We start from the raw sequence: 72089 nt of genomic DNA, 5'->3' as shown, positions 1-72089 counted from the left end.
AAAAGCAACAGATTTCTCCGAAACTTCTCTTTGGTCCAATCTCCCGTTCTGAGCATGCATGAGGCGACTGTGGAGAGAAACAACTCCCTTTTAACAGGAAGAAACCTCTTACAGAACCAGACTCAGGGAGGGTGGCCATCCGCCTCGACCAGCTGGCTGCAATGAAATTCCAACTGTCTAATTATGTATTTTGTAACATGTAGAGCCATAAATAATTCTAACCCAAACCATGTACTTTTCACACCGAACTCTGATTAAATGGAAGTTAGAGCACAGTAAAGGAGTAAGGAATTATGACAGGAAGGAAAGTAGAAATGTGCAATGACTGTGAAAAAAAGTTGTGCAGGACAGTCTCAAAAAAGCACAGGAGTTTTCAGAGTGTCACAAAGATCCGGAGATTATTGCCTTCAGTCATCCACTCCTCAGTCCGTATAACCATCTGTGGCAAAGTAAGCACGAGCAAGACGTGGAAAGAGGACATCATCATAAAGAATCACATGTTGAGATGAGGGAAGTCGATGTGATGATTCATCGAATCTTAAACTGAGTTTGTGTCTGACACAATTTAGTATTTGTACAGCTTTTAGCCTCTGTAGTTTTTGCTGATCAATGTAGATATTTCAAGTTATGTCAAGAGATCAAGCTGATTACAGCAGTGTAATATCTGTGCTGATTAGCTTATTCTATTTAAAGAAAAAAAGAACTCTTCAAGCCACTGAATGTTATTCTAAATAAGTATTATTTCAAAAGGCAATTTTAAGAAGTTTTTAGTTTTGTTCATGCCTTTATCAATGAACAAGACATTGCACTCACCACATTAACTACTGATATTGCACAGTTGGAAAAGCACAGGTGTCAATGGCGATAACAATCACAGCTACTGCATAGTGTCTGTTTAACAAGACTGAGTCATTGTTCCTGTTATTGGTATGTAACACTGGAAATGTTACTTCCATGACAAGAGAAAGAGGTAAAGGGAAAGAATAGTAAAGAACATATTCTCACTCCCAACTTACCACCTTCTGACAGAAGCTCTCACATTCAAACATACTGGAAATCTTATTGGTCTTATTTTACAACTTGCAGGGCTGTGGTTTACATGTTCGTCTTGCTGACAAACAAAGGCTGCTATTAGAGGATGAAAAAAATAATAATTCAGCCAGGAGACTCAAATTCAAGTCCCGTGACTGGAATCTTAAGACCATTTAGGAAAATAAATGTCACACTTGGGCTTTACCTTGGCTCCTTTTCAGACATCATTTGGTCAGTTTCAAGATGATTGATTAATTTAATCCTTGGAGTACAGAATTTGAGTTTTGCTGTCATTTTCCAGGTAACATCTGGCTGTGCATACCGTATATATTTCTTAATCTAAACAAGGAGGTTTGATGCTTAAACTTAAACATTTTTTTTGCCTAAACCTCACCAAATAGTGACTGAAAACAAAAGTAACTAAGAAAAATAAAGATTACTTCAATGGGTTCCATTCAAGAATCAAACAAGGGTCTCGTGTTTAAGTCTAATATGTGCCAGTCTGCTTCTGTCTACTATCCTCAAATATGGACTTTTTTGGGTCTATGCTTTTTTAATTGAGAAAGGGAATCCACAGGGATTTCCTTTCTTGGAAAACAAGGCCAGTTGTTTCTTCACCATGACCAAGATGCTCATTGATTTCATCAGTATTGTTTCTGTGGTACCAGCAAAGAGTTTAAACACATTATGTGCTTCTGCTATGTAATTCAGCATGAAACAGGTCATGGTAATTTCACTTGATTCTCTAACAATATTAACCACGCTAAAAGGCACACTTGTTAATCTTGCAACAAGCTCATTCTCCACTCTCTGGGTGTCCTTGGTGACATGTTCCAGGACAATGACATCACTAGTAGAAACTAATTGGCTGTTGCCTGCTGAGGGTCTTTAACTGAGTTTAACCAACTGTTAATTCGGAAAACCGAAGACCGAAACCGAGCGGAAACCTGTGGGTTACAAAAAGTATTCAGATCAAATTGACAAAATATCCTAATGTGGAGACAGAGTAACAGATTGGTGTGACATGTTTAAAAAGAGAGCATGTCAGCCAAACATCTGTGCAGTACAAACCAACTTATCTCAAACTTGATCTACCCTACGACCACCAGACACCACAGAGTCACACACATCTTTTCTTAATTTATCCTTTTACTTTGTGGTCCCAAAGGCATTAGTTCTTGTTAGGCTGCTTCGTGCCAAGATACTGCCCTCTGTTCATACACAGGGTGATGGGTCATGAGCATTTGTGGGCATGTACTGTATGCAATGCTTGTGTAGTCAACACACTCAGCTATGGTTGCAAGAGTCCTCTAAAATGAGATGCCAGGTGTTTTTGTGTGTGTAGAGTCTGTGTGTGTATGTGTGTGTGTGTGTGTGTGTGTGTCCATCTGGAGGGGTCCTTGGGGTCGCAGTAATCTGGCACAGCAATCTCACACTGTAATCATCTCAGTGCTCAGCAGGTGGTGCAGCAGAAGGTTGGGGAGAAAAGTTTTAGCTTGTTTTTTTGTTAGCTAAGGTCTTTTTGCTAAGTAGAACTGTATGAACGGTTAACATTAAACATGTACTGTCAGTATGCCATGTACAACAACTTACAGTAGAAAGCCAACTTAATTCAAATTTGTGGGAAGTTGAAACATTCCATATAAGTTGCTCAAGGACATTTCAGCCAGCCATGAAAAGACAACACAATGTGCACGTAAGCAGGGACAACGGCATCATCACCGCCAAGTACCAGTGTGTTCTCATGACATTAGAAGACATATACCCTAATAGCTGTTTACTTCTGGAATGAAGCAACGTTTTTATCCTGTTATGGAACAGAGAGGATAGTGATATATATTGTACCAATAGTTTACTTTTTTATTCAACAGTGGAAGATTTTAGTTCAATAGTATAGCTATTTCAGGAGATCTAGGCCTTATCAAGCCACCACACACAGGGATAATGAACTTGTCCTATCCTGGAACATTAAATACATGTGAGTGTGTGTGTGTGTGTGTGTTCTGTTTTAGCTCAGTCTCTGTGTTGTTACATAGTGATGAGGTTTCTTGGTTATCTGTACCTGGCACCCTTATCGCATTTGCACATGTGACACCTTTCAATAAGCCTCAGTTCCCTCCTTTCACTACTCTCCAAAATCGGGGCCAAAGAGATAAAGAGTGAATTTGCTGTGCATGTGTGGGTGCAGCAGTTAGAGCACAAAAACCGAAATCTAAGTGCCTACTTGAATATTTCCATTCTCCGGGATATTCTACTCCATAAAGAAATGTTCCCCTTGATAAGGGAATCTATATATCAGCCAACTAAACAATGGCTGAATGCACTATGAAGCACATAGTTACAGTTTCATTATTTACTTGGATGAAGTAACTAACATCTTGACACACCATGTCTTAATCAGAGTAAGAGAATGTAACAGCAATAAAGCCATTTAAACTGGATTTGCCCACAAAATAATTGCAGGTTCTGCCTTACGTCTAGATGAGGTCATAATACTTAAGCAAAAAAAGAATCTTTTTCTCTTTTGTGCTTTTCGTTACATTTTTCTGTAGCTACCTGAATCCAAGATCTACAATCATTTAGAAGAATACAGTAAATTAAAGAAAAAACATTTCATCACTTACCTTATTGTATTAGTAAAAATACAGTAGTGCTCATGCAACCCATTCCCACTCCCAATCCATTACATACAATAACCACTTTCCAATGTAAGTTTTCAACATGTAGAGTAGTCTTCAGTAGACTTTAGTAGAAATCCTTCAATCCTTTTCAAGTAAAACACCAGTGTCACTGTAGAAAACTCCAAAATGCTTAATTCAACTTTACTTGAATTAAATGTAATGTATTTGGTCACTGACCCACAAACAAACGAGACAAACTTGCACATTCACTTTATTGGACAATTGGAATTGCCAATTAACCTGCATGCTTTTGGATGGTGGGAAGAAGACGGAGTACAGGGAGATAATCCATGCGTGCATGCAGAGAACGTGCGGAGAAAGGCTGGGATGGAACCCTCTTGATGTGAGGCAACGGTGCTAACCCCCACACCACCTTGCAGCCCTTGTAGTTTTTTAACTCCTCATACTTCTGTACAGGTACATTTGTTTTGTGCTGTGGCTCCCAGTTTGTGTCACGCGAAAGTCACAAGTTTAAAATGAAAATTTGAGAGAGGATTTACAAGGGAGTGAAGAATGCAGAGAACATATTTGCATTTTTTCATGGTCATTTATTGCAAGATAGTCCCGCCTTTTGAGGACTTTATTCATTAATCGATTGTTGACGTTTGATGTGAAAATCACTAACAAATCATAAATATCTGAAACAGAATCTCTTTTGTAAGATGTATACAGCGTGTTACTATACTATGGTGATAAGTAAGACAACTTGCAGCACTGACAAAGAAAAAGGACAAGAGAATGGGGCAGAAAGAGAGAGTAAATCACATGGAGAAATCCAGAGCAGGGAGTCTGAGTCCTGGCTACGAAGACTGTGAATGGACAGAGTGTGGAGCACAGAGGCAAGACTGTTGGCCAGTTTCCAGTGGGGATAGTGGGTGTCCCTGTGCCAGCTGGCAGCCTGTCTATCCCATCTGTGGAGCCTAGGAGAGTGTGCAGTAATCTCCAGGAGACAGCAGCTCAGCTCAGGCCAGATTTAAAGGGATATTGCCAGCTGGCCAGGCATGGACAGGTCTGTACCACAGAGAGAAGGGAAGGGTAGGAGAAGGCCACGTAGAAGGGAGGAGAGGATGAGTGAATGGGCTGTGATGAAGCAGGTCAGGTGTAATGGCGAGGATGATAGGGGAGCTGAGGATCGGTGGTCAGGGAGCAATAAAGACCTCTGGTAAGAATGATTATGGTCCAGCTGCCAGCAAATAATGGAACTGGTTCAATGTAATGTCTATAGCTTTAACAATGAAAACTACAGTGCCAGATGCAGTAATGTGACTGACATGTATCTGTGTCAATACTGGCTGATGAAAGGCTATATTTCTCTGCACTGTTGCCTTTCCTTACAGCTAAGTGTCACAAAATTAATTAAGCTAATTGAGGAAAGGTCTCTGTGCTTAGTCCAGCAAAAGAAATAAAACAAGCTGTAAGCCAAGTAGCACTGCTTTGCTCTTGGTTTGCTCCTTCCTGTGATTATTACAGATGGTAAGCAGAACCCAGATGGCGAAATGGCTGCCGAAATGAGAATAATATCATTCTTAGCAAGTCATTCAATTCCAGTATTTGACCTTATTTACGGCTGGAAAAGTTCCAGTTGTATAAGGGAATTTCATTCATCTGGATTTGGCTTTGTTTTTCGCCAATTTTTTGATTTTCACTTGTGATTTTTACTATAAATCCCCTCACCTGTTTAAGGAGAATGTCTGGCTGCATTTCAGGGCTAACGACTTGTTAGACAGACTTTTTCTTTTGGTGCAGGCCCAGCTGTGGGAAGTAGCATGTTAAGATGAAAACACGGAGAGAATCAAACCTACAGCTGGGGCCTGACTCCATATGTTAACATCCAAGTACAAAATCACTGCACGCAAAACTGCTTTAACACACAATCATACACCAACTCACCTCACTACTTCAGCAATCAAAGCAAATAGTTGCACACGCACATGTTGGCATGTTCAAATCTGACAGATATCTATAAACAATGTGCACGTGCGTGCACAGGTGTGCTCAGCTAACAAGACTGACACACAAATGCAAAGACACACAGAAACCCATCCCTGCGGCAATCTCAAAAGAATAAGTGAAGCCTTGCAAATCCCCAGATGTGCAAGAAGACAGAGGGGAGAATGAGGAAGAGAGGATTGGGAGTGGGAGTGGAGTGCCTGGGAGAAGGGGAGGGGGGAGTCTGATGGAGGGAGAGAAGGAGGGAGGGAAGGAGGGGATGCGGTGGCGAAGGCTGGGTGTTTACCACTATTTAAAAGGCAGTGGGTGGTGTGTGCAGATTAATAAACAGGAGGTAATAGCAGAAGGACTCTATATTTATTTTTTATCTTAAATGTTGCTTGTTTGTCAGGCTGGATGAATATTGACTGTGAAATTGGGATCAGGGGCGACACATGCCAGTGCTTGGCCTTATCTCTAGGATGCAGGCAGGCCTGGGGCCGTTATCGCTGTGCCACAGTGGCGTGCCGGCACTCCAGCGCTCTCAAAGCCGCCACATTCCCTTTGTATCTGCCTGGAGAAGCCTGTTTACCTTTCACTAGCTTGATATTCCTATTAGAGGCGCTGACTATTTACTCACTGCCTCCTCCTCTCCCTCCACAGGGCACATTGCTGTCTCTCATCTCTTCGTCTTTCTGTTTCTCTGTTTGGCTGTGCCTATCTTGCCCTTTTTTTAATGGTTGTCTCTTTGCAGTATACCTTTTTGTCCTGTCTCTGCTTCTGACCTTCACTATGACATAAAGTTCTGGACAAGTATTAGGCTGCCAAGAGGTATTAACTACAGAGAGTGGATTTACATGGGTATGACAGACCGCTCTCAACAGGAAATGGTCATTTTCAATCATATATTGGACAGATATACTAAATTGATCAGGCTAGTTTTGTTGCATGATGGCTCATATTTCACACCCACTTTAAGTGAGTAAAAGAAACTTGGTGCATTTATTTATGAAATTTTACACAAGTAACCAAAGTGATTTGTGTTGGACTCTGAGTAAAATGCAAGTGATTCTCACTCTGCGCTCTGCCTGAACGCATCCTGTCATACACACATGAAGAACCAAGTCTGCTGCTTCTCTGCAAATGACCTTCTTTTCTAACTGTGTTGTGTTGACATGGTGTTAAAAAACAAAATTCAAGTGAGGAGGAGCTTTTTCGAAAGCAGGACTGCTACTGCAAGCCGAGTTGCCAAGCCGGTCTGAATGGAGTAGTTGTTGAAAAAGTCTCAATGGTGTAAAGGCCACTGTGAACACCTAAATGAGTATAATTGCTTGTTATGCTCGATTTAGCCTCTGACGGTAAAGTACGCACGAAGCAGTTAAAACAAAGGCACACTTCACTGCAATAAAGTCAGATTGTCTCCAACAATTCTGTTGATTAATCTGAACTTTACAAGGAGACCTCTGTTTTTGAGAAAGAGAAAGAGGAAGAGAAATCTTTGCAGGGGGACCCTGGTATCTGCCACGCCTTTGCTTGGAACCCAAATATGACACCAACTGACCAAGAACAAGTTTATTTATAACAAGGAAGGTGTGGGAAGGTGGGGCTCTGGTCCAAGGGGGTTATGGGCTGGAGAGGGGGTCCAGGGAGAAATAGTTTCAGGTTGGTTTGAGGAGATGGCTGGGCTGGTAGGCGAGCTGACAGGCGGGCTGGCAGGCAGGCTGGCGGGCTGACAGATAGGCACACAAGCTGATCAGGAAATCTGAGAACAGAATGACGATCCGGCAGCAACTGAAGGTAGGACAGGAACTAAATGCAGACTGGGTGATGAGCTGATGGGATCCAGGTGGCTTGATTGTAGCAGCAGGGCAGTTGTGGAGTGGGAGGTAGGCAGATCCAGAGGTGACAGAATGCAAGGGGGAGGAAAAGGTAACAAACATACAAACAGGAAGAGACAAAGACAAAACAGAAACAAACAGTACAAACAAGCACAAAAACTGTCACGACGCTGGCCTTGTGACAGTACCCCTTTCCCTCGACGAACGCCACTGGGCGGCCCACCAGGCCTGGGCTTCTCTGGGTGAGCCTGGTGGAGAAGCCTACATACAGAATCATACGCGGACAGCACAGCTTTATGCCAATTACGCACACAGGCTCCACACCTCCACACACACATTGCGTCTGCAATCATAACTCATCAGGGGAAATCATGTCCGTTGGCATGCTCAAAAACAACATCGCGTCAACAATAATACCACACGCAAGAAAAACACAGGCAACATAGGCCTACTCAACACATCCACCAAAGATCACTGGAAATCATGTTCACATCGGCATACACAATAAAACAATAACACAATAAAAACAACCAATCTTGGACAGGCGATGACCTGATTTAATCCATGATGTGATGAAGGGTGCTGTGGGGGTCAATTTAATTTCACAAAAAGTAGCGATGACAGGCTTTTCTCGCGCAGTCTGTTGCGGATTTTACTGTCCGTATTATTGACGGCCGAAAACCCCCTTTCACACTCTGACGAGGTTGGGAGATATGTCCTGCTTGCTGTACACAGCTTTTCCAGTGTTTTGCCCGGAGCGCCACCTTGCAACCTTGCACCTTGCGATTTCAATATCAATAAAACACATTTTGCCAATATTTTAGAAACCCCCCAACATTTCCCAAATCATGTTTTCGGGGGATCTCGTGTCAGTTTTAGGGGGTCTTGGATCCCCCGAGTCCCCTCGCAGTTCGAACCCTGGGTCTGAGGCTCGGAGTAACGCTGAGCGTGCACGGTGCCAGGTCTTGTGGCACCGACAGACATGGGCTTGGACTGAGGGTACCGAAAGCTCCTTCTCCTGTGAGGGGAATAGGGGTGGCTGATACCCAAAAACACACTGGAATGGAGACATACCTGTGGCAGATGAAGACAAATTGTTATGGGCATATTCCACCCAGGGAATAAGGGTGGACCAGGTTGAGTGGTTGGAGGACACCATACAGCGAAGGGAGGTCTCTAGATCCTGGTTTGCCCTTTCGGCTTGACCATTTGAATGAGGATGGTATCCAGAGGACAAACTGACTGTGGCTCCAACAGAAGAACAGAAAGCCTTCCAGACAGTGGAGGTGAATTGAGGCCCACGATCTGAAACGATATCGGAAGGCAGCCCATACACACACAACACCTCTCTGATGAACAGATCAGCTGTCTCCTTGGCGGAGGGCAGTTTAGGCAGAGGCAAAAAACGGGTAAATTTACTGAAACGGTCCACAACAGTAAGTACTACCATGTTACCAGCTGAGGCAGGCAGAGCAGTCACAAAATCCAGGGCAAGGTGCGACCAGGGACGGCAGGGCACAGGCAGTGGAAGCAACCATCCAGCACTAGGTTGAGTTGAAGACTTGTTTTGTGCACAAACAGGGCAAGCAGACACAAAAGACTTTACATCAACCTCCATGGATGGCCACCAAAAATGCCGTCTAAGGAAGGCAAGTGTTCGATTTAACCCTGGATGGCAGGTAAGTTTTGATGAATGGGCCCATTGCAGTCTGGGACGAACAGACGACCCGGAGGACCATTACCTGGGTCAGGTTGTGTCTGTTGGGCCTCTTTTACCTCCTCTTCAATCCTTAGGAAAACTGCAGTGACAAAACAGGACACCGGGAGGATGGGTTCTGGGGACTCGTTGGGACCATCTTCCTTCCCAAACATACGGGACAGGGCATCGGGTTTGGTGTTCTTAGAACCGGGCCTGTAGGTCAGAGTAAAGTTAAATCGACCAAAAAATAGAGCCCACCTGGCTTGACGAGCATTGAGTCGCTTTGCCGACTGGATGTACGCCAGGTTCTTGTGGTCCGTCCACACCACAAAAGGCTGCTCAGATCCCTCTAGCCAGTGTCGCCATTCCTCAAGAGCCAGCTTCACTGCCAAGAGCTCGCGGTTGCCCACATCGTAGTTTCTCTCTGTAAGAGATAAACGGTGAGACAAAAAGGCGCAGCGATGAAGCTTACCATTCTTGGTGGAGCGCTGAGAGAGGACTGCCCCCACCCCAATGTCCGAAGCATCCACCTCAACAGTAAACTGCTTCTCCCGGTCTGGCTGGATGAGGACGGGTGCAGAAGTAAAATAATCCTTTAGCTTGACGAAAGCTGATTCAGCAGCAGATATCCACTGGAAAGGCTTCGAGGTCGAGGTTAGTGCAGTTAGAGGGGCAGCCACACGACTATAGTTTTGGATGAATCTTCTATAGAAATTAGCAAATCCAAGGAACCTCTCTAATGCCTTACGACTGCTAGGGCTGGGCCAATCAAGGACTGTCTGTACCTTGACTGGATCCATCCTCATCTGCCCTTCAGCGATGATGAAACCCAGGAAGGAAGTTGATGAGGCATGGAACTTGCATTTATCTGCTTTTACAAAGAGGCGATTCTCCTACAGTCTTTGCAGAACCTTGCAGACATGCTGGACATGCTCAGACCAATTCCTAGAGAAAATGAGAATATCATCCAGGTAAACAAAGACAAAACGGTGCAACATGTCCCTGAAGACATCATTTACCAGAGCCTGAAAGACAGCCGGGGTTGGTGAGCCCAAACAGCATAACGAGATACAAACGGCATACTCGAAATGACCCAGAGGAGTGTTAAAGGCCGTCTTCCATTCGTCTCAATCCCGTATCCTGACAAGGTGGTAAGCATTGCGGAGGTCGAGTTTAGTGAACACCGTGGCCCCCTGGAAAGAGTCAAAGGCAGAATTCATCAAGGGCAAAGGGTACTTATTCTTAATGGTGATATTGTTTAACGGACGAAAATCAATACATGGTCGGAGTGACCCATATTTCTTGCCAACAAAGAAAAACCGCGCTTCTAGGGGTGATGAGGAGGGATGAATGATGCCAGCAGCCAGGGAGTCCTTAATATATCTCTCCATGGCCCCCTGCTCGGGCTTGGAGAGGCTGTATAGGTGGCTGCTGGGAAGGGGAGCACCAGGCAGGAGATTTATACCACAATCATAGGGACGATGAGGGGGGTAGAGCACGTTCCTTACTGAATACCATTTGGAGGTCATGGTATTCGGGTGGAATGGAGAACAGATCAGGGTCTTCAGGCAGGGATTCAGGACAGGGCACAGAAAAAGGTGGGGCTGACTGCAAACAACTCGCATGGCAATGAAGGCTCCAACTGATGATCTCTCCTGTCCTCCAATCAACTTGGGGATTATGTTGTGCTAGCAAGGGGAGGCCGAGGACTACAGGAAAGGAAGGTGGGTTAATTATGTGAAAACTGATCTCCTCCTGATGATTACTGGACAATAGTAATCGCACAGACACAGTCCTTTGAGTAATGTTGGCTAAGAATCTACCATCTAATGCACTTGCTTCAAGTGGCTTATCTAAACAGATGGAAGGCAGGTGTAACTGCTTGGCAATGGTAGCATCGAGGAAATTTTCATCTTCACCGGAATCAATAAGAGCAAAGCAATCAACGGACTGACCTTTCCACGACAAAGTTGCTTGCACTTGTGCTTGGGGTCGGGGAGAGAGGGGAAGGGTGGTGTGACTCGACAGGATTCTCCCTCCTACTGACGAACCTAGTTGTTTTTGGACGAGCAATAAGGACAGGAGGCCAGGAAATGCCCAGGTCTCCCACAATACAAGCTGCTGTTACTCTTTATACGGCGCTGACGCTCCTCTGGCTCCAGATGGAAATGTCCCAGTTGCATCGGCTCAGGTGAGGGGTCCCTCTTTAGCAGACCAGGAACTGTGCCTCCTTCACTTTGGTGCCCACGAGATCCTGAGGCACATGGAGATTGCCCTGGAGAGGTAGTGGGTGGGCGCTGCTGCTTTTCTCTTCTCCACTCTCACAACCGATTATCTATGTGGATAGCCAGGGACACTAGACCCTCAAAATCAGAAGGCTCCTGGTAAGATACAAGTTCATCTTTAATCAAATAATTTAATCATTGACAGAAAACTGCTTGAAGGGATTCATTATTCCAGCCACTCTCAAGGGACAGGGTACGAAACTCCACTGAAAATTCCGCAACACTACGCATACCTTGGTGTAAGGAGAGTAATCTTTTGGAGGCATCCTGGCCACGAACCATGTGGTCGAAAACCCTCCTCATCTCAGCAGAAAAGGCAGCGTAGGAAGCGATGACTGGAGACTTTTTCTCCCACATATCTGCAGCCCTGGCCAAGGCATTACCACGCAGAAACCCCATCAGGTAAGCAATTCTTGACTGCTCCATAGAGTTATACTGGGGCTGTTGACTGAACACAAGATCACATTGCAACAAAAAGGAACGACATAATCCAAAGTCACCTTCATAACGATCTGGGGGAGGAACCCATTCCCTTGACGGGAACTGAAGGGGGCACTGCTGGAGTTGGGACTGGTGGCTGAGCTCAAAACACAAAAACTGTCACGATGCTGGCTTTGTGACGGTAGCTCAACGGGTAGAGTGCTCTACTTTATAAACTTAAAGAAGAAAATCAATATTTTGCTGAAACTTGAGTTGTAACATTTTCTGAAGACGTTAGGTGGCTGAACAAATAGAAATCTGAAATAAGGTATTTAGCTAAGTAATTTTGGATAACTTCACAGACAAGACTAAATCAAATAAATAATCAAAACATTATTTTGTCAGTAATGCTTCCTGAGGCACAGTTTTAGAATTGTCATTTAAACCAAAAAGCCTTCTGAAAAAGTATTAAAATAATAAAAAGTCAACAAAGAGCACTCACAAGGAAATCATGAACACAAAATGTTATCCTGTCAAAAAATACTAGTTTTGATGCATTGTTTTTGGTCAGCCACTTAAAGCTTCCAGGGAATTAAAGCAATACTATGTAACATTTCTACCTTAAAATAACAGTTTGAAAGAAATTGTGCGGCTAGAATGAGTTTTAATATTACGATTGGCCTGTCTCCTATGCCCTTCGGGGGTCTGAGTTGGAATAACTGCGCTATGTAACTTTGCTGGACCGGCCCGGGAGCTGAGCGGAAGTACTTCGACTTGCTTTCTGGCACACCTACCGCAAAAACAAATAGACCCCTCTCACGCTCCCAGGTATAAAGCTAAGCTAGCGCAACATTGTCAGTACGATCATCATGGCAAAGGCACCGAAGAAACAGAAGAAGACGTTGACTGATGAAGCAAGGAAGAGAAAGAGATTTATGACAGTGTCTTAACCGTACATTACCTCCAAGCCTGTAGGGGTAGCTCCATAATGAGCTTTTTGAGAAGTTACATAGTATTGCTTTAACTGGCACACCTATAACAACAGCATCAGTTACAGATTTGAGTTAAATTTGTTTGTAACAGCTTAGATGTCTACTACATGTTTTCCAAAGCAAGCTGTGACTCGTCTCAAATCAGCTCTACTTGATTTTGGTATCAGGTACTTTTCTCTGTTTCATTTTGTACTGCTAAAAGTAATTTGCCTCCATTGTAGATAGGATTAGCTGCTTGTCAAAGGGAAGCAACTTGAAACTGCAGCCCAGTCTCAGAGAAAAACCCAGAAATACCTGTGATGTTTACATTCTGTACATGGGTTTAGTGTCCCAAAAATGAAAAACAGAAACAAACATTAAGCATGTGAACGTTGTGCTTATTCATAAAAAAATATATACTGTACATAAAAAACACAAATCTAATGTTAAAGTGTAATTACACTGTGTGCACCAACCCCTGGATCAAGTAAAATGCAACATAAACCACCTGATGGCCTGATGCAAAATTTTAAAGCCAGTAGATCAAGTTTTTGCTGCAGACTTTTACAGAGTCAACGCAAGAGGTCTGTATCAACATCACGGGAAACATGAGAGTGGGTCCATACTATTGTAACACCGATGCAGAGTGAGTGCACACTTTTAAAACAGTGTATCAGGTTGCCCACCAGACCCCATACCTAGAGTTGCACTGTGTATTTGCCAACCATTGTAGCTAATGAGGTAGAAAAAAAATACAATTTCCTACACTTGTGATCTATCAAATCTATTCAAAGATAGTATATGTATATCAAATATGCAAATATTTATATACATACTGTGTACCATATGTACATAATACATATACACGATATGTGTTAGAGCAACCAAAACCAGACTTTTACAATGCTTTCTTCCAGCCAAAATTATACAAAATCAAACTTCTCAAACATGGACTAACACACCCATGTAATGCAGTTGGGGATCAAACCACTCTTCAACTGGCCCAAGTGCTCCACACATGCTGTAGTTACTACTCTTTGCTGCATTTTGTGATAACAGTCAAGCGCAAGTATGTATTAATACAGCCAAATTCCCAATAGAGCTGCTCGCATTCACACATTTTTCTGGTAATTTTGTCAAGATGGCTAAACCAAGAAATTGTGACCATAAATCAGACTTACGGTTGCTTAAAGCATTTCTAGACTGAAGCTCTGCACTAATAAATCCTGATTTTATAACCTCAGTGTTGTCTAAAAAACTACATCATTCAAGTACATTAATGACAACATCTTTGAAGGGAATTTGGCTCTTTTTCTCCCTCGCACAAATACTGGGACAAGGATGGTGGTTCATTTAAATGGACAAAGCTAAGCTATAGCTGTGCATGTAACCAAGTTGACTGTGGAAACCTATAACTGGCTCTGAACATCTGTGACTAAGGAGCTGATGAAAAAAGAAAAAAAAATCCATGTTGGAAAGCCACACTTTTGGTTTACAAACAATGAGCTCAGATTCAAAATCTATGCAGTATTGCATTCTGTTCCCACAGTTTTGTATGTCCATGCACATACACAAAAATTTACAGGCATCAGATATTATCTACACAAAGCAAGTGAATAGAATTGAGCCAATTTTATCCTTAAAAGAGACAATTACACTCTCCTCTCCTCTAAAGGGAAGGACATTTTTTCAGAGATGACAGCCTCTTCTCTGTGTGCAGTCATCATGGCATTTCCTAAAAATAATTTTTTTTGGTTTTGTTTTATCGCACTCCTCCATGAAGGGTCTGTTCAGGGGCTTCAGGCACTTTATGCTGCATGCCACACCACAAGGTGGAATAAGGAGCAAACAAGGACATGGACTGCACAGACCAGTCATGATCAGAGTGTCTGCCAAAGTCCTGATAAGGTGACAGGCAGGAGAGGACAGTGAAAGGTGGAAAGAGTGGGTTGTGGGGAATGCAAGGCTGTGACAATTAAGTGTGCTTTTCCTGTAGGTTTGTAACAAGGAGGGCTTTGTTAGTAGTCCCGACAGCAGCTTTTGCTCTTGTAAATTTTCCACAGGCTGTGGGCATGTATTGCACTTTCCAAAATTGCACTTTAAGAAACGACAAAGTACATGAATAATAGCACCTTGCACTTTATTAGCAATGTTTGCACAGAACTAAATACATTGTACATTTCCACATATAAGTAGTAATATTTATTCGTTTATTTACTGCTTTTCATTGAGTTTTTGACAACAGTTGTTTCTTGTGGTGGCAGCAGAAACGTATAGCAAAAAGGACGACACCTGCTAATAGTGTAGACTATTAGTGACTGTATATAAGGCGCCAGTTTCCAATCTGTTGGGATAGCTGATTGTGTGCCATGGCTGTCAAATCAAAAACTTCAATAAACCACTCATTGGCAGCTACACGATTCCTCGCCTATTCATCTTCTGTTACTGCATAATCCAGCCGCTAAACGGTCATTCCAACCAGTTGTGTCAGAAGTGGGATCCATACTGCAGTAAAGGCAAGGCTATTTTATTTGTAGAACACAATTCGTACACAAGGTAATTCAAAGTGCTTTACAGCTACATAAAATCACAAGAAGGCAATAAAATCATTAAAAAATAAATAAATAAATAAAATAAAAAAATATATATAAAATGGTAAAATGATAACGAGACATGGGAAGAAGAATGGACAGGAGCAACCAGATGAGGGAGCTTGCTCATCTGCAGATCCAGGTACAGAGGCTAAAGCAGAGGGGAAGCTGGAAGAGCTAACAACCCTGGTGAAATCCTTCATTCGAGGAAGCAGCATATCTAACACAGGTCTTCACATCAGACAGGAAAGGGAGCTGGAATGCCAACTTCAGCTGGAGGAACCACCAAGCCCATTCAGGTAATACCACTGGGGGTGTGTGGTCATCTTCAGGAGAGAGCTCTGCTAGCAGTAAGCAGTTTACTCCCTAAGCACTGAAGCACACAAAGAAGCCTGCACCTAGAATTCCCAGACAGGAGGTTAGGTGCTGGTACTGCAATGGTTTAGGCCACACCAAGCAATACTGCCCAACCCTCAATCATACCATACCATCTCACTTGTATTCACCTCCAAGGCCAATGAGAGGCCGTTAGTCTGGGAGGCAGGGCCAGTAAAATCTCGCAAATCAAGGGCTCAGAGAAGGGACAAGTTAGGAGGCAACCCCCAGGAAAGACATGGAAGACCCTTGCCCATTACCAGAGCCATTAGACTTTGTTTCCCCCAGATTTAGAGACATTGCAAAAGCAGGACGTGACATTGAAACCATCGTTTGAAAAGGTGACAGAGGTTAAGCAGAATAGCCAAAGCTGCCTAGATGATGCCACCTATCTGGTGAAAGAGGGATCTTCTGGGGGCAGATGAAGCGTTAGCACTTCCATTACAGTTTCGATATAGGGTCATGGAGTTGGGACATTCAGTTCAATAGGCAGCTCATATGGCTCCAAAAAACTCTGCAAAGGATTGGACGTCAATTTGTCTGGCCGGGAATGTATATTCTAGTCTCTCAGTTCTGCTGTTCATGTGAGAAATACCAGGTGACGTCAGCAAAGGGAGTAGCACGTGCACAGCTTTAGTCTTTGCCTATCATAGACACTCCTTTTGAGAGAATAGGCATGGACATAGTAGGACCATTAGAAATAAGTTCCTCAGGCCACCGTTACATGTTAGTTGTTTGCGACTACACAACCTTTTATCCTGAAGCCTTCCCTCTCCGATCAGTCAAAGCTAGACAATTAGCAGACAGCCTTTCACATCTCTTTTACCGGGACCAGTGGCTGCCTTACCTGTTGTTCAGCTATTAGGAGGTGCCACAAGCATCTAAGGGCTTTTCACCATTCAAACTATTGTAAGGACTGTATGATTATTATTATTATTACTGTATGTATGATTATATGTGGTTCTAAAGGACTGTATGATCTCATGACCAGTTCAGTCACATGTTAGATGTTTTACATATTTAAGGATTTTTGCAAGTCATTTATAGCATTTATAGCACATTGTACAGTGACACACAAAAAACAACAATGCACCATATTATCACGCAACTTAAAGACTTGAGATAAAACGAGAACAACTTTGGAAATTAAAGGACACACTGCATCCTCCGACCTTCAACCTCTGCACCAACCTGGAACATGCTTTATAACACACTGGATGAGTGTGTCCATCCAGATTGTTGAACAAACTGAGATTGATCACTTTTTTGTGTGTGTGTCTGTAGAGATGATCTGCTTCCTTCACCAGGTGTAGATAATCTCTCTGTCATTTGTATGTTTATCAAGATTATACAAAAACTGCCAAGCTGAATTTCATGGAATTTGATAGAAAGGTGAAACCGGGGTAAAGGAGAAAGTCATTACACTTTTGCATGTGAATCTGGATAGCTCTTTAAAATTGGGAGAAAAGTGTTCTCTGAATGAACTTAGAGGTCCATTGAATATTTAAAACCAAGTAAAGGTAAAAATCTCTAATGCAAAGAAATTTATATAATCTAAATGAAATACTCTTCATCCATATTTACCTTTGCACCATACAGCACAGGATGGTGAGCTTTGAGCTTTGAGTTTTTCCTTTTGTGAGGTTTAATCCAGTTGAATCCTTTTGTGGTGTCTTGCTTTTTGTTCATGGGATGTTTTTGTAATGCATGCAATTTCATAAGAGCCAGTGACATTACCTCTTCCCTTTTATATGAATTTTACCTCAATGCAGCCAAAAAGTCATAAACGTTATGTCATGTAAACATCCTGAGATATATCAGGATGTGTTTATTTTCATGTTTTTTGTCCTCTGCAACCAAAAAATGAATTTTCATTTTGTAGTCTTAACTATCTAAACAGCTGTCTGCCTTTTGATGGTTGGTCAGTGCAGCTGTCTGCTGATTAGTACACATCTGTCTGTCCATCCATCTGCCAGCTTTTGGAGCCAAGGTTTGGGGGGGCATGAGCAACATTGCAGTCCTGTTATACAGCAATGAGGACAGAGGGCTCATCACACAAACACACACACATACAATGATGTAACTTAACATTTCATCTTGCTACTACCTGAAACAAAAGTCAGCAAGAAAATTCCTCTATAAACCAGAATTATTTGGTTTTGCCTCTATGGTTTGTTTATCATTTATAGAAATCAGTGTGGGACATTAGGAGTCAGCTTGAAATGAAAATTGTCATCTGACCTGATTTGTAAAGATTCTGTGACATCACGTGCAGATGTTTAAGCATTGTCCCAAATATTCTCACAGATACTCCAGTACAGTAGGTGGGGGAGCCTATCCCAGCTATCACTGGGTGAGAGGTGGGGTACACCCTGGATAGGCTGCCACTCCATCACAGGGTTAACACAGAGACAAGCAACCATGCACACTCACACCTGCACCTACGGTCAGTTTAGAAACAGTAGTTGACCTAAGATGAATGTTTTCTGACAGTTAAAAAAGATGGAAAACCAGGAGAAAACCCATTCTGGCACAGGGATAGCGTGCAAACCCCACACAACTGAGATCTAAACCGTCCTGCTAAGAGGTGACAGTGCTAACCATTGTGCATTTATAAAAATGTTCTTTTTGTTACTTGTTTATACTGCAGGATGAGTTTTTACCAAACTGAAAGGTTGCATCTGATGTGTTTCCAAGGGCTTTAAGACTAAACAAAACATATAAAAGCATTTGCAAATACTATTTGACCCAGATCTGTTTACGGATCTGCAGACTTAAAATTGTCACTGTCAGCCCATCTTCACTTGAAGTGGATTCATTTCAATATTGAGACAATAAAAACATTATGGAGCTCAATGGTTCATATTCCTATGTGGCAATATCTCGATCCGCTGTCCTCTCAGTGCAAATCAATAGAGTGAGATGGCCTTTGGCTTAATTTTTCATCTTTAATATCGATCGCTCTTCTACTTTGGAGTGCACTGTCAGTCCAATTACAGAGAATCTAATTGATTTTTTTTCTCACAAGATGGGTTAGATTGGATTGGTTTATGCAAAGCAGATCAAATAGGAACACTCCCTTGACTCTCATCTTTTTGTAAAATATAGCTTTAATGAAGAGGAGCACCCCAACACTCACACATCTCAGCCCATTCCTCCCCTATTTCTTTTCTCAGTAAAGTAGCATATACATAACATAAATGTAAAGTAAGTGAACAATGTAAAACACTGCTCTGATGAACCCACTAATATAATATTACTTTTCGTTCTTTGTAAAATATGATTGCCAAGAAATGCTCTGTTCAGTCAAGTGGTGTTGTATTTCTACGCCAGAGACAGTTGAAACTTCAGCAAAGTGTTGCTAAATCCTACAATTACATGTGATGAATAAAGCAGGTGTCTCTTCATTTGAAAATTCCACAATGACCTTTACAAGAAGCCGCTGCTCATGAAATATACATGACCCTGAGCACAATATGTCAGACCACCAGACAAGGCTAATTAGTTGCAGGTAAATTCTGAAGGTCTGGTGCTCTCTTTTGTTCTCACTCGTGCACACACCTTGGCCAAAGCACCCAGAATTTCTGTTCTATATGATGCTGTTTTCCAAGAGTGTTGATTTTACCCCATGTAAAATAATTCTGGTTGTTGGCAAGCAGAAACTATTATTGCTTGAAGATGAAGACAGTGTGAAGGTAAATTTAAGTGCATTATCGGCCATGAGTGCCATATAGTTAAAGCAAGAGAAAACCTTCCGTTTTGTGATTTTGCACTGTCACTGACTTTTGAAACCTCCGATCAAAGAAAAAACTGAAAATGGTCTGCAGGGGTGTGGGAATTACACTATCAAGACCCTCACTGTCGAGGTATATATTTGGAGAAGATCGACGTTTGTTACGACACAAATACTTGGTTAAACTTTCACTGTGTAACATTTTGAGGTCTGGAATTGCAACATAAGACTCAAAGCACTCAGAATTGGCTGGAGCCTATCCCAGCGGTCATCGGGCGAGAGGCGGGATACACCCTGGACAGGTCTACTGTTAGTGGCCAATGGCCAAATTAAAGTGTCTCTTAGACACCTTAATTTGTTGCAGTTTTATTAATCATTTATCTATTGGAAAAAGAGGCTATATGCACACACACACATATATATGAATATATATATTTATACATACACATGGGATGTGTCTGAACAAGCATGAAGCTCCATTCAGGCCACACCTCACACCTCACAACGCATCAAACCCACAGAATCAGCCACCCACTTCTGATTACCAGACCTCACATAACACCTCGAGAGTTAGAGTTGTTTTGGCTGCATGAAGGTGGACTTGATTTTGTGGCTGATCAGTGTAAATCCACCTTAAACCACCACAATTCAAACCAGAAGATGAAATCCCGTCTTGTTACATCTGCTTTGACTCAGCTGCTCTAAACTTTAACAAGATGCTAGGGTCGTATTGAAAAAGTAGAAAAAAAGACTTAATACTCAGATACAAATCAATAATAAAAGTATGTGTCGGATTAGAAAGTATTGATACTAACTGAGCCATCTTCTCACCGCTGCAGGTAAGCATACAGCCCCATAAATTAGATATTATGCTTCTTAATTTTCTTGTCATTTTTCCCACAGTGGTATTGAAAATAGTATTTTTGAAAACTGTTGAAAATAGTGTATTTGGATTACTAGAATTACGAGAACCCGACACAACATAATAAAAAGCCTACTTGATTGTCAAAATGCTGTTTCTTTTGTTTTTTTCTTGAAATGAATGAACATCTTGAACCAGTAGAAGTCTGGTCCTTAAGTATGGTAGATAAATGAATCTTACTATCAGCAAGAATCAGCATGTTATCTGGAATGTCAAACAAAGCAGATGTAGAGCTGAAAATAATTGCTTGAAAATCTTATACAGTACTACTTTTACTGATGTTAGTGATACAGTCTTTATGGGAGAATCTTTAGTCACCAACACTGTAGATTTCCCCTAATCTCTCATTTATCATATGTTGTTGATCTGTAGGCTAATAATCTTCAGGCTTTTGTAAGTGTGTATGCTTGTTTGGTTGCCATAGAGCTATGGAAAAGTCCATAGCTGTCTATCGCCTGTCTCCTCACTTAAATCTCTACTTTCACATTCCTGGAGGCTAGTATTGGAGCTAACACCTTTCCTCTTTGCACCTTTGCTCAGTCTGCAAGTGTGTGCAAGACAGAGATGGTGCTGTCTTCTATTTCTCTGGGTGCCCCCTTGCTGAGCTGTCATCACTCCCTGGCACCGGGTACACAGCACAGCTGCAGGGGAACCACTCGGCAGGGAACCTTCGTTTCCATCTGTCTCCAATTCACAGTGGCACCTATTTAGAGCAGTTCAGTGGCCATGCATGCCACAAGCCACAAGAGAGGGGAGAGACTGGGTGTGTAAGGGTCAAGAGAGGTTGGTATCAGTATGTTTGAGTTTGGGGCAAAAGACATTGGACTTATATTTGACTAAGGTGCAATAAATGTGCCATATCTGAGATGACATGTCATATAATATAGACCTCAATGTAAAATGGTTCAATTTTCTGTCAGATGTTTTTATTCAGAGAGGTCACTCAACTTATATTATAAAGACAATGTACAGATATGCAGCCAAACAGCCCATAAAAACTTCTGAAAAACAATGCCACCAGTAACACTGTGTATCAGGATCTGTGTCCAACATGTGCTTATACAATGTGTACTCCGAACTTGTGTCTGTGTGAGCATGAGGCTCGGCTTAATTTAGCAGGTGTGCTTTGACAGTTCTTGAATGAGTGCCAAGGCTGCTGTAAGAAGGATAAGAAAAAGGAGGCGCTCAGTGTGCATCTGTGTGGAGCTCGACTGTGACAGATGGGGACGGTTTAACTTATAGAATTCTGTTAAGATCTGTAGGTTTTTCTGACGCTGCCTGTGCCAAACAGGTGTGTTTGCTAAAAACACCACAGAGAGAAGGTGAACGAGGTGAACAAGCCTCTACTGACTTATTTGTCTGGGACTGCTTTTTCCACTTATGGAGGGAGGCTGCTGGTGTATACTTTGTTTTACTTTGGCTTTTGTGTAGGACCAAAACTGCTGTGGGTTTTCCCTTTGGAGGACATGGTACTCTCGAGTCCTTATTCATCTCTTTGCTGTTGGCAAATTGTATTAATAAATTCCCCTAAACTCTTCACCGTGAGAGGCATTAGTATGAAAGGTTACCACTGATACTCTTGTAAACATAATGCATAGCTTAGGTTTCATACACTGCCCTTGCAAGCACCATCTTTATAGTCTTATTTGAGCTTAAAAGCATAATAACCAATATCTTTGTGATACTTCAAATGACTGAGATGAAAATTTGTAAACTATAAAATTTTGTCTTCACAGTGATTGCAGACTTTCTTTGTGTCATGCTGTTTCATAATTGTGTTTTCCAGCATCTGTGTAGAAAATAAACAAGCTGTTTGAAAGAAAATTTCAAGAACTTATAAATGTTGCACAATGCTGCAGCATGCTAAGAGAACGGCTGCAGAGTTGAAGAGTTCAGCCACTTAGAGGTGGCCAGGTGTTTCACAGGCGGGTAAGAAGCTTCACCATATGGCAACTTCTCACCAACAGACGCCAGCTAACCCCACTACTGACTTTCACATGCTCTACTTTTGCTGCACAAGGTGAAAAGTTTTCTCATCGTGTCTGACCGACTTGACGAGGGAACCCAGGTTTACAGTCACGGAGCAGAGAAACTTTCAGCGAAAATTGTGTTAGCATTAAAATAAGACAATTGATAACCTATGCAGGAAACAAGAATGGTAGTTTCGTGTGACTTTCCTCGGTATTTTTCACACACCAACAAAGTTGCAGATTATTTTGCTTCTCTCCTGCATGCTGATTGGAGTTTTAAAGAGGTAATGAAGTCCTGGTGTGTCCTCCTGCTGGGTTTCTATTTGGTGAGGGGTGCCTGTGTGTCGCTGATAGAGGGATCTCTCTGACACGGCTGCTCTGGACTGCCGCATCTGGGAGCCAGTAGCGGCAGCCGCTGGGGGGAGATAAGGCAAGGCTAGCTGCTCTCCTGTAACTCACGTTTTGCCCCCCTCTGCCCTGTTCTCCTTTCCTCTTCTGCTACTCCCTCCCATCATCCCCCTGACCTTATCTCAAGGGAGAAGGCACCACTGGGTCGCTGCTGTGATAGCACCTGCCAGAACCAGAGCTGGCCTCTGGTGATTATGGGGGAATCATTATCTCTCTCTCCCCAAAAACTCATTTTATACCTGCCAACATCTGAGGGGAGGGGAGGAGGGCAAGGGAGCAAAGGCTTCTATAACAGGTAACACAGTGTGTGTGTGCGTGTGTGTGTATGTGTGTATGTGTGTCTTTAGGTGTGTATCATGAGAGGAGGTTGGGACACATGAGAAAAAGGTAAAAATATACACAGCCAATATCTCCTTGGAAAATACATTTTTAAATGAATGTGATGAGCATTGGGTTTGATAATAATGATCTATCTTTAGATTTTTATTACGATATCTCTGTGTAGTTTATACACAACCTCCCGTGAGTAAAAATGCTGTATGGGGGTCTTACAATAACTAATGTCCATGAATGGATTTCTTCATTCAGTAAGAGTTAAGATTAAATCAACTGTTGCTGTAGAATGATGTTCTTCTCATTTCAGAGCTGATTATGAGTGAAAGTAACAGATTTGAAACAAGTTCATTGACTTTTTACATAAATCTGGTTATTTTACTTCTTTACTTCTAATCTTATCTTTTTGATTAATCTTCAATTAGTTCAGCCTGACTCTTTGCCATTTCCATCCTTTAAACTGATGGCTCACACAATAAAACATTCTGTGTCACTATTATTTGCAGTTTCTCGAACTAACACTACAATTTGTTCTTGTTCCTAGTTCTGTGATCAACCAGTTTCTAACTCCCGTATTCTACCAACTCCTACATTCTGATGCGGCTTCATATTCTGCTGCAATGACCATATTTTTTTCATTTGCCTGACTGCTGTATTTACATAGCTATATATATATATATATATATATATAAGAAAACTAAAAATGGAATTAATTGTAGTGGGAATATAACTCCTAAATGAAACTGATTTTGCACTTTCACATTTGCAATTCAGATTCATATTGACTTTTGTATTACATATAAATATCCTCAATATGAACCATTTTAATGTGGGAAATTCCAGTGGTGTAGCTAGCAGATGAAAATAAATTCTAAAAAACACCTAAATTTCATAAGCTGCACACACTGTGGGTTTATAGAGAAATCACTTCTCTGTCTCGGTCCCTCCACGCCCAAATACAGAGAAAGCCACATGAGTTTCTCTCACTTCCTCTCTGCCGATGGCCATCTGTGTGTTGGTTTCAGCCGTGCACTTGGCACATCTGTGTACTCACATCCCCTCTCACTTCTCCCATCGGCACACTACTTGCACCAACAAAAATGTGTTGCAGTACATGTGTTTGTTTGTGTATGTGCAGTGTTGAGAAGCATTGTTGTCACATAGGCACGAACCCCTCTCTTAGCGTTAGGGTTTAATGAGTCCTTGGGGGTCAGAGGTCAAGAAGGCGACGACTTCACTGTTGGAGGAGTTTTATGTGAGAGCTGCTCTCAGCTGTTCAGGCTCAGCATTGTTTACTTTGGCTTCTTTGACTCTAAATGTGAGGCAGCAACTTGTTAGCATTTGTCTTTTTTCCCAAAACAGACCTACTTGCTTTTTCTCTGCTCAGAGGTAACTTGCCATGTGGTTTAGTGCAGTATGTCAAATTACTGACAAGCAACAATCTACAGTATTGACTTACATTAACAACAGTACCAAATCTAATAGTATATATGGTTGTGCTCTTTCCTCTAAGAAACTAGCTGTAAAAACTTTTTTGTTTATCTAGAATTCATTGAATGAGAACTTGGAGGTGATAAGAGGGGTTGTCTAAATCAAACTCGAACAAAGCTAAAATGTGGAGTATATGTTAGGATATTTCTGTTTTTATTCATTCGCAGAATTGAACTTTACTTTCAAGTGTTTTGTGAATATGTGCTTTGTCATCTTCTCTACTACTTTAATATTTATCCTGAACTGCTTCTTTTTTTTTAATCATCTATTTTCACAAAAAGCACTGCAAGATTAAACACATTTTTACCATTTTTTATTAAGACATAAGCCAGGTTTCCATTCAATCATTTTAAAAGTTGCAAAAAATAAATCTGAATCAGATACATTTCTGTTGACTGACGTTTGGCAAATAACCTAGTTTGTGCTGTGTTGCTAGAGGGTGATGGTCCTCTGATGATCTTAATTCAGTCGGAGAAGTAGTTCGTCCTAACCTGAAACACAGTCAAAGAGAAAAGGGACAATAATTTTGGTTGACATCCAGAAGCGCAAAATGGAGAGAACTTGTTTATTTTCTGGGACTATCTGGGATATTGTATTATATCTAGGAAGACGCTGATCAGTCACGTGAGTTTATTGTTTGCCACCTCAAATATGGCTTTGTCATGATCAGTTTCTCTGACCAGTTTTGCAAACTTTTGTCATGCACTTAGGTTATCATAGTCATTCATTCATTTAACCACAATCCCCTTGTCAGGGGATCTCGGTCAATGTACTTCCTATTGCACTTTACTGTGAACTATCATGCAAACAAAACAGAAGCCAAACAGACTAAAGCAAGTAAGAAAACTAACAAAAAAGACAGGAATTCAGAAAGCATACTGTATATTTGGAGCAGCAGGTTTTCCATTACATAAGACAAGCGACACAACACACAAACGCTAAAGATGATCAGATGGATGAACAAGACGGCTGAGTTTTAAAAAAAATTACTACAGAAAAAGAATTGTATACACCAGGCAAGGTGCAAAGGAGAGTTACCTTTAAACGGGGGATGCAGGACGGGAAGGAATGGCTGCTGGCCGACACAGGTGGTTCCTGACAGAGGAAGCCCAGAAGGAGGCCCAGGTCCTGCTGCCTGCTGTTGTCTGCTGCTATCACCGCAAGCAACATTGCAACCTGGCCTCCCCAGGGGCTGCAGCCCTGCAACACAGAAAACAAAACACACAAAAAACTGTAACATTCAGCCACACACTTCTCTTTTGAGCTGCAGGGCAGGAGGAGGGTTCAAATGAGAGCACAACCCCTCAGCCAGAGCCACAAGACAGGCTGACCTGCTACTGACACTCGTTCACTCATACGCGCTCTTGACTGCTGCACACACAGTTTGCTGGAAAGGAGAGGAGACAGATCCGATGATTGTGGTCAACAGAAAAGAAGAAAGAAAGGAGATTTACACGCAAGGTGATCACCTAAAGGAGACTGCTAAAAAGTCTTCGGAGAAAGACTGTTAGTCATGGATACAGTGAGATCCAGCTATTATATGTCTTTCTAATATAAAGACAAGGAAACTACCTGGAGCTTTCAGGACTAATACAACCAGGATAAGCATCTTCTGGGAGGACGTGAAGGAAAGATAAGGAAATACCTCTAATTGTTTCTTTTATTTCACTGTTTGGAGCTTTAGGCACTGCTACGACCTTGTCCTTGCATGGCAATTCAGCAGGTCCCATAATGGTTGACTGGGGCCTCAAAGGCAAAGTTGGAGAAAATGATGACAAAAACAAGGACTACCCCTGTCAAAGTTCTTAATGGAGAACATTAAGCGCGAAAACCTAATCATTTTAAACAAATAGTAATTTTAGTGTTAACTCTCTGCTGCTATCCCATTTGGACCTAAAGGCTCCAAGTTTGTACGTCTCAAAACCTTTCACCTTCCAAAGAATCCAGAAAGTTCCAACATGTCTGCTGAGGTCCATTTGGAATGCCAGAAGAGGGATAACTTGATAACTGGGTCGTCCTCTGCTTCCTCATTTGCTCCACGTGTCCCCACAGTCACACTGATCAGCCACCGGGAGCTGAGGGAGAAACACGCTGCTCACAGATTCCAGCCCGGAAGCCTTGATCACAACCTGGTGGCCAGCAGCCTTTACAAATGTAGTGAAGGTAGGAAAGCTCGTCATCTTACGGCACGTGTTTTGTGAAATCTTTGGCAGATTGTAAATCGTGATGAGTGATGGAGGGTCCCACAACTGTCAGGTCTGCTCATTAAGATGACGTGATTGACGGATAATCAGTTTGTGTTGACTTTGCGCCGCATGCTTTAAGGGCAACGTGAGGTTTTTACATCTTGCTAGTATACCTGTTATTTGATGATTGAAGCAAAGGTTTTGATGGGATGAATGACATCAAACAGTACCCGCTAAAAAAAATTTTTAAGAGTGATCAGCTGAAGTTAAATCACAACATCTCGACTAAATGTCCTGAGGTTAATTTCTTTATTAATAATATAATAATAACATGCTCTTATTGTGATATTTTCATATGTGCTGTCAAGTACAAATAAAGTTGTAATTTATGCTAACAAGCTCAGTAGAGCACATTTGTCCTGTGGTACAAGAAAGGAAAGGGAAAGGGGTTTTGAGAGAATCGGGATGGGGGTGGTCTTCCTCTGGGCTTCCCCACACAACTACAGAGAACAGCACCAGATTCTGGAGATTCACTGTTCGGCTTCAATGGCTTCATACTGCACAGGTCAGTGACGGTGCATCACGGTGAATGACTGAAACTTAATAGTGAGCATTCTGTGGACAGATGGGGGTTACTTAAAAGGCACCCAGAAACAAAAAAAAAAGATGAAATGTAACTGATTCATAAAGAACTGAAAACACTAAAGCAGTGCCTTCAGGTAAAAATGAAAGACAGACTTGGATCAGAAAAGGTTTTGAGGGAGAGATGTATTAACAATCAGACTTTAAAAGACAAATTTTAAAGACTCTAAATATGTAGAAACGGTAAGCCAGTGCGAGGACTAATACCCAATGTAGTGAATTACCTGCAGCGCATGCCGTCTCTTGGCAGTAATGAGCTTTGTGAACGTTGCAATGATAAGGCCTCTATAATTAGGCTTAGTCATAAGCATACACCCTGTAATTCTGTGATAAAAACCCAGTAGAACTCTGGTGTCGGTGCTCCAACCAATTCACATGCACTAAGGAAATCAAAATGTGCCATTTAGAACTCTGAACAGATCCGTTTGTCTCAAGTAGTTTGCCTGATGTCTACGAATATGTTTGTGTATTGTGGGTGTACAGTCCAGCAGTGTGTTCACAATGTATGGAGAAGCAGCAGCAAAGTTTGTGCATGTGTGTTTGCGTGTTTGTATGAGGTGTTGTGAGCTGCAGCATAGGCTTCCTGTGAGGGAGCAGATGTCGCAAAGCTCAGGCACAGCTGCGACGGGCGATAACTGCGGTGGCAAGAATATGTCGGCATGCTGGCTCTTCTCCCTGGGTCTTATCAGCCGCATACAGCATACAGACTCACACACATGCACATACACACACACGCACACACACACACTCATGCAGATTCTCTACAATAAGGAACTGTCACCCAGCACCAGCACAGCCTCACAGCACGCCCAGATAGAGCCTGTAAGGCAATGAGAGAGATGGAGAGAGGAAGAAAGGCAGCAAGGACTAAATCAAGGGACTTTGATGGAAAAGGTGCAGAGAATCCCTAACAAAGCCTTGGCTCATGTCTGCTGTATCATAGACTTAATAATTTTGTGCCAATCCTAATCCTCTATAGATATGAATAGGATATTCTTTACAATTTTCCCTGACTACAAGAGGCATGCTGCCAGTGTAGATACATATACACATAACTTAAACACTTCCCCGATGTTGATGATACTATGATGCATCAACAAGCACAATTTGTCATGCAAAATAGACTTTTAGAAAAGAAAAATTATCTGAAACCCTGACTTTTAATCTTTTAACTTTATTTTTCTCCAAGCCAAGTTTAAACTAATCACAATTAGTTAAATCTGCATTTCCTAAATCTGGAAATGAAAAGAAAAGAAAAAAAATCACTACATCCAACGAAAGGGGTAAAACAATACCCAATGGGATGTTTTTTGGCAACATCACAGCAAAATTTCAAGTGCAGCAACACTAAAAGGAGGATAAAACATGCAGATGCAAAATGAGCAATTTTGTAAATGCAGATCATGCAGCAAGCAGTGTATGGAGGAGAGGCAAAAACAACCACAGCACAGACACAGGAGAGCCAGCTCCTTTGGCCAAGGTTCAGCAGTCCGCCTGTATCTGAAGACAGTATGGCCCATGGCACTAAATATCAATCTCAGACTTTTTCCTTTCCTTACACACCTTCTCACATATTTTTGACTGACAAATGACATAATGACATAAAATATAGATAACCCTAAATGCCCACATGGTCTGGTGGGTCAATGACACACATGTGACTTCAATGTGACTTCTTGAGATCATAATGAGCCCTTAAGAGTTTAATACCTGGAACCCCCTGCAAACAGGATCTGACTAAGCTCTTTGAATGAGAGGTTATATTATTCAAGAACCAAAAATTATTTCATGAATCTGGGTTTGGCGTAGCTGTCAGTGTTGTTGTTTAGCGGGATCAAAATAGTTCTATGTGCACAATGTTGTTTTATTCTTCTTTTAGTGGTTTGTCTTGAAGTTTTGCCCCATCACTGTCTCAGCAGTTAACCTCCTGACGAATAATGTTATCACAACCAGAGTGACAAAACAAAACGAGACACTGTCTCTAGCAAAATATTTCAAACCTACATTATGCACTGTCCACTTTTTCACTGACACGTTGCCTTATAGTTACATCACTGGCTCAGATGGTTAAAGGAAAATTTGTAAAAATCCTCAAAAATATGGTATTTTATATTTGTTGGTGATGATGCAAGAAGAGGTCAAATACTGAATAAATAAAGTGTGGAGAAAGGTGAGGGCCATGTGTGTGTTTGGAAAGACAAGCTGGTGATGAGATGTGTGTGTGTGTGTGTGTGTGTGTGTGTGTGTGTTAGAAAGAGAGAAAGAGAGCGAGCAGTTATCCTCTTTATTTCCTCAGCACCAGCTTTGTGGTTTCTATGAGAAACAGATGTTCACAAATTGATACAGGGCCTCATCCTCCTCTGCTCACTATCTTCACTGCCAGCACCACCAACTGTCTATACACACAAGCACTCACATACACACGCATACGTGTATATATATATATATATATATATATATACTATTATTATATATACTATTATTTAGTCCTTTTCGAGTTCCTCTTAAAATTTTTGAAGGACACACTTCACACCATGTTGAGATATCCCAAGTTTTCAGCTCATAGCTTTTGAAGAAATGGAAACAAATTTTGTGTCTTCGTCACAAGCTGCTGGTAACAAAGTACATATTAATACAATTTAAAAAACGTGGAGACACAAAGCTTGATATATCCCTTGAATTAGGTGCCTTTTTTATGTTTTGTTGTAAAACATTACAACAATACATGCCCAGTAATATTGTTGTAATGTTTTAAATACTTGAACGCAGTTTTTCTAGAGGAGATAATTGTTTTGTAAATGGGAGTATCGTCCATTGACTCTTTTGGGCTTTCACATGCGCGCGCATACCGACAACCGGTAAGTGACATGCTGTTTATAAAGTTGTTTTGTAACGTCCCCATGCCAGTAATGTGAGAACCATGCATATGGTTTTGATGGTAAGGCTTGTGACTTTATTGTCGGGTGGTTTATAAAGTGGTGTGACGTTTCTGCAGTGTGCAAGTTGTTGTTTTACGTGGAAGGTTTAGCACTTGCCCCTTGGCCACCACGTAGTTGGCTAGCATGACAGGCTGCGCAAACAGCGCAATCGCCGCACAGGGAGCGCCGATTTGCACCAGTCTGTGTCCTACTGTCAGTATTTAACAACCTCTAGCAATGGGATTGCGCTTCAAATGCCCCGGAGTTCCCCTTTAACAAACGCAAAACACGTTCCTTTGAAAATGGTCAGATACAAGGACTGAACTGAAAATAGGTGAAAAAGTACCCAATATCTAAAGAAAAACTCTGAAAGACCTTCAGAAAAGCCGGGAGAACTATTGCTTAAAATGAGAATGGCTCACATTTGTACTGTCCGTTTCTTTCTCCACTTTGGCTGCATATCCTGTTCTTGCGTCAACACTTGATGTTATCAGGTGCCGCTTCCTCCTCATCAGTTTGCACATGTGTAGTTCAGATGTGCTCGGAGGTCTTACTTAGCCACCTTGACTGGTCAATACACAGATCCATGCACTACCATTGCACACCATTTGTACACACATCTAAAAGTTTGTTCCAGTATAAAAGTAATTCTGAGATCCTCCTACACAAGCAGTCTCATCAAAGTGAGTATTCAGTACTACTATGGATGCATATGTATAAAAAAGAATTTAAGCAAAATTTCACAGCAATTGTAACATCATTATCTCTCAATAAATAAGAGATGGGCAATGACGCAATGTTTCTTTTGGCTCAGAAATTAATACCCTTAAGCATATTCAGTATTAATACAATTACGTGATGCACACATTGCAATGTTTCAATATTTGAAAAGTACATAGCATGGAGAATTATGGCCATACTGGACATGCTGGAATATCTACAGCAATGCAAAGTATCTACAAGGAAATTATTGTATCCATGTGCATGAATTTTCAATTCCCATCATGTCTGGATTATTCAAACAGATGACACTTTAATGCTCAATTTCAAACAAAATGTCAAGGGGTCTATGAGTGCAATTTGTAAAAGCAGCATTCCAACGTGTGTGCTTGAGTGGGTGGGTCAATGATCCGTTACACCACGCCATATCACAGAAAAAAATCCCCTCTTTCTGTCTTGCCGTCTTTCATGATATAAGGGAGCAGTTTAAAACATGGCACATTAAAGATGTTAACACACAAAGTGAGAGACTAACATCCTCTTAAGTGGGCTATCGGAGAAAACAGCTCAAATTGCAAAACTCATATTTAGGGAGGTTGCATGTGACTCAGAAGGTAATGTCTCAACTCAAACCAAAATATTTTGTATCAGCATAACAAGTTTTTTATTTTTATTTTTTTTGATGTCATGAAATATACTTCTGGACCCTTCATTTGCAGCATTAATTGCAGCTTCATAAAAGTGTGATGTGTTGAATGTGAGCAAGTGAGGACAGGATAGCAGAGGAGAGAAGAGCGCGGGAACACAATGGGTCTAGCGTTCCTTTCAGTCAGCTCAGGGCCTTATCTCTTTTCAACACACTAGCCTGTGACTGCCACTATAGAAAAGGATTTACAATGTGTGAGTGGAGGAAATGCAGCAAACTTCTCTCTTTCTCACTTGCTTTTACTCCAACTCACATATACACAAAGAGACAGAAATAGTCATTTGCAAAGCAGCACAATGACCAAACTCACTTCTTGTGTCTCAGCGAGTGCGCAACCATCCAAGAGATGCTGTCAACATAATAAAGTCCAGAGCAGGAGAGCGGCTGTTTGTGAGGTGATAGAGAGATAGAGGAATGAAAAGAATGAGAGACAAAGCTGTCTTTGTCATTAGTGCCATCAAAGGGACTTCCAGTCACAGTATTATAGTACAGAGGGTTCATCGAGGCAAGTTTCCACCTTGTGTGCGTGTTTTATTGTGCAGTTTATCAGGCTGGCCACATGGAGCGTCGAAGCTAACCTGGTGACCACTCAACAAAAGGCCAAATTAAGAGGAGAGAGGCTGTCGTACAGGGAGGCTGACAGGTTGACTGACTCCCTTCCCTCAGAGAATAGCCTCCTGTCAATCTTGGAGCTGTCACCTTGACAGGAATCCTTTCTTTGGATGCAGCCCTCATTGCCAACCTTTCTGTCAGTCAAGGCCACACACACACACATGCATATACACACACCTCTACCATGTTCAGTATTCTGCACATTGAGAAAACAAGCCACATACTCTTCCATACTAAGGAGACACACATACAGAGCGATGCAGGGGTAGAGAGCTGGGGTACCTGATTTTCTAAATGTGCTCATCCAGCTTTACACAAAATCAGATTTTTCAATTTGAGCAAAAACATCTGGACTGAACTTCAGAATACCCAAAGGCATTTCTTCTCATTGGTCACACACAAAACTGGTAGGTCTCAGTCATAGATAACTGGGGCTTCCCCTTGCATAACATCATAAATAATTATTTAATCAGTGATGGAGCATTTTTCAAAAGTCCCCACACTTCAACATGAAGGCAGCGTTTGTGTTATATGAAGGCTGGTGTGACTGGTGTCGGGGCTCAGCAGCTGTCTGTGTGTACTTTACAAGCTGGTTCTGTTTGTTCTGTAGACACAGGTGGGGTCAGGAGGGTGTCAGCTTTGTCTTCTGTCCTCCTCTGTGGCTCTGTGTGTGTGTGTGTGTGTGTTTGTGTGTGTGTGTGCTAAGAGAGTGGGCAGGTGGGTGGGGCAAAGGGACTAACAGACCAGTGTGGACAGGTGGAGGATTCTCACTACAGAGGCAGCAGATGTACTGTACCTTCTCTGTTCTCTGTCTGTCTTTGTGTATTTGTTTATTTAGATAATTCATTTTTTTTATTTATTTTGCGCTGGTACACATTCAGGATTTTTTTCCCCGCAAATGGGTCCAACTGAGCTGGAAATTTAATTTGTTGTCATTTAATCAAAAACTTGATCAAAAGAAATAACTAAATCCATCACTGTTTCTAATGTTTCAAAAGCAACGATTTTTGCAACTTTTATCTGTTTTAAACACAATCATTTGAGTTACTTTGAGTTTTGGAAAATTAATTAAGATGTTCCCTTGCCTCTGAAAATGTGTTCCATGCTTTTTTTCAAAGCCATTTTCTTACCTTTCACAGACCCAATTATTAATTATTCATTCATTCATTCAATAATCAGTAGAAAATTTGTCAGGTTGGGAAATGGACACTGTTGTTGTTGAGTCTAAGCTGTGTCACTGACAAGATGTTACATTGGCATCTTAAAAAAATTACAATGAAGAGGCAGTCATTTAAACATGAGGCAATAAAATGGAAATATTAATGTTGCCGGTGTACTGTACAACACAATGGCTGAAATTAAAACAAGCAAGCCAGAAGCATATGCATGATAATAATAATATAATATTATACACATTGATAGGAGAGCACTATTTACAACGCAGACACATCCTCCATCTGTCCATCTTCACATCAGCCAACCTGACTGTTTATGGCATCTGAGAAAACTGTCACTTTTACAAGCTATGCAGTATTTACTGGTGTATGTTTGCATGCCGGCAGACATTCTTTTGCGTTTACTCATCTCTCAAAAAAAGCCGTTGTTAAAGTGTTAAAAAAGATAAATAAAGTCTGCAGAGTGGTCCAGTCCCTGTTGTCCTCGTCGTCCTGATATTAGGAAACAGCGCCCCCCACGGGCAGACACAAAAACAACCGAGTTCCCCCTCAGCCCTCCTTGCTTTCTGATTGGAGATGTTTGATATCTAAAACAATTCGGTAGGGGGCTATTTGCTGTTGGCAACGCATGCAAGACATAAATTATATTCACAAAATATCATTTAGATTACTTAACCCGTGATTTTGTTGTATTACTACCATTAAAACACTTTTGAAAAGTCACCATTTAGAGATTGAATTATTCAGGCCACTGACATATTGTTGAAAAGTCAGACTAATTTTGGTAGATTTGCGTCAATATAGAGTCTGGGCTCTTCACTAATATTTTTCAGTTTAGAAAAGATTCCTATACAATAGCTGCCAGCGCTTGATTCGGATGGTACCCGAGAGAGAGAGACTGAGAGAGACAGAGAGGGAGAGAGATAGGGGTTAGGAGCTCCAGATGGTGTTTAAACGCAGACAGAAGGCTCCAGCGAGAACACAGAGCGAGGAGGAGGTGGAGAGCGCCGCGGTTACTGCGCACAGTGGGCCCGCCAGCTCCACTCATCACTAAGGACAAAATAAGTCCGGATACCCCTCAAATTGTGAACTTACGGTTAAAGAACCTGTGGATGTGCTGCGGTCTGTGTGATTTTTTTTTTTCTTTGGGAGAAGTGAATTATTAATACCACAAACATCTGAGCGCAGCTCGACGGAGGATCAGCGCGTCGGAGGAGAACAAGACACAACACAGAAACGTGGAGGTGGAGCAGCCGGTCCGCAGGCTGATAAGAAACACAACAAGAGAGAAGATTCATTTATCTCGTCGGATGTATGAGAAGTTGGTCCTGTCACCACGGACTGGTTAAACTGTGAACTAAAAGAGGACGGTTTTAAACTTGCCACAAGAGGAATTACAGACGCACCCTACAGTCCGGAGGATCCGCATCCTGACCATTTGGTTTTACAAGGCGAGCATTTGAGGACTTAAGAACAGTACCATTAACGAACCAGTAGCTGTGTTTGCTTAAAAGGAAAACAGAAAGGAGGCGCGTTTATTTATTTATCTTCAATTTCATTATAATTTTTTTTCTTTTTTTTGCAGTTGAAACTGCACCCTATTGTTTCTTCTCTCTGGGATGGTTAAAATGTGCATGAGAGCGGATTTACATGACTGGGACAAGTTCTGAATTAGTTATATCGTCAACACAAGAATCTGTTTGCTTTAAAGAAAAAAAAAACTCGACAACAAAACCAAAGACATTAGTTTCTTTAAGGATTCAAGAGCCTTGGCTTTGGTTTTATATCCTCTTTTATCGACATAACTATAAGAATACCTCGCAGCCTAATTTATTAAACCTGGACCCTATTTGAACACCCAAAGGAGAACTTAACATTTTCTTATGCGTAAAGACTGTCCTTCTTTCCTTAAAACTAGAAAAGAAGAGAAAAAAAGGAATAACAGAACAAAGGCTTTATTCTTGTTTTCCTTAACGATGGGGATTGAGACTATATAAAAACCTGTTAAGAAACTATTTGGTGTGGATTATCACCGCTACCGTTACCTCAGCTTGACCTCGACCTTCACAAAGTAAGTAAAAACCTGCGCACACACTGACGAAGCCAGTCACGGCAACACGTTTGATTTAGTTTCTAATTGCACTTGGAGCTCACATGGACATGTAATAGTACACGGGTTTCACATTTAAAAGCCTAGACTGCTGAAATGTCCTAAGTTTAATATTTAGTCAACATGATTACTTTAAAGGTGTAAAAAAAATGGATACTTTTCAAAAACCTGTTTTGATATATTCTTTAAATAGTTTTTTTGCTATTAAACCCTCATCATTGTTAATGTTTTATATGTTAACTTGTTTTCAGATGGTTTAGGATGTTGAATATAGTTAAACCATGTCGTTTCTGCATGTAAAATAGAACATTTCTAATTATTTAGTTGCTGAATTGGTAAAAATTAGAAACAGCATGTTATTCTGTCTACAACACACAGAAGAAGAAGAATGAACTCAATGATATTTTAAAACATGCACTTTTCATCTGTTTATTTTGGTATAGTGAGCCAAATATGAGAGCAGAAAGGGGAAGACAAAAGGAGGGTCATGAGTTGTTTGCCCCAGCAGTCTGTGCTGTATATCAAAGACATGTTGAGACAAAGTGATGACACCAAATCTCTGTTCTCTGTGATGAAGGTGATGGGTGTGAAGGGATAAATGTAGGCATTTACCCTGAGCTGAACTGCACGGTGCCTCAGACAAGCCTCTCCACCTTTTGTGTTATAGTGCATCATCACTGTCTGAAATATAGTGAATTGATTTATATGATTTATAACAACAACAAGAAACCACCAAATGTTTCAACAACCCCCCCCCCACTTGAACAGACTCAGCAGCAAACTCCTCTGCATGTGAGTGCAACGGTAAAACACTTTGGCCATTTTCTCTGCAGGACAGAGCCCTGTATAATTGGCCCTGGTAAATATCATCTGAATAATTTAACAGTTGATAATAGTCTTGAACAATGCACGGGAGGTTGCAGAGGTGAAACCGCAGTGCAGACACCCTGCCTCACCGCACAATATATTCCAACATAACCACCAAGCGAGCATCTCTTCCTTGCTCCTTCCAGCCGATCCATAGGGCCTTCCGCCTGCTCAGGCAGATGTCCACACTTCATCACTAAGTAGCTCTCTTAAAAGGCAGACCATTCTTTATGACCCCAGCTTGCAGAGTGTTTAGCAATTTTACATGCACCTGTGGTGGATGTCTTCTCTATAGATGTACAGGGAACATATCGCAAAACTTGACCAGAAGAATATTGTTTCCTCTGTAGACACAGCATCCCGCAAAGCCTCAGACCAGGAGAAAGTCTCCTTTGTATAATAGTGATTATTTTGAACTTCATTCATGTTGCTTCAGGTAAATCACAACTGTTGTATGATATCTTTTTTTTTGTGCAAGTAAATTAGTATTCATCTGGGAGAAATTCAAGATGGCAAAAGTAATAATTGTTTTTGATCATCGCTAATATTGTCACATTGAGCAAAAGCTAAAAGGCGCGCCTCCATCCTGGTACTTGATACTGCAGGATCTGGACACAGCTCAACATGTTTGCTGTGTGATTGCGTGGGCTTGTTGAGCGTGCTTTGTGTGTGGTAATTATTGTGATCTAAATGCGGGCAATGCAGGTGAAACTGGCTGTCTCCTAATTAATGAGCTGAGCAGATGGCCTTGGGTGGGTGGGAGCGCCGAGCACACAGCGAGCCGGTCAGGTGGTCAGCACAACACCAACACCTGGGCCATCACAAACAAGACAAGTCAAGCGGTGGACACAAGCCAGCATATCGAGCCTGTGTGTGCTTATGTTTACATATCTTTGTCTTTGTAAGTCAACAAACAGATGTATTTGGTATCATATTTGATATTTTGTGACCTAATAGAGGGGATCCACTCAGACACTCCTCATATGTTAACCACATATGTTTAGGGGGGGGGGGGGTTGCCTTCCCCCATGTTAGTAAATGAGCAAAATACATTTCCCCCACCGGCCTGCCATCTCATGTGTGTGATGATTGGTATAGGAGAAGGGGGGGCTGGCTCTGAATAGGCCATTCTCCCCCATTAAAAATAATACAAAGACACAGAGATGCACAGTGTATGTGTAGTCTATTTATATCCGTGTCATGTATACATCATCTTAACAAGTGTTCAATACTAAGTTGAAAGCTGAATTACACAAAATAAGACAGGACAAGATCATTTGGGCAAAATACTTTAGAGTTTTCATTTGTGACGTTTGACATGTGCATACATATTTCAGTCATAAGTACAGCACAAATAGTGTTTATGAATACCAACTTGAAATTTTCTATTTATTTGTGGCGCAAGCTGTCACTCAAGACCAGGGGATATTATTCTTTGATTAGCTGATTGCAGGAAGTCACACAGTCCTGCCTCCAGGGTGAAATGATCTTTCAAAGCAAGAGGGAAAGAACATCACCTGTGTTTAATTTCTTCAGCAGTGAGCAAATAGCTGATGCAACCTCTTGTGTGTGTGTGTGTGTGTGTGTGTGTGTGTGTGTCTGTGTGCCTGTTCACAATAAAATAATGACAGCTAAAGCGAAGCGGCTTTAAAGGGAAGCTATAGGGGAGTAATATACAAACAAGATCCGTTTTGGTTTTCCATTTGTACTTCTACTTCCAGTGAGATATCCTCTAGCAGGTTCTGTCAGAACTGATGCTTTAAGCAGAGTCTTTGTATGCGTCCCGTACAATTTAGGAGAATTTAATGAGTTTGATGAGTACTTTTGTTTGAGTTTTGTGTAAATGTGGCAGTAATTTATGGAGTAACTATCCTGGTGAATGCAAGCTTACTATCTGGACTCGTACTGAGAAAGACCAGTGGGTTCTGGCTGCCTTCTCTCGCCCTGTGTGTGTGTGCTTTCGTGTGTGTGTGTGTGTGTGTGTGTGTGTGTGTTGGTCTGTTCTGCCCTGGTCTGTTCCACATGTGTTTGATATTACTGTGACAAGGCTGTCCAGCCTCTCTGGGGAGATGGAGAATGTCAGAGACCAGAGTCGAGAAACGAGCAGCTTCCCAACATCTGATGGAATGAGAAACACACTTATCGGATGGTTGGCCTGCTGACGCCACAGCGTGGGAGCAAAGCGGAGGGTGGAGGCCAAGCAAAACCCCAATTGTGTGTTAGAAACATCATTCTTTCTCCCTTTTCTTTGCTTTCTCCACTATATTTACACAAACTGTCTTTTTTTAATTTCTAAAAAATAAAACAGCGCACACATTCAGCACTCCTTTACCGCTAGTTTTCTGTCGCTGGAAAAATCAGGTGTCTTTTCTCCAGATTTCCTGTGCAGATGAGGGGAAATGCTTGAATTGCTCTATCTGTCAAACTCAAGAGAGGTGAGAACTCAACATTGAAAGCTGAACATTTATGAGATAAATTTGTTGAATTGACTTTTCATCTTACCTAAATTCATCAACATACATACAGCACTGACAAATTACACTCTCAAGTATCCGTTTTTAAAAGGAGGCACATTTCCAGCTTTCAGTAATGCTCAGTCATGAATGGCTGCAAACAAATGTCACAACCCATAAACTTCTATCAGCTACAAGCAAGAAAAAACACTTCCCCCTCCTCCCTTCCTTGTTGTGCCAAATTCACCTCCAGCCTTCCCTGCTCACCTTTTACTTCCTCACATGCTCACTGACCTCTGACCCTCTGTTGACCTTCTTCTCCTTCTTCTTTCACGCTCCTTGCTGCACCTTCTCACCACCCACCCTGCCTGCCTCATGGTAGGAAGTGTGCTCAGATCAGAGTCAGACAGAGGAAACAGCTGGGCTAATCTACAGTAGCGCTGAGCTCTGTTTTAATCAAGCCAAGTGGACAGGCCAACAGAGAAAATGGGAGGTTCATATCACCACCGGTACCTGATATAATGACCCCCCCTCCTCCTCCTCTTCCCTTTGCCCCACACAGAGGCCATTATCACAGGCGAGGAGTAAACAAACACAGACCACTCCAAAGCGGTCCTCTCTGGATGTATGGGGAAGTGCTGCAACGGAGAATCGTGCACGCAGAGAGTGGGAAGGAAGGCACGTCGCTCACATTTGCTCTCTTTGTCTCCGTACAGTATTTGTGAAATTCAAACTGTCGTTATCTCCTGGAAACAGATCCTTTGCCACACAGATGGTTCCGTCTCTTCAAATGGGAAACTGAGCCACTGAGTGCCGTTGTGTTACCAGTTAGTTACACAGACCTTAATCTCGGCTCCAGCCTTCCTTCCTCTCTACACACACACAAACACATACATACTGTGCCCCTCTCATAAATGTATTGCTCATGCAAAATAACAATTCTGCTTTGAAATTTATGTTTTAGCTACACAGAAATATTTGAAGTATAGAAAGAGGGAAGGTCACACATTTTCCTGACCTGTTAAAGAGCAGTAGTCACTTTAAGAAGTGAGTTGTTGCAAAGCATTTTGTGGTTACCAGCCGAAGCACTATGCAGAGGTTGGGCTTATTTGTTTCCACTCAGTCTCTCATGCACAGATATCGTCCTATTAGTAATATACTCTGACCTGAGCTGACAGTAGGTTGGAGTTCACACATCTATTGGCTTTCAGTTAAACAGGAATTATATATTACGTTTGAAACCACAAGTAAACTCATATTAATCTTTCTTTTGATAGAAATCAAAGACTTGTTGTATATTGATTTGGACTTCCTGACCATTCTACATTTCTAAATAATGCAAATACTGCAGAGTTCCATTTGCCTGATATCAGACAAAACCGTCAGCTCGTTACTCTCCGTTTCCAACCTCCATCAATACACTAGGCGAAGTCCGTCGATTCAACCAAGGCGAGAGTTTTGTAGTTTGGAAGAGAGTGCTGAGGCTGACTGGGATGGAGTTTCCCACAGTCCTGCACAGGTACAATCAGGTTGTCACTGTGGTACTACAGATTTATATCTCATGAGAAAAAATATCACGGCAGTGACTGAAAGATGAAAAAACGATCAAATCTTCAGACAGAATACAAATTAAAAATTTCTCCATATAAACTTTAGTCACCAAAGAATCTCCTACTTATTAAATCAGCTGTGATGAAAAGTGAGACAGAAAGTACATCTTTGTGTTACTGTTAATTCACATTTTGACTTTTGACACTCAATTATGTGACAGCTGCGATAGAATGCAACACAACTGAATTATGTGGTTGAGCTCATCTCTATTTAATTCAGTTAAAATATCTTCTGAAGGGAGGAGGTAGAGGTCTGGGATTTACTTGCTACTTGGTGAAAAATTATGATATTTCATGAAAATTTTGTCTTGGAAACAAATAAAATGCCTATAAATTAAAACGTCAAATCACAAGGGCAGCTAGAGAGAAACCCAACGATTCCATTTGAACAACGCTTGGTGGCTCTGAGAAAGAGAAGTCCCATTTAACTGAAAAAAAGGCAAAATCAGGGAAGATGGCCATCTGCCTCAACTGGTCAGGGTGAAGGGATTGCAAATGACGAAAAAAAAAATCAGCATGAGAAATCGAGACAACAAACTAAATAACAGGAAACACTGGGCAGGTTGGTCATGCTTTACATCTTTTGAAATAGACTTTCTTATATTTATGCCATAAAAAACAGAACCATGGAACTAAAGCAAGTTTTCACTTTAACATAAAACTACAAAAGATCAGTTCCTTCATTGCAGAAGTGTTTGCCGTGAACTTTCCTTGACCATGACCACGACAGCGGGTCATCTCAATTTGCCAATTAGCTCACATAATTAGCATGTTATTGGCACAGCAGTCGCTCTCTTTCTTCATCCACTTGCTCTGTTTTTGTGGTGGTGTCCTGTAGTCAGCTCGTGTCCCAGAGGAGTAGCTGGTATTTATTTCGGCAGCTTCCAGCATGAGCTGGCTGTAGGCTAAATGGAGAAACTGTCAAAGCTCCTCTCTAACCTGTCACATGAATGCTCCCCCTCTCCACCACATTCTGTTTTCACAGTGGTTTCTGTGTCTTTGTGTGTGTACGTGTGAAAACTACGGGGTCCTGAAGGGTAATACACAACACCCTACCCATGCCTGGCTAATGTCAGGCGCTTTTGTTACTGTGCCTGCAGGCCAAATGAAGAGGTATGAGAGCGCTGGCAGGATGGGGAGCAGTCGAGGCTGCAGACAGTTTTGTCACTGCTCACAGGTCCATAGTGACAGAGGAGACTTTTAAAATGAAATGAAATACAAGACATCAAGCTGGAGAATGACTGATCTCCTGTTTGTTTTCCTATCTTAGCTGGAAGCGACAGCTGAGTGTCAGGTTATACCTGTGCAAAAAGCATTTCACACATTCCCTTTAACACTCACACCAGCAAGGAGTCTACGACGAGCAAAGAAAGAGATGCTGCATTTGCTGTGATGTGTGTGTGTGTGTGTCTGTGCGCGCGCATGTTGCCAGGGTCAAATCTAAGTCTTTTGTGCTCCATAAATCAGTAGGCAGCAACGGTGACGTAAGAACAGACAGAGCTACTCTCTGCTGCAGCTGGCTAGAAAGACGGAGAAACAGGAATACAGGGAGGGAAAGAGAGAGCAGGACAGCAGCTGTCAGGCCTCCGTTGCACACCTGTCACACAGGAAGCGAGCGCCAGCCGCTGTTTCCGGGACACACCTCCTCAAACACTGCTCCTGGAAGAATTGGAGGGAGGGCATCTGCCGCGAGGGGGACACACGCTGAAAAGATCAATAGAGATATTTGCTAAAGATAAAGACTAAATGCCACATAACTCGGGTAGAAAGCAAATCCAAAGTTTCTCAAGCTGTTCTCATGTCACCTGCCTCCTAGTCTTATTTGCATGTGTGTGAGTCCGGTTTGTACAGTTAAGAGGATGTTTGTGTTATGGCAGAGCTCTGTGACAGACAGGTCACTCTGTGGAGACTCCAGCCTAACTCTCCCACAAATACAATAAACCCACAGGACATTCCCACGCTAGCTCCTCACAGCCACCCCAGCCCCCCTCTCTCCTGTGGCCAATATGAACTAATCCAGATGTGGCGCAGACACTCACAGATGTATGTGCAACTCTCTGTATAGGCCATGCTCCTCTCCGCCCTCAGTTTATTCTCTTACATCTCCTCCGTCCCTAGCCTCTCTCATCACTCAGCTCCCATCTTCAGCCTCCTGGCTTAACCGATCTGAGCAGGAGGTGATATCACTCGGTGCAGCAGTGCTGCTGATGAAGCACTTGGAGCTCATATCTCCTGTTTTGTTTCTCCTCCCAGCCTCCAGAGCTGCTCTGTTGTGGCTGCTGTTGGTAGAAAACCTGCTCTTTGTTTGTCAGGCTTGTCAGGCTGGGTCCTCAGGAGGCCCCCCTTGTCCTATTCCCAGGCTGCCCTTCATGCTGCCTGTACGCAATTAACAGAGTAATTAAAAGCCTGATGAGCTAATAGGCATTGGTTGAGGCTGCAGGTGTTTGGATCAGGGAGCTTATTAATGTAAATGTGCTCACTGCGAATACGCTCAGATATTTATTGCAATCTGAATATAAAGTAGGAAGAATTACACTATAAAATTACAATATTTTACAGTCCATATGCTGGGATTTATTGTTATATTACAGTACACGACAGGAGAACAATTTGTATGTAGGTTTTATATATATATATATATATATTTATAAAAAGGATAACAACACATCGACACTTTGTGTTGCAAAAGATAATTATTAATTGTCATATTCATCAAATTTAGTGCATTAGTTATTAAAATGCATTACCATTATCACCGCATCACATCCTGTTAGTGTGGGGGAGGGGAAGACAGGATTCACATGGAAGTGTGTTAACACTCCACGGTGGGCATGCCTGATGTTTGGAATCGTCAGCCACAAGATCAGACACACAGTCAGTCAGACAATTTGATACCCTGGGGCCTGCGCAGCCGCCTGAAGGATTTTGGTATTTCTAACTTTCCACCACAAGCAATGCTAACAAAGTGAAGCAGCAGACCCAGAATTCAACATCCCTGCATTTAAACTGAACAAGAAGTGTGAGCAGTTGAGGCCTGGAAGCTGTATGTGCAAATCCTTAAGGCTTCCAAACGCAGTATTACCATAGGTCAGTTTCTGCTTTTTGAGCCAGTATGGTACATTACCAAAGTGAGACATTATTCAACATTTTCTGCTACATGGCACAAAACAGACACTTTTGAGGGACCTGTCATGCTTGGTCAGGTGACAAAAATATGGTTTTGGTCACGATCATTTTCAGTTATCCTTCTTGCAGTTTCGTGCTAATGCCAACTATTCCCACCTGAAACGTGATGAGCTGCACAATATATTGAGCTGCATAATATAGTGAAACATTTTCACTATAGCAGCATGCAAATTCTGTGATGAAAATATCTCAAAGACATTTTGACTGGAAATGGGACGAGCATAAGTCTATTAATGAAGGCTGCATTCCACTTACAGGATGTTTCGCTTTTGTGCATGCACTCTATCTGTCCAGCATGCACAGATTCAGAAGAGAAATGCAGCCCTCATTAATACACCTGCTATTGGCACCATATATTGGAGTATTTGTTGATATTTCGCAAGTCATGTGGTCAATGCAATATTCAACAATGTTGTCGCATATCTCGTGTTTTCCTAAAATCTTGCAGGCATACTTCTGCAGAACTGTATCGCATACCTCTGTATCAACAGCGTAGTGGATATCGAAGGAAAGAAAACAGAAAGTCTGATCAAATGTTTGTTTATGACAGCCCTAGGCTGAGCTCTCAGCTGGCAAAATTAGACACACAGCTGACAGGATTAGGAAAAGAATATGTAAATGAGTGGGAACAAAGGAGTGTTTTCATTTAGAGCAGAAGCTACATCTAAAGTCTCTTCTATGTTCATGTCTGTCTGTCTTTGCAGTCCATTCCCAGAAGCAAACGCACAGTCACTGTCTCATGTGTGTGTTTCCTTTCTCGTCTCCTCCTTCCTCCCCTCATGTCTCTGCTCTCTCTGCCTGTCTTTACCCTCACCCCCTCCCTTCTCTGTGGCAGCTGTGCTGGTGATGGCTGTGTGCCCATGGTGCAAGCTGGCTGTGGGGTCCCAGGTGGCCCACATGACAGTTATTGATGTTCAGGTGTTCAGCTCCTCTCACACAGGGACCCCAGAGTCACATACGCACACACACAGACACAGACACACATAGAGAGATACATGCTGAACCAATAAGACCCAAGTGTGCACTCAGATGTAGTTCACATGCATACACAGAATACATGCAAGTGGTCTTGTTCTTGCACTATTATGCATATAAACGGCTTATTAGACTATTGCTGCTGAGAAAGTGTAAACAACACACAAACAAGTATGACAGATAATTTGGGCATGCAGCTGCTAGATTGTCTGGTGAGAATTACAGTTTTCAGTATGACGTGAAACAACAAGCTTGGTAAAAACGTATGCAGTCCAATTAGTATGTTTCCTGTGGTACAAGGCTTGGGACTACTTTTTGTGAGTGCATGTGTGGTGGGATAGCCAGTGTCGGTATCAGTGCCCAGTGCAGGCCTAACATACTCCAGATGTGTCTGGCTAGCCAGGGAGTTGTTCTTGGCACAAACTGCCTCGGCCAAATGTCACAAATACTTTCCTTTATTTAGGAATGACTCTGGGTTTAGTGGCTGGAGAGAAAGAAAGAGGCGAGGATGGATGTATGGTGGGGGGGTGAATGAAGGAGCAACGGGAAGAGAGGTGGATGAAAAGAGCATAACAAATGATTAGCAACGTAGCGAGACAGGGGAGTGCTGGGACCATGAGAAGAGATGTAGAAGGACAGAAGATGGAGAGGGAGGAGAAAAGGAGGGAGGCAGAAACTTCTCCAGTCTAACATCTGGATTTTATTAGCAGCCGTTGGGAAAATCTGAAAGGGAAGTTTTTTCTCTGTGAGCACGTCGGCAGCAGTGATATGCTGCACATAACCACTTCACTGCCGACGAGAGGAGCCAGGCCCTCCCAACGGAGAACAGATGGTCGCTAGAACTTCAATACAATTACATCAACAGCTCTCGCAGATTTAAGCTCAGTATGACGGGGTCCCTGCAGCTCAGAGAGACAGAAATACAACTCCTCTAACCTTAACACCTCTGGCCCTAGATGAATTGTCTTTGATTCATCTTCACTCCCTGCTTGTCCTCAACTTGTTCCTGCTTTTCTCGCCTGGTTAACCATTGAAAATAAACGTGGATTTTTCTGTCTTAAAAAGCTGGTGACTAGTCAATGATTTTCTTGCTGTAATCTGATCAAAGACAGGATGTTTTTTGTTTTTTTCCGATCTTATTAGGGAGAACCAGTGACACCCCCCTCCCCACCCAGTCCTTCCATCTCCCTGTTTGTTTTTTGTTCAACATGTTTGTTCAGCCGGCACTGCATGTGATTCTCAAGTAACATAGGGGAAAATGTCCATGTTTGTGTCCGCAGTGTGAGCACATGCATTCAGCAAACTTGTGAGCATGTGTGAATGCATCTGTTTGTGTTCCAGTGGGTATGTGTGTTTACGAAAAGAATTTGAGTTTTAGACAACAGTAGTGAGGATGTTTCTGGAAAGAGAAGACATTTTAGACATTTCTAACTTCAAGACATTCCTTTAAACGGCTGTTCCAGGGTTAAGACATGAAGCTAGATGTTAGGGCAAGAGAGAGCACGTCAATGAGACTACTCGCAGAGACAGAACTACAAATATGCGTGTGTATGTGCATGTGCATGCACCACACTGGTCTCCCACCCTGTCATTAGTGAGGGCTTTAAAGCCTCTGAACTCTAAATCAGCTCAAGATGAAGTGGAGCCTGGGATCTTTCTGCAGAAGCAACCTCAGTGCTGACACATAAATATAAGCGCACACACATTCCTATCTTACCTGTGATAGAACACAAGTTCATTCTGACAGCCATGCAAGTTTCAAAGTATAGAACGTGTTGGCAGTCAGACAGAAACACACACTTGTAGGTTCCTGTCAGATGACAAATCGGGTTTGTTCTAATTATGTCTTTGTCTTTAAACTGGTCATTTCACAGGTATTATCAGAACGTATGGTGCTGTATCCCTCTGTCTTATGCCCAGGGCATGGGGTTACAATCCCAAATGTTTTGATATAAAGGCCTGGTGGGGGGCTGAGGGCCAGAGGCTCGGGCTCTGTTTGTGTGGACTCCACAGAGGCCTGATAGGGAACAGATGTGGAAAGGCAGGCGGCTGGGCAGCCAGCCAGAGCAGCTGGGAGAAATTAAAAACAACAGCATTCCTGGAGACTGGGGGAATTACTGTTGGAGGGAGGGAGCAAGAGACAGAGGGAGAGTTTTAGGCCTATGTGGTCACTGACGAAAGTCTCTGTGGAGCATGAAAGATTGAATAGACGGTGGGGGATTTAAGGGGACTGTTCTACAGTGGTTAGCCTGAGCTAATAAGTTGCAGCTGTATTTCCACTGGAAACACAAATGCACATGCACACTTATACAGAGTTCATACAGTCGACACACAGACAGTTGCCTATGTAAAATGAGACCAAAATGCACTACCAGCTGCTGAATGATCTTCTAATGTCTTGTATTTAAATGGTAGTCTTTATATGTGCATGTATGTTTGTTTTAAGGGGCTTTAAAGAAAGCATCCGACCTTGAATCTTTAATAACACACCAAAGCAACTTTAGAAAGCTTGACAAGCCACTTAAGTGTGCATCTGCAGTTGTAAAGCAAGCTGTATGCGGCTTTGTGTGTCTTGCAGTCAGTTGTTTTTCATCTTGTTTCATCATGGCACAAGGGAAGAGTAGAAGACAGAGAGCATTTTTAGAACGCAGGCTGTTTCTTTGGTGAGCAATCTTTTAGCCCCGATTACGTCAAACATGCAGACATACAGCTGTTCAGTGAGTCTGAGAAACAGACAAACAGACACAGGCAGCAGCAGCAAGGTAGGTAATGACTATATCATGCTGTTTTATTTTCAGCGTAATATTCAGTAGTATTTAGGACAGACAGCAACATATCTGAGAAGATCTATTTTCAGCTGTATCGGTTTCAAAGTGGCTGCTCTCAGACATTCAGATGTGGAGGGAAATAGCTGCCTGCAGACAGAAGCATGGTCCAGACCCGTACCTTAAAAACAGGTTTACTTTTTCAGGTGATAGGGGTCTCTCTTTCTATACTTCTTTGGGTGTAAATGTTTTGACCTTCAACACAAAGCACAAAGGGAGCACAGATGGTCACAGATGGGGCTGCAGACCAAGCAGACTTCCTAATGTATTAAAGGAAAATCCAGAGCATGGTGTGTGTGTATGTGTGTGCCCTGTCTTTGTAGCTGGTCAGATTAAACAGCTGTCTATAATCCCACGATGGGAGCAGACAGACAGTATGGTCCCTCTATCCTCCTCCTGTCCTCTCCTCCTTATATATATTCTTACAACAGGTCTTAGGTCTGGTTTGATAAGCAATACATTTGGACCTCACAATGTGATTGGTTATTACCAAACAAGTCAGGATTTATTCTATGTGCAAGTCAACGCATGCAGTTGCGCAATAAAAACATGATCAAAAAGATGTACTGAAACTTCCATCCTGGAATTAGCCCATGAATTCAGAAGCATGGAGAGCTTGTGTATATGTTTAGCGCCCTATAGAAGAGAATGGTTGCATCTATTTATACTAGCCGCCTCTGTCTTGTGTGTTTATGTTCAGAGCGTCTGGCATGGGGCAAACAGCAGAGTGCTCCTCGTGTTCGTGAGGATCACTGTGTCAATGGCCCTCGTACCGCACACTCCAGTGTGGCGCTCTTTAAATACAGACACCAGCTGTTGATCGTTTCTTCATGAGCTCTCAGAAATAGGCTTACACCAAGTACTGAGGCAGACTGACAACAAGGGTTTTGTGGAGCTAACATGAAATGAAAAAACACATTGTGATAGTTGATGACAACAAAACAGTTTCACTGAAGCCACATACACGGTTCAAATCCAAGACATATTGTATAAAGGTCAGATCATTTGTTTCAAGAGTGTTGCTGATAGGGTCTCTGTTATCTTTTTATTAGTAGAATTACAAGAGATTATCACTAGCAACCAAGTGGGCTCTCTTGACAGGTCATTCTGTGTCCGAGGCTGTGGAATAAGGTTTTTGATATGTTTTGTCCCTACAATAATACAAAACAGGAGTGGATTCTTCTTCCATTTTTCTCATGCACTTAAAAGAGCCAGCTGAAGAGAAGGCATTGAGAAAATTCAGTTTGTGTCACCATTTTTTTTTTCAGTTTCAAATTTGAATGTTTAAATGACAAAACATCCAGCTTAAAAAATTCACTAAATTGCCAATATTTCCAGAAAATGCATTTTTAACACAGTAGTCAAAGATTTTTGCAAGTAAGATTTTGGATTTTTATCCCTTTTTTATCCCTCCGTAAATTCTAAATCAGAAAATACTGTCAGCCTGCGGAATCTGAGAGAAGCCATGCTTGAAACCTTTTCTTATATCATTATCCCGATATCATGAGTCAGCTGTCTCATATCTCAATGTCTCAAGATAATGAAGCTCATTTTGTTGGGATTATAGATGTTCATGTTGTAAATTTCTGTCATTATCTCGAGATAACAAGGATTGTTTTCTCAAGATAATGGATAAATATATTTTGTTAGTACGGCCTATAAAAGTTTGTTTTTCTGTCACCGCTAACAGCGGGACTACTTGAGGAGCAGCTACTGGTTGAAGCAGAGTTGGTTCAACTTTTATCTATGCTGACAGACGCCACTGTCTTTGCTCAACAAAAACAGCCCTTTACTAAACTCAGCGCAGCACATAGAATAACACATGCATACCTTGAATTAAAACCATAGATCCTCCCCAAGTGTTGTGGCTGCAGTGCTGAACAATGGAATCGGGTGTTAACACAGGAAACCAAATCTCATTTTCTCACGATAACATGTTGTGATCTTGATTTTCTTGTGAAAATTAGAGAGATTAACTTTATGTCATGCAAAAACAAGCTTTTTTTTCTTTTTCTTTAGGCAACAGAATAATCAACTCGTGATCTTGAGATAATGCCATCAAAATCACAGACAAGGTCACTATCACCCGAAAAAAAAAAAACATTTATTGAAGAGGAGATTTAAGTATTAAAAAGGAACAATTCTTTGAAAAGCAGCCTTTAAAAATATGAAGTGTAAAATTTTTTTTTTTGGAAACAATCATTTACTGATAGCAGTTTTAACTAAAACTCATTACCACAAACCTTTAAAGCTTATTTTAAGGTATTTATTTCTGAAATACAATATATAGTGTTTTGTTAAAGTTAAGATGAGAGCTCTCTGCCGCCTTTGTTCTCCATGACAAATGTAGATATTTTTATAATAGAAGTGTGCAACATTAAGACAAAAAGGCACATGTGTCTGTAGTAATACACAAACTGTATGATATATTTATTCTGTTGTTTGTCACAGGATAGTGCACATTTCTTGCAGTCTGTGGTGGTGACACTCATACACATCCTTAAAAGCTATCTTCTGACTGGCTGAAAAAGTCATCACACTCTCAGCTCAGGTTTACATTGCACAAGGATCTTGTTCCAGCAGCTGCACCGACAGAGGGACACATAGACAGGGACAGCCCATAGATAGATAGATAGATAGATAGATAGATAGATAGATAGATAGATAGATAGATAGAGTTTAACTTTGTGTACGCAGTGTTGTGCATGACATTGTTTTTGTTTGTATAGACTGCATTAAGCTCTTTGCCACTAATACATAATGTAGGGCAACAGTCCTCACACATGCTGTGGCTGTGGTACATCCACCTCTACAGTGTTTCCCTCAAGTGTCTTTTACCATTGCCTTGATTCTACAGAGCTTGGCCTTGCCTTGTTTGGTGCTGGCACAGTGTCTGGCAGAGGACAGTGAAGCCTCCAGTAGCAGGACAGAACTCTGCTGAAAGCCAGTGCGCAGTGATGGACAGCAGCAGATCCAGCTGCACTTGTCACTGGCTGTCAAGCCGGCTGTCTGAGCTAGAGAACGACAGGGGACAGGCGGGGAGCTGTGTGTGCCTGTGAATATGTGTCTGGGGGTTGGAGGTTACAGTGAGGTGGTGAGGGGGGAGGGGGCACTGATTGGGATGTCATTGCTACATGGATTGTATATGTGTGAAGGAGAGAGCAAGAGGGAAGAGTGGAGAGGAGGGGGGGTGGGGGGGATCTCAGTCAGTCAGCAGCTGAGTGAGAGAGCAGGTGTTACTGTATGTCTCGCAGGCCCCATGAATCTCTAACAAGAAAGACAATACAAGTTTGGATTCATTTCCACTCCGTGCATTGATTTGTTTTGGTTCTATACACGGGGCTTTTGGTTTTAGGAAACAATCGATGGCTCCCAGGTGAAAATGTCAGTGCTTTCCTCCTTAACCAGCTGTCTTCTCTTTGAAAGTATTTTTTGTATTTTTTTTTTTCTAAGCTGAAATTCCATCTTGACAACTGTTTCTGTTTTAATGTATTTGCTTTTGATTCCATATTGCAGGTAGCAGAGTGCAGAGGGTTGGAACAATGCCAGATTCACCTGCGGATGTGAAAACCCAGCCCAGGTCCACCCCACCCAACATGCCTCCTCCACCCCCGGCTGTCAGCCAAGCAACAAGTCGCAATGCCTCATTCACCCCAGCCACCAGTAAATCAAGTAAGGCTCCTTTACAATTGTAAGAAAATAACACTTTAAGTCATCTTTAAACTGTGAAATGGATATATTTACAGCTTTTACTGTCAAAAGTCCAACCTCTTTGCCATAAATGATTTGACTGAACTGTGCGTAACCCAAAGTTACTGTACATGCTGTGAGGTATATGTTTTCTTGAAGTGTCATGTCAGCAGGCAGTTAACCAGGCAGGTGGGAAGAAAACTATGAGATAGGCGTGTTGTATCAGTGATCCATGGAAGGAACAACTCTATGTCTTCATTTCATAGAAAGCATTGGATATGATTGCAAAAGCTGCATGAGCTGGGATCTGCTACATTGCAAATAATATAATAATAATAATCAATTACATTTGTAAAGCACTTTTCATTTCATACGGAATCTCAAAGTGCTATGCTGATGGTGGCAGACTACTGGATTGTAGCCACAGCTGCCCTGGGGCACACTGATGGGGCACACTGATGAATATTTCTCCTGAGCTGACGTGCATTTCTAAGCATGAATTTACAAGTTGGCGTAAAACAAAAACTGAAGCAACCAGTAACTAGAGGTTAGGATTCTCATAATGTGCTGTGATCACAATGTTCTTTTTCAAGTTTGGGTCCTTTGTTGTGCGTCTTTCTTTCTCTCTCAACTCTCAACAATCCACATGCAAATATTTCTCCGCTTTCTGCAACTCCTGCCTTTCCTCTAGATCTTATATGACTCGATCGATAGATAAATAAATTAATATGCAACAGGTTCATCTATGGGGGTTTTAAGGAGCAAAATACAAAAACAAACACAATAACTTAGACAATGCAACATTTACAAACAAAAACAAGAAACAATATTTTACGAAACATAACTAACAGCTTTTGTGATTCTCTGAAACATTATTGTGGTCTTTGTTTCGTTGTTGTCTTGTGTGAAATGTGTGTTTTGTCCTTGTCTTTTCTAAAAAAGCTGTTGTGTTCCATGACAATCTGTGTCGTTGTTTTTTTTTTCAGATTTATTTATTTACCTTTTTTCCTTGTCACTTAAAAGGTTTTTTTTTTTAAAGAAAAGATTGAGGTCCCTGAATCATTGTTTTAATTTTTGTTACGTTGCATCCTTTGAAATGTTTCTTTGTTTTTTTGTGTTGTTGCTTTCTATTGTTAAATGATGTGTTTTGCCACCGCATTAATCAGTTTATTCATAAATTGATCTGAAATAAAGTACTCCCTTTAAATAATATCTGCAGCCGCTCAGAAGCCCTGAACCACGCAGCCATTTGTTCCTCTCAGCTCAACTGTCACCTTGTGCGCCTAAAGAAAGGGAGAGGAATTCCAAATATGTGTTTCTTCCCTCTTCTGCTGAACAAATGTTGTGATCACTTGTGTGTCAGGTGTGCGTCTCTGCGGGCATGTGTGTGTCTTGCAGTGTGAATAATGCCCTTGCTGGCGGTACAAGTGTCTTAGGGCGCATGTGTGAGTGTAGCTGTGGCATTGTGTTTGCGTGTGTGTAACTCTGTTGTTTGTCAGCTAGTCAGGAGGCGGATGGTACAGGGGACATCAGTCGTTGTAGTGTGTAGGCTACTTTCTTCCCTATATAGCAATGACAGGCCATGTTGTTTCACCTGTCGTGCTGGGCGGTCAGCTGAGCAGCTCGCTCCTTGCATCTCTCCCTCTTCCTAAAACCAGAACACAAGTGCTGACTGTCGGGATCACATGGGTTAGGCCGTATGTGTTCAGGCCCTCGACCCACGGATTAGAGCAACAAACATGCCTGAGAGGAACCACAGGAACTAAACCAGCGAACAACTGAACAGTATATATGGGCTTTATTCAAGAATGACAACCAGGTGTAGCCTTACAGTCAACAGTGTCTCACGGTAGAGGTCTATACAAGCATTTTAAAAAGATGTTAGATCAGGCATGTCATACAAAGAGAGAACATCATGTTACATTTTGTCTTCATTCGTTATACACAACACACATATGTTTATGTAGGGAACCAGGACAGACTGAAGAAGAGCATTTCAGGGGAAAGGTCAAACTTGTGTGTGTGTTTGCTACTGTGTATTTATGAGTTTGTTTGTGCCTACATTAAGAAGAATGTGTGTGTGCTTATATATGTGTATGAATGCTGTCTATTCTGAACCTTAAAGCTGCAAATCTACTTTCAGCTGGTGGACATGTGCAGGACCAGATTTAGCTACACACCTGCTACTGGAATAGAAGTAACACAGCCCGCAGGACTATTTTTGGCTCATCTTTAACAAGTTCCTCTTATAGCTGTGTCCTAGTGAGTGAGTGAGAAGGAATAGACTGATACAAGGGGAGGTGGAAGGCCTTGAGGGGGTCATATGGTAGCCCTTGTGATATGGCTAAAGTTACTTTAAAATGACTAGTAGTATTAAGACTTACAGAAAATAGAAGCCCTTCAGTTGCTTTAAGCATCTCATGCGCGCTCCTTAACTTTCATCTTGACCACACAGCCTTCCATCAGAAGGATATAATGACCACTGCCCTCATCATGTCCCTAGTTCTGTCAGATGCCCCGCAGGCCACTCCAAAACTACTGACCCAATTTTCACTGTGTCAACCTTTTGTCTGTTTATCTGTCAGTGCTGAACGGGAGCAGCCACTCACCTACGTCGTTAAACGGTGCTCCATCCACTCCCAACGGCTTCAGTAACGGGCCAGCCATGTCCTCCACAGCCTCGCTGTCCAATCAGCAGCTCCCACCAGCTTGTGGTGCCAGGCAGCTCTGCAAACTAAAGCGCTTTCTGACCACACTACAGCAGTTTGGCAACGACATTTCACCTGAGATTGGAGAGAGAGTTCGTAGCCTTGTGTTGGGACTGGTGGTATGTTGTGACTGTTCCTCTTATAAACCAAATTCAATGTCCTTATTTTGCTACATTATAGCATGCTGTTATTTTGTGATATATTTCAAGTATTTATATCACCTTTTTAAAATTTGTTTTTCTTGTGTTCTCTCTTTGTCACACACTTCCTGTTGTCTTGAACAGAATTCCACTCTAACCATTGAAGAGTTTCACTCCAAACTTCACGAGGCCACGAACTTCCCGCTGAGACCTTTTGTCATTCCTTTCCTAAAGGTAAATGCCCATTTGTAGATTTTATGTAAAATAATTCAAACCTGATGTCTGCATTTTACAGGCTACAAATTCACTGCATTGTTTGATGAAGTTTTCAGATCCTCTACTCAAATAAAGGTAGCTTACTGATGATAATATTTGGCCAGTGATAAAAATGTTTAACTTGTATTTAAGATAATTTCTGATGATGTGCTTTAATCATCGGAATTTATCATCTGAGGAAAGCGTAAAAACCTTACTTGGCGGGTTTTTAGAATCCTGCCGGTAACTTAATCCTGCTGTAAATCTGAAATGCATTTAAACTGACGGCTCCTGGCTTGCAATTCCCAGAATCAATCCCAGGTTCACTTGGGATTGCTATAGACCAAAAGAGAAAAGCAAGCGGTATGGCAAATCCCAGCCGTGGTCAAGGAGACTGAAGCCAGGAAACATTATCCTTTGGAATTCATAGAAATTGTCTTAAATGCAATACCACAGAAAATGTGATGTGATTTTTTTTTTTTTTACTTTTTCTCTAAGCTTTATATATTATCACGTATCTTGTAGAATCTTTTTGGTTAAATAAGACACAACTGAGGTTGTTGGAGAAATGTAATGGCAAAGATGGAATACATTTCCAAATTAAAAATCGTTAAGTCATAACTCGTAAAAAGTAGCTTAAAATGGAAATACACATGCAAACTACTGTTGCACGTTGGTACAGTACTTGTGTAAATTGATGTAGGTCTTTCCAACTCTGCCCTCATGGCAAGTGTGAAGGACAATGATTTTGTGGGTTGGTTTTTCTTTTTTATTTGTCTCAAATAAAAATTGGAGAGGAAACCTTGTCATAATCGTAAATCTATACAGTAATTGATGTGTTATAAACATATACAAACCATCATAGTAAATGCAGAGAGTGGTAGGATGTGCATATAAATATGTGGTTAGAAAGGAGATGTGTGAAAGTGTGTATAAGTGCGTCAGACCTCCTAGCGTGCAATGATCCTCCACATCTGGGACATTGCAGCAATAGCTGTGTTATATCAACCAGACAGGTCTGAGAGAGCTATTTGATGGCACTGTTACACACACACACACACACACACACACACACACACAGATATAATACACACAACAGCACACCCCAACTAGAGTGAGACACACGGTGGAGGAATGTGTCAAGGGACCTGTCTTATCTCATCCTGTCGCTTCATCTATCACTCTCTTTTTACCTCTCAACCTAATCTGGCATTATTTCACTCTCACCCCATCTATCTAGTGTTCCACAATGAGTTTCAAGCGCTCTTCTTGTTCACTTAACTCTCCTCTCAATGTTAAGATGACTTCGATAAATTTATATCCTTCCTTTAACAATTTATTTCAATATTTAGTTTCCTAAGCAAAGATGTATGTTTTTCTGTCTTTTAACTTCTGAAGGCAAACCTGCCCCTGCTGCAGAGAGAACTGCTTCACTGTGCCAGGTTGGCCAAACAGACTCCAGCTCAGTATCTGGCCCAACACGAGCAGCTTCTCCTGGATGCCAATGCCAGCTCGCCCCTCGACTCCTCCGAGATCATGCTGGAGATGAATGAGCATGGCAAGAGAAGGACTCCTGACAGGTAGCGTCTCTCATCCAAACACAAGAAAATACAGACCTCAGAAGTCTGCGTGCATTGGCAGACCCTCACACAGACTATTATAAATGAAATATTTTAGCGTTTTTCTTAATGCCAAGCGACAAGGGGAAACTATAAATCCTCTGTGCGGGAGGCAAAAGTCTGGACAGTCCTGATGCCAGACTGGCTCTGGCAGCTGTCTTGGAGGGAGGAGGGAGATAAATGCAGAGTAAGAAAATACAAAGAGAGGGTTAGAGGCAAAACAGAGATCTGTCAAAGAGAGCTAGAAGTGAAGCATAGTCGATGGCATCAATCCCACAGAAGACTGACATAACAGAGCTTTACTTTGCTTTTGTTCCACACGTTTTGACCAAGCCAAAAAGATAACACATCCCTTTTTCATCCTTCCCTCTTCTCCTTCTGGAACTGTCCTTCTTTTTTCGTCAATTTTTTACCCCTTTTCCTCTCTCCGCCTGCCTGACCTAATGGCCCCAGCAGCTGCCTGTATGTTTGGGATGTGTCCAGATGGTAATGTGCTCACCATAACACTGTACACATCCTGAGCAGGGTGTTGGGAGTTGAATGTTGGTGGCTTGGATAGAAGCTGGATGTGCAATCACACTGTAATCCAGACACCTCCGCCTCCTGAACTCAGGCTTATACACAGCATGTAGGGCTCATTGGAGAGGGGGGGTTGGTTGGTTGGTTGGGGACCCAGCCAAGGTTGTGCCAGCTGTTCCTCTGATTTGTTGGCTACTACAGCCAGGGATGTGTGTGAGTGTAGCTGACATTCGCATACATGCACATGAAAGACAGAGACACACACATGAGCACATGTCATCCTCATGTGGCAGCAGCATTGCATTTATTCGCTTTTGATCCCTGTGATGATAAAGAGTGATTTCCATCTGAATGCCTGGCTATTGCCATCCAGCTAAACAGATTAATATCAACACTCCCATTTAAACTGTCCAGATGGCTTGAAAACACAACCTCTCTCACACATACGCAGATACACACTCACTTAAAGTACACAAACACAAATGAGTGCGACTAAACATCTGTCAAATACACAGCCCCCGTTGCCCCTTAAGCCCGAAAGCAGGGTGGGAGGGAGAAATACTCACAATCTAAGAGAAGGCAGAGGGATTTTCAGATTAAGAGCTTGAGACACAGGGTGTACAGTTGGACGTGGTTTGTTAGATACATATGGTGTACAGCTGTGCAGAAGCTTTGGAGAGGCAGTGCCTTACTGTAACAGCTCAACAAGCAGCTCTCATTCATATGTGAATGAGTAAGGTATTTTTGTTGGCATACACCAGTTTCTGAACTAAAAAAAACACGTTTGTGTTTCTTGCCTGAGCTTCTCAAAGAGGAATGGCTACCATTACTAAATACTACACTTCCTACTACAAAACGTTTTAATATTGTAATTGTTTAGAATTAGAGCAGATATTTTAAAACAATTTCAAAGATTGTTTTTACCTTGAAAGTGGCAAGTTTTTCCGAACTATGAAGTAATACCCTGGCATTGTATACTCGACCTGGAAAAGTCTTCACATTTCTCATTGTAGTCTGGGACGGCCACAAAGAGACTAGTTGGAGAAAAAAATCAAGTAACTTCTTTCAGATGTTAACATGTTGTATAAGATTAGATTTGTGAAACTGAATTGAGATGTGTACTACGAAAATAAATTAAGTTAGTCATGTTAGTAGCGCAGCACTTTCTAAATGGGCAAGCATTTATCTGTAGTTTTGAAGATCTGGGCCCTGATATGTTTTGTTGTTGGTTGCAATATAGTGCACATGCTACACTTCTTGTTTATAGGCCTTTAGACTGTGTCAGGCTGTCTATAACTTCTATTCCAAGGTCTTGATTTATTTATTGACTTTTTCATGTCTTGGTTATCACAACACTTCACAGTACATTTCACAGTAATTGTCTGTTTTTTTCATACCATACTCCACAAACTGTTAGGTGTCTGTGTTGTCTAGTGTCTGCAAAACAATTTGATCTAAAATTTTGCAGCTAAATGTTTTAACATTCACTCATGTGTTGTCTCACTCCCATGCCATTAGGACCAAAGACAGCTCAGAGAGAGATGGCTTGCACCCGGAGCACCTGGCCAAGAGGCCCTGCACCATCAGCCCCAGCCAACGCTTCAGCCCTAGCACAGGTCTCCCCGCTCACCCACCTCCAAACGGCCACCCCACACACCCTCCAAACGGCCTGACCCACCCACCCAACCCCCAAATGGGGCCACAGCACTATCGCTTAGAGGACATGGCCCTGGCACACCAATACAGAGATGCGTACAGGCATAATGAACACCGTGATGCTCGAGACAGGCACCGACAGACAGGTACAACAGCTGCAAAACATTCATTCAGTTTGGTAGTTCTATTGATCTAGAGTAATTTGGTATACAGCTGTAAGGTCAAGATTGAGTGAGTTTGTGTGAACATAAGTTGGATGTATGTGAAGAATAAAGGCCAGTTGTCAGTCCAGTCTGATAATCCTTGTGGCTGTGCATCTATATTAAGAACACAGCCATACATGCTCATGTAGACAACTGTGGCAACCATGTAGGCTTCCATCTGAAATGAATTCATCTCCCTATTTTTTTACTAACTTGATATGAGGCTGTGTTATATGAAGTGCATATGGCTCTTTATTTGGTATTGAAAAAACAAACAACAACAATACCTTGTTTTGTTGATTTGATGATGAATCGTAAATCATTTAAATTTATTCACATATAACATCAACTCATTTTTGTTTGTGCTATATTTGGATAGAATAGTGCAAATTAGACAAAGTAAGCATATAGAAAATAGCTTCAGTGAATCTTACATAATAACATACAGCAATTATGTGTGCAGAAAAATATAATAAAGTAAAGATGTTGCGCAATTTGAACCACTTTCTTTTGAAGAAATTAGAATAAAAAGGTTTGAAAAAAAGTTATGTGTGTCAGAATGCTGCAGTATTTACTGTGTTTTTGAAGTGTACTGCATAAGCATCTAACAGAGATGTTCCATCTGTTTTGATTGCAGCAGTGCATGGAGCCCGCCAAGAGGAGGTGATCGACCATCGTCTTACAGATCGAGAGTGGGCAGAAGAATGGAAACATCTTGATAATGTAAGTATTAGCATGGCTGCCATGCTTATTCCAGACCATATCTTTGTTTCTAAAATATTTCAGCAGTGGGAAAAAAAAGGGTAAAGAGATTAGCGGGTGATTAAAGCTAGTTTTAGGGCTAAAGATGGCAAGCAGATGACATCAACAGGAACTGTTGACAACAGCCTTCGTCCCAGCTGAGTTAGCAGTGAACTGACAGCTGACCGGGGGGGGGGGGCGTCTGTGTCAGTGTGGTAAATTAACAACTGACAAACACCTATCTGGATTCCTAGCACCCAACTCCATGAAGGGAAAATCATGTACACAAGACACACAAGTATACATGCACACACAGCGTGTTAGATAGAAACGGGGCCCCAGATGGAGCTCAGAACCCAGCAGAGAGAAACTCCAGCTGAGTAGAGCAGCTGAGACAAGAGCTGCAGTCAAGGAGAGAACTGGCCAGGCCTGGACCCTAGCCAAATTAGAAACACTTCACTGAAATAAATATAGCTAATGCAGAGGGGAGGGAGGTGATAGAGAGACAGAGCAAAGGAGGTAGAGACAGAGAAGGGGTGAAGATGAATGGGAACAGTGATATGGATTGAATTAGCAGGCCTTGCTGGGTCTGGAAAGACAGGGCACTGTGAAAAGAAAGTGACACTTTCAAGACAGAGAGAAAAGACAAGAAATCTGTTGGGTTGTCAGGGGAAAGAGAAGAGGGCTGTAAGGAATTGGCTCAACCTTTTCATCAGTAGACCAGCTGCTACGTTATCATTGTGGTGACGTTTTTATACGATGAAATTCACTGAGAAGACATACAATTCATAAACAGATAGGCAGAAACAGTAACATGAAGTTATCTGCTAGCTAGGTGGTGTCTGTTTAAGGATTGAAAATATGCTTGGTGGTCTTTCAAGTTTGAGCTTTAATGGATATTCTATTATCTCTAAAAGTTTCACAGATTCACAGTATATGTATAGGAGAAAAGGGTTTACATTTTCTAAATTGATGGAGAACCTCCAAACATCTTCTCTTGCTCACTTATGACTTTATGTAAACCCGTCTGCAATCCTTTGGCTTTATAGCTTCTGAATTGCATCATGGACATGGTGGAGAAGACACGGCGCTCTCTGACTGTGCTGCGCCGCTGCCAGGAGGCGGACCGGGAGGAGATGAATCACTGGATTCGACGCTACAGCGACGTGGAGGAGATGAAAAAAGGTGGGAGCAACGGACAGCACTGCCTTCCTCCTCCTCCTCCTACTCTTCCTCCTCCTCACCACAACTCCTCCTCCAACACAGCTAGCAGCAGCGAGTCACTGCCCATAGGAACTTCCTCGGCTGTTGAAAGGCAGTCAGGCAGACAGACAGGTAGACAAACACACACAGGGTATGTTTGGCAAAAGCAAAACACTCACAGCAAGGTAGGGTTCATTTGAGATGCTGAAAATGCCTTAATGTGTCAATTTATACACAAAATATCTGTCAGATTATCATATTTTTCAGCACATTCTCAAATTTGAGCTCATTCTGTGAGGCAATCCAAATCCTGGCTTTTTAGCCAATTGATTTCTCCCTTGTTGACAGCATGCTCATTCATAATTAAGAATTATATTCACTTCTATCTCCTGTATCCATCCCAGCAATATTTGAAAAAGTTGTTGACACCTTATTTACTTGTGTCTCCACACAAATAATTTCTGTTGTTCCCAAAAACACTGAACTGGAAACTGAACTGGATAGATGTGCGATGATGCAGTTGAAGAGTTGGATACTGTCTGAGTTTAACTGCAGCGGGTACCTGTGTGTGTTTCAGAGATCCACAGAGACTTCTTACACCGACCTCCCTCAGGATATCTGCCTGAAGAAATCTGGAGAAAAGCTGGTAAGAGCAGGGTATCTTCTTCTCACTATTGTCTTCATGACTGACCACACACAGACTAACAACACACACATCATCGGTCTTGCTACCGAGACAGGCAGAACAGAGGCCTTACATCCATAGGTCCGTCAGGCCAGAGGATTGGAGGCCCTCTGTGTCATTAGGGCTAAATGCCCTCCATCTGTCATCACTATGAAAGGCCACTGCAGATAAAGCTGCAGTGAAAATGCAGTCACCGGGCCTACGGTGGGCCGCAGCAGCACAGGACAGGTTGGAGCTTAACAAGTCTCCATTGTCCTCTTTTTTTAATTATCACACAAACGTATGTAACTTAAAAAAATACCATTTTGATATAAAGATACATTTTTAAAAAATCTAAACTGCTGTTAAACATTTTGGCTCCTTTTGCAACCAAAGGGCAGAAGGTGGGAGTGCTGCATTGCATGGACCCTCTTATTTGCTGCTTGTTAGATAAAGCCCATCCCAAGAGTCGTTTGGCTCAGCCCCTGTTCCACCTCAGTCCCAGCACTATTATGTTGCACTCATACTCCAATACCCTGTGGAGGAAAGATGCTGCTGCTGTCGGTAAAATACTGTGCTGCATTTTCACCAGCAGAAAAGGCTCTTTTAACTGCAGTTGTTTTTCATACAGGTACTACAAGCATCCCGCTCTCCCCAGCACTAAAGCACCTCCAAAACAAGCAGGGTGAGTAACATATCTCACTCTCAACATCTCACATCTAGTGTTTGTGTGCCTATATATGTGTGTGTATGTGCCACTTCTATCTCACCAGCTAGGTAGTCTGCCAAGTGTAGCTGCAGCATCTCTTGCTTTTAATTAAAACCAGGCACGTAGTCTCTGGTCTGGTTCAGGTTGAGAGACGGCAGCGCTTTTGAGAACTAAGATCTGAAGTGTGAAAAAGTAGTCAGAAATAACACGTCTCAGGGACTTGCCAAATCCCTGTGGAATTAAAACGTTAATATTGCTGCCCCCGTGTTTTCCATTAAGTGCTAATTGCCCCAGCATCTGCTATGCAGTCTCCTTGATAAGAATTAATTAAATTTGCAAACTAATCTTACCGGTGCATGCATTAGGCCAGATAATTGAGAAGCTTGGAATAATGCAGATAGTGTTTGCAAGGTAGAGAAAAAAGGTGTGTGTGGGGGGGGGGGGGGGGGGGGGGGGGTAAAGATGAAGGGTAAAGGTAGAGACAGGATGACAGAAAGTCTTGAGAAGTGTGACTGTATGTTTATGGGACTGACAGAATGCCAACTTTTTTAGGATATGAGCATAGAAGTCAAGCATAGACATGTACACAAGCTCACACAGACATACATGAGCACGCGCCATGTGCAAGTACACAGCCGGTTGTGGATAAGGCTCCCCCATTGCCTATCTTTTTGCACAGTGGTTTGAAACAACTGGAGTGGATCGGCAAGGAAAAGTGACAGGTATTTATGAGTTTCCTCACAAACAAAAATGGAGTGGAGGAATTTGGGAGCAATGGAGAGAACAGTATCAGCCCTTCCTCCGTCTTGGTTGGTCTATCACACCTGGCAGTCCTCTTGTATGCATTTCATTTAAGTTCTTCATGTGTGTTCCTCTGCCAGCTTGACACAACTGAAGGAACTGGAGGAAGAGTGAGAGCTTTTTATGCCTTTTTAAGCTTTAAAAAGGCTGCTCGGATTGCAAGAAGAAAATGGGCAATTCATATTATTTGATTAATAAGAAGTTTACCGTATGTTTGGAAACCTAAATCAGGTACCATACAATTCCTGTGCACTTTGAAGCCAGTCATGAAAGAATGCAAAACCGTAAAACTGGGAAGAAGATTTCTGTTTTAGTCTGCCATCTGGAAAGGAGTCCACACACCTGCCTACAGTAAAAACAAAGTGTATTAACTTGTGCAGTGTTCTTATGCTAGAAGACCCTAAGACAAAAGCTCCACTGGAGTAAGTGCTGTGGTGGAGATATGAGAGCTAACTGCTGGAAAAATCATTCACTCTTTGCTGTAAACTCTGTCAAACAATTGCTATTAAAATGATTCTTATGACAGGATGACAACGAGCAAAACATGGCGTTTTGGATGAACTTGTAGTAGCTGACATCTGCTGCTGTCAGTAGTTAAAATCATTGAGACCAGATACATTTGGATTAATTACTGAAGTCTGGCTCGTTCACTTTCTGGCAGAAAGTTTTAAATCTTGGATGATGTACATCTGCTTGTTGAACTACAACAAGATGGAAACTTAAAGAGCCTTGATAAAGAATGACAAAGCAGGCAGAGTGAGATGATAGCCATGAGCACTGACACCCCTCTGTCCCTTTCTTTGTTTCTCAGAGGAGGCAGTGAATGAGGTGAAGCGACAGGCCATGTCAGAGCTGCAGAAGGCAGTGTCTGACGCCGAGAGGAAGGCTCATGAGATGATTTCTGCCGAACGATCTAAAATGGAGAGGGCGCTGGCTGAGGCCAAGAGACAAGCCTCTGAAGACGCATTAACGGTCATCAACCAGCAGGAAGATTCCAGTGAAGTGAGTATTACAGAACCCCTCCTCACCCACATTTTTTCTTTAACTTAATCCCTCTTGATTAAAAAAATGTGTAATTGTTGATCTTGTACGGTTTGCAATAACAAAAAAATTCTTTCAGTTTTTTTTTCATGCTCCATTCTGCATTTCAAGGCTGTTTTCATGATGTAGCTTAACTAAATGTCTGCATAAGTTGATTTTCTAAGACACCCAGGTAGCAATGTTTTGAAAACTATTTTCTAATCACAGTATTACGGTTTGTTGTCAACATTTACACTCTGTCATATGACTCAAACTGTCATATAAAAAATGACCAGTTTGAATTACATGTCTGTGTTTAATCGTCACTTGCTCCCACGCTGTTTGACACTACATATTCTGCAGCTGGTGCTCATGGCCTGAGTCATAAAATCCGGGTGAACTCACCGAGGTTGATAACCAGCGTAATAGCACAACTTTGCATGATTTCAGCTTAGATTTTGTGAAGCCAGATAATGAAAAGATCCTGGGTATGTTGAACTCGCTTCATAATACTGGCTCCAGTTTTCTTTGTAATTAAAAGCCAACAGACCCAGATGGTTGGAGCAAAGTGCCAGGCTGAAACCATTACAGAGCAGCTGACCACCACCTGCTGGTAATGCAAACCAGTTGCCTTGCAACAAGATCTCTAAACATAGTGTAACAAAAAAATTAAAGTGAGGATCGGACACAAAACTGGATTATAAAAATGACTTTTTTAAAGTAAACTAATTTTAAGTTTTCACATGTGTTTCTTCAAATGAAGAAAACTGCTATCCTGAGATACAAAGGATACTTATTTTTATCGACCCACTCTCTCATTACTGTCTCAACAGAGCTGCTGGAACTGCGGGAGGAAAGCCAGCGAGACGTGCAGCGGCTGCAACACAGCTCGCTACTGCGGCTCCTTCTGCCAACACAAAGACTGGGAGAAGCACCACCATGTCTGCGGTCAAGGCCTACAGGGGCTGCCAGGGGGCAGTAGTGTCCCTCTTGGTACCCCCTCCTCCTCCTCTTCTGCCTCATCAGCATCCTCCGGTGCTCCCCCGACCCACTCCGAGAACACTCCTCCAGGACCCTTGTCCCTGGCAATCCAGAGCAGTATTGCGGGAGGTGCTGGCAGCGGTAGTGGAAGTGTCTCCGCCAGCCCCAAAGAGAGCAGTTCCAGCAGTGCCTCTCGCTCCACAACTCCAGCTACCCCCGCCCTACTAGACGCCACCTCTCGCTGACCCTTGTCCCTCCCTGGCATTCTGAAGTGACAGTGCCCACACTCCACGCAAAACCAAACTGAGGAATCTTCATCGCACACTGCTCTCTTTCCTCCCACCCTGCTTCAATCCTTATTTCCCTCTAATCACAAACTCTTCTGATAATCTTCTGATGACAGACTGGTTTTCTCCCCCTCCCCCTATATTACCTTTCTCTATTTTACAACCACAGCCACAGATACAAAGATTCCAGCCAGGGGTTGAGTGTAGTGTAAAGCATGAATATTGCAGTGTCTCCTTTCTCTGGCATAGAAACATATCAGATGTGTTTGTTGAGAACATGAGGTTTGACTTGAAGATGTGCCCTCAGTCATGGAAGCATGTTAAATATTGTCCATGTACGGACAGAGGGGCTGTGATAAGGCAGCATTGATGGTGGATGACAAGCCAATTAGCACTTGGATAGGATTTCCCTTTAATTCAGCACCAATGAAGGAACAGTAACCAGCCCTGAGATGTGCACTAACGATTCACTGATGTGGCACTTCTACAGTTTCCTAATGGAGACAGACAAGGAGCATAACCTTTTATTTTCAAATGTGTGAAGGAAGGAGTGAACCTTGCGATGCAACTTATTCCTCAGAAAAACGCTTAGTGTTTATTAAAGGTTTCTTTCTGGCTTTAAGGGAATAAATAAAGAAAAAATCCAAATATTCTAAACAAAGAATAATAGTGATGACGATGCTCATGATATGAAAATTACTTAATTTTAAACTGCTAACTACCTTGCTAGCGAGCCAAGAAAATCTACACCGGACTCACCTCTCTGCACCATTATGAACCCAAATGAATTCAAAGATGAAAAAAAATAACATGATCCAAACCTTTGTATTACACTGCCAAAGTGAGTAAGTAAGCGATAAAGAGAAGCACTCATAACCAAACGCAAAGCAACATCACCTCTTCAGCAGATAAGCCAGCCCTGAGAGGACCAGGCTGCGAAGGAGCTGCAGAACAGGACGCAGAGTCCGACATGAGAAAAACTGTGACGTACTTTGATCTACAGCTGCCTCCTGCAGTACGGACACAGCTACAGCGACTCCTCAGTGATGGCCCAGACTAGTGAATATGGACAAAGCTGTGAACTTGTCTACAAGAAAGACTTGATGAAATTGATGGAAACCCTGCCACAGTGTGGTTCTTTTGTGAATGGTAGAGAGGACAAAAAGAGGTAAAGCTACACAGCCTCAAAGGAGATGAAGATACACGGCAACGGAGCTGCCAAAAACCTCAACACAAACTTGAAAACATTGTCCGAGAGGGCATTGCATAAAATGGAGACGTTTGGGAAGATTGTAAGTTGTTTTTTTTAAAGCTAATAATGAGGAGATATTTCAAGGAATTGCGCTTACCTTTACATTCACTCCCTCCTTTTCCAAAGCATGACAAACAGATGAAAGAGCCTGGTAAAGGGCGGTGTAAACTTTGTTCTCCTCTCTTTCTACCTCCCCTCACCCCACAACCCCCTTCTACACTCTTCCCCAACTACTTGACTCAAGTCTGCCCAGCCTTATTGGACAGAGCCACAAAGCAGTCACATGGGGAGGGTTGAACCTGCTTGTAGATATTTTCCCTCTTTTCATTTTTTCAAAAATGTGTCTTGTTGCTGATGTCCATACGTTCTGCCTTTGTGTATAGCCAGAAAGATGGACTTTGTTTTGGGTTTGTTACCTTTCTTTTTTCCTCCTTTAAGTTCGGGCTAAGCAGTGAAGGCAGAGCAGGAATGGTTGTTTATGGAAGGAGGCCCCACATTGTACTTATTGTTTGATTTGTTGTATCTATATTAATGAGATGAAACCCCTCTTGTAGAATATTTTGTATTGCTGGCATTGTAAGACAGTGAGAGGACGGAGGTGCAATATGAAGAGAATTCAGCTACTGAATGGAACCTCAGCAACTGCCCATAGGGTGTCATATAATATAGATACATATAGATATATTTAAAGTAACATCAGTAACTTAATGTGAATGTACATAGTATTTAAAAAGGTCCAAAAATGTGTTTGCCAAATAACAAAAACCTTTAAAGTTTAATGTCCAGAATATGACTTTCTCACAATTCATGTTTCTCAAGTTATTTCACTCATACAAGTTAAAGACTTTTTCAATTTGTACTCAAATCAAAGTGTAATGCGATCTTGAGTGGGGAAGTCCGTTGTTATCAGACGTAAAGGGACTCCATGCTGCAGGAGTTGACTTAACAGTGTGTTTTAGACTGCTACTGATAGAAAGGCCCAATTTAGTCCATAGTAAAACAGGGTTAAAAGTTTGAAATCGATTAATTCACATTAGATTTAGGAATTGTCAAACTTCTTCTTTTTTTTTTACCACCTTTTTAGCTCAAGAGCCTCTGTAGTTTCTGTAGTGATCCTCTCTCTTGGTCCACGTTTGTGTGAGTGGTTAAAGGCGCTATTTTTCTACCATGGTGCAGGACAAGCCATCAATGTAAGATGTAGTGATACACCAGTGTTAAGCTACCAACAAAGCAAATTTTATCACCCAATCTTTGAAACATTGCTTTTTGGTTTGATTATTATTTGTGAGGATGCAATTTGAGCGTAAGCTGCAGATCTGGAACAGATGTCTTTAATTCCAGGCCAAGAGAGCGGCATCACCTCTCTAAGTTTTTTTAAGCCTTTCTCATATACTTCACCAAATAGCGTAGGCTATTAAACAGATTCAATGCCTTTTATATTGATCATTGTCAACTCTACATGGCTGGCCTAATTCACACTTGGACCAAACTTGGTAAACAAAAAAAAACAACAAAAAAAAAAAAAAAACAACATTGCTATTTAATCAAAAACACTGATTTGACATAAGCTGCAAGGTACCCCTGCATCCATGTGTAGCATTTATGTAAGTGTTTAATGACTACCATGTTAAAGTTTTTACTTCAGAATTTTTGTCTAACATGCTTCTTTCCCCCAAATGTCCTCCTGAACTACCACAGACCACTCCTTGCAACACTCCCTCCTACTCTTAAACTAGCTACCTCCTGTGAGCATACAGCTAACTACCAGGAGAGGCTGACCTGGACTTTGAAAAGCTGGGCCTAGAGCAGACATGGACACACTCACATTAATAAGCAATCACAGGAATCTCAAAGGAACTGTCATCACTGATGATTTGGAAAATTATTAACTCACGAGATTACAACTTTGTGAACCCACTAACAAAACCGATGCTGGTGGTATGTAGTACTAGACACACACGTACTGTACAGTCAGTCCTGCATACCACCAAACTGAACACAGAATCATCTATGACGTGCCATTTGTTGTCCAAAACTGATGAAAGCACAGACCAAAGTACTCCTAATTTGCCATTGTAGGCTCTGACATGGCGTGCATCAACAGACTGCAAGAAATAAGGTTAGAGCTCCACTACACCAGTTAACCAAAGGTTCTGAAATACATGCACTTGGAGTCCAGGAGTGAAAAGCACGCTCAACAAACTGGATGAGTTTCAATGTGTAGAATTCTGACTCAAGCAATCAAAGCGCTTGTTGACTCCATATTGAGAAGTGCTTCTCTAAACAACAAAAGCATCTGCTTTGAAAAAGCGTTACAGCGTGTTCATACAGTTACGAAGCCTTGCAGAGGAAAAAAATGAATGACTGTGGGTGTGTGTTTGTGTGTGGATGGTGGTGAGTCTATGTTTTGTAAAAAAAAAAAAACTTTTTTCTTTGTGTCTCTGTAGAAACTACTTGAAACCTTCAGAGCTTTAATGAAACATCTCAGACAGACAATAGTGGCATAATGATTCACAACATGTAGCGGCAGCTTTGTGCAGTTAAGTACCATGTTCATCCATAACATCTACATAAAAAAACCTCTGTGATGACAGTTCCATTCAACTCTGAGCGCTATGTGTGTACCTCTTTGTCTGCAAGTAAGCCCTCAGATAAACTAAACAAAACCAAACCCGACAGACCGTTTATAGATGACCAAAATAAAACCAAAAGCTGCAGCTTTCGTCTTTAGGTTTCACTTTTGTGAAGGTTTTTTTTTTTGTTATTCCCAGCAGTAGACGTCTTCAGCTTGATTGTGTGGGATATGAGGCTGCAGTCCCACAAAAAAAAACAGAGCTGTAGAGAGGAAGAGACTAAACCGTTTGTCACCGAGATCCTCCCTCTTGGAAGCATTGAATGGCAGGATACAAAAGATCAGAACAATGTTCTGTTTTGCAGTATGTGCTGAGGTGTCATTTACTTTTCTGTTCAGATTTTATAGATGGCAAACACATAAGGGCTCTGCTGTTGTGAATACCATCCAAGGGTCTCCTAAAACTTTACATCAGCCAGTTTCTTGTTGTTTAACTGTCTACCTAATATAAGTACAACCCATGTTTAGATAACACAATTAATAGCAGGCTGGCATTTGCCTCTGTCTGTCCCAACCAGTAAAGTCTGCTAGTGAAGTTTCAAAGCTTATCTGATGTGATAGTGGCAGAGATAGAGATCCTTCCTGTGACACAGGCACTGATGACTAAGAAGCTAAGATGGCAAACAGTGGATACAGCACTTGTTTTACCACAAGCTGTGGCTCAGGATGGTCTTGTTTTTACCTTGACATTATCTGAAGAAGGTTTATGTTTTTTTTTATGTGTAGGGGAGCATTCTATACTGTATTGTGCAATACATTATTACAGAAAAATCATGTTTCTGTAGGAAAGGTTGGCGCTTCGAAGACCTTTTCCGTTTTGTTACATTTTCCTCTTTCAACAGTCCTGTTGCCATTTTTAGATGAAGTAAACTGTGCCAGAAGAATTAAATTCTGATTTGTATTTATTTCTTGCATGCTTTCCTCCCTGTTGCTAATACCGCTCTTTAACTGTTCGCTCTGTTGGATGTGTGAAGCTGTAAAACATTCTAATTCAGGTTACTGTCTGTGTTGAACAATGTAACTGTGTAATTAAAACATGAAATGATGTATTCATCCCTCTTGTTGCTTTTCTTCCTTAAATGATCTCTAAAACGACATCTCCAGAACGGGAAAAAATCCTCCTTTATTATTCCATCATTACTGTCACAAAGTTATTACAGAAATGTTATTATATATCCAGATTTATATGACACTAACAAATCAGCGTGAATCAAAACACATTATGTAACTGTCAAATGTTTTACAGCCGAAATTTACACAAAAAAATATTATCATATGCCACACAAAAATTCACAAACATGCTCACTAGAACATTTATTTAATAGTCTAGTCATATTAGTTCTACAAAAAGCAAAGTTTTAAAAGAAGTATTGTGACAGTTTAATGTTATCCCATCTATTATCACCGTTGTAACTCCTAAACCTCTTTTTTAATCTCTCACTCACTTCTTCATATTTATATATATATATATATATGTATATACACATATGGTGTAGAATTGGATATTGTCCAAACTTGCAGATCTTTATTTAAGATCTTATCAGATATACAATGTCCACATGGCTCTCCAAAAATAACATTGCTGAAAGTCTGCGGTCTACTGAACACCATATGACGAGACAGAAGACTGTTGGGAAAAATGTTTCGTTGACAGATGAGACCAAAAGAACACTTTTTGGTGTAGATCAGGAGTGCTTTGTTTTATGAAAGAAGAAAACTGCATTACAACATAAAAAAACATGTCCCATTGTTAACGCACAACAGAGGTGTGACCAGAATGGCATGTGTGGGTGGGCAGTTAGCTCATCTGGGGGGGCAGAAAACAATACCTGAAAAAAAAATCGGTGGAAAACCACTACTACAACTTCAAGCATAATAATAATAATAATAATAATAATAATAATAATAATAATTCAATTCGGTAATAAAAATATGGTCACACTAGCATAAATCATGACCGTCAATTTTGTTAACAGTGTGGAATTTTTTTATTAAGTTTTTTTTTTTTTTGTAAAGAAATGTAGAACTTGTATGATGCATGCAAACGCACCATTACAATGCCATCAGGGTCACAAGAAACGTGTTCACCAAGTAACTGGTATTTAAATTTGGTTGACGAAAGCTCAAGCCGCCGACACATGCACCATATGGGCTTAAAGTAAACTCCCGCACAGCGTTGTGTTTGCTATTTTTTTTGACAAATATCTTTATTGATTTTTTCTTTACAAAGCAACAAGAACAAAAACAAAAACAAAAGAAGGCACATAAACAGACATAATCATCAAGCACAACAGTAAGTAGATACAAAATCCGGAAATTAACATTAGTGAAGAAAGTAAAAAGAATAACATGAGCAGAAGAAGAAGAAAAAAGAAAATAAGTTATACAATCTCCGACAAACCTCCTCCCTCCAAAAACTCCATAAACGAATCCCAGATCTTAACAAATCTGTTATATTTCCTCTTGATCAAGTATGTCAATTTCTCCATGGCTATACAGTGTGAGAGTCCTTCAGCCCACATTTGCTTACTTGGCCTATACATAGATCTCCATGAGAGAGCGATTTTATGTTTTGCTTCAAGTATACAATATATGACCATTGATTTCTCATACTTACTGAGTGTACAATTTTCTGGGAAAAGTCCCAGTATACAAAGTGTACGGTTTTATTAGACCATCTACTTTAGCCTAATAACTCCCACCGTAAAGGGTGTTCAGACTGATGAGACAGTGTCACACTCAAGCTCAAACCTCCGATCACTGTATTTTCTTTGGTTTATTTTGTATAAGCAGTTATGCTTTACATGCTAGCACCATACAGTTGACCGTGCCGTTCGCCAGGTAATCAACTGAAAATGAAACAAATATAAAACAAACCCACAACATTAATTACACGGACATATTATTCACTGTATAATCCGCATACATAAACATATTTATGGTATTTAACGGTATATTTTACAGTTTCAATCTCTTAACTCACCAGCTCAGCTTCACCAGTCAAAAACGACATTCATAAAAAAGAAGATCCGGCAAGTCACTACATCCGCCCCAAATAAAAACGGGAGTAAATTCTAACACCATGAAATCACCACAAATATAACAAATGGTAGAAAATAAACCAACATGTTTGACAAAACGGGAGAACTTCACACACCTCCCACTTGGGCTACTTGTCAATGACCAAGTAGGCCACAATAACTATTAATAATAACAACAACAATGCACAGAATATACGAGACTCCTCAGGTGACAAATAAAGAAACAGCACATAACTGTTCAGTGAAAAAGATTCCCGTATTCCCGTATTCACAGTTTCAGTGCCTCTTAGGTAAGTAAAGCCCCC

General features: G+C 41.6%; 1 protein-coding gene across 6 annotated transcripts; it reads left to right on the top strand.

Annotated features, from left to right (window-relative positions):
• Positions 1-25927: 25927 nt before the first annotated feature.
• On the top strand, positions 25928-69796 carry cbfa2t3 (CBFA2/RUNX1 partner transcriptional co-repressor 3). Of its 6 annotated transcripts, XM_075453020.1 has the most exons (13): positions 25929-26139; positions 26731-26841; positions 51180-51335; positions 53939-54180; positions 54346-54435; positions 55855-56036; positions 58113-58396; positions 59091-59176; positions 60244-60529; positions 60975-61043; positions 61693-61746; positions 63383-63573; positions 64425-69796. In XM_075453020.1, the coding sequence occupies exons 1-13, from the start codon at positions 26091-26093 to the stop codon at positions 64815-64817; spliced, it is 2193 nt and encodes a 730-aa protein (XP_075309135.1). In that variant the 5' UTR covers positions 25929-26090; the 3' UTR covers positions 64818-69796. The 6 variants fall into 6 exon arrangements, with proteins under 6 accessions (XP_075309223.1, XP_075309200.1, XP_075309135.1 ...); XM_075453108.1 differs by having other exon boundaries at positions 25928-26841; positions 60244-60379; XM_075452952.1 differs by having other exon boundaries at positions 25929-26841.
• Positions 69797-72089: the final 2293 nt, after the last annotated feature.

This window comes from Odontesthes bonariensis, chromosome 1 (genome assembly GCF_027942865.1).
Source record: "Odontesthes bonariensis isolate fOdoBon6 chromosome 1, fOdoBon6.hap1, whole genome shotgun sequence".
In the NCBI taxonomy this organism is placed as follows: domain Eukaryota; kingdom Metazoa; phylum Chordata; class Actinopteri; order Atheriniformes; family Atherinopsidae; genus Odontesthes; species Odontesthes bonariensis.
This window is presented reverse-complemented; position numbering and strand designations above follow the sequence as displayed.

Bases quoted from the DNA above. Each gene is read 5' to 3' on its own strand.
- cbfa2t3 (XM_075452952.1), top strand. From the start codon at position 26,637: ATGTCTGCTGAGGTCCATTTGGAATGCCAGAAGAGGGATAACTTGATA. The intron at 56,037-58,112 runs GTAGCGTCTCTC...CCATGCCATTAG, and splicing joins AAGAGAAGGACTCCTGACAG to GACCAAAGACAGCTCAGAGA. The intron at 58,397-59,090 runs GTACAACAGCTG...TTTTGATTGCAG, and splicing joins AGACAGGCACCGACAGACAG to CAGTGCATGGAGCCCGCCAA.